General features: G+C 56.1%; 1 protein-coding gene across 1 annotated transcript; it reads left to right on the plus strand.

Moving 5' to 3' along the window:
* Positions 1-18932: 18932 nt before the first annotated feature.
* On the plus strand, positions 18933-48549 carry GNAZ (G protein subunit alpha z). Its single transcript, XM_026448222.1, has 2 exons — positions 18933-20118; positions 46624-48549. Exons 1-2 carry the CDS (start codon positions 19396-19398, stop codon positions 46966-46968), a joined length of 1068 nt encoding a protein of 355 aa, XP_026304007.1. The 5' UTR covers positions 18933-19395; the 3' UTR covers positions 46969-48549.
* Positions 48550-57744: the final 9195 nt, after the last annotated feature.

The following is a 57744-nucleotide window of genomic DNA, read 5'->3' on the forward strand; positions in this document are numbered from 1 at the left end:
CTGTGGCCCCTGCTCCAGACAGGGCTGGTGGGGCCTCTATCTAGAACAGCACCGTGTTCCTGACCATGTTTCCTATGCCCTTTCCTGCTGCTGTTTTTTTCCCCTTAGCACTCGCCACAGCATAACCTGTTCCCTATTTGATTAATTCATCATATGTGTTTGTGTAAGCTCCATGAGGGCATGGACGTTGCAGAGTCACCATTGAGAATCAGCACCCAGGGAGTTGCTGTGGAGGGAGTGAACATTCACAGACAGGCATGCCTCAGTGGCCCTATCCAGCCCCTTTTGCCCTAGGGCTGGGCTGTGTGCTTTTGCACTGCAGAACCCCCACTCCAGCTCAACCCTCTGCTCCTAAGAGGTTGTGCCTTTGGGTCCCCAGAGATGTGTCTTTGGGCCTCAGGTCTGGCCACCAAACACAAACCACCCTCAGATAGATGCTACCAGCTGGGCCCCGTCAGGCCCAACTGTGGGTCACTGTCAAGCCAGAGGCAGGTGGACAGATGCCTCGGGCTGACGCCGGGCCACTCAGTGATGCATTGTGACTCAGCGGGGCCTTGGTCAGACACAGGGATTCACAGAGTGATGACCTGCAGAGGTATGTCTGTGGAAAACTGTCCTAAGGGGGTGAGCCAAGACTCTGAAGGTAGTAAAGGAGCATGGTGATGGTAGAGTGGTCTTTCCAGGTGGCCCCTGTGCCCCAAGATCAAGGAGTGGCCTCTCAGGCCAGCAGAGGGGCTCAGGGCAGGGGCAGGCACCAGGCCTGGGTAGAAGTCCAGCTCTGCCTGTGATGGTGGCCCTGTGAATGCTTTCCACTCTCTGGGCCTTGGTTTCCTTGCCTTTGAGCTAGAAGCTCTGGGCTGGGTCAAGGGTACACATAGTTTCCTTTCTTATCTCAACTCTGGAGTGTCCGTCCAAAGCACGCTGTGCTGAAGAGGATTCTAAGGCTGTGCTGCAGCCCAGAGGGAAAGAGTCATGGTTGATTAGTGATGTCTGCAGCAGGCACAGGAGGCAGGATTTAGATGAGCTTGCCAGTGACTGGTGAACCTCACCACTGCATCTGCCTCCTACCAGCAGCTTTAACCCACCCTATCTCTCCTTACATGCCCCTTCCTTAGTGACACCGATGCTGACCCCTTATTGGAAAGGACTGGGCTCCTTCTTCCTGAGTCTCATGAGCAGCTCACGTCATTGTTTGCTGACTGCCTCTTCTCTCATTTGATGCCTCACTCCCTGCAGTGACCTCAGGGTCCAACCCCATGCTTGGTTCATGGCAGCCTCTTTCTGTACACTGAATGAATGAATGAGTAAGTGAATGAGTGGCAGAGACTCAGCCGCTCTGCAAGGCCGGGTGCCTCCTCTTGGATGTACACCTGGTTTGATCTCTCTTCTAGCAAGGAGCCCCTGAAAGCCTTCCTGGAATAGGGAGACTGGATGGCCATGGAAACAAGGTGCTAAACCCTGTGGTTTCGCTCCAGGTGTTGCAGGAGTGGGGTCAGCAAGGGAGGAGGGGGTAGGGTGACCAAGGAGGGCTGAGGCATGTGAGTCCCAGGCTCTTTGTTTGTGGGGCCCAGTGGTCCTATCTGACCTTGGCTATGGAACAGCTAACCAGGCTTCCCCAGGGGTGAAGATGGGAAAACCTTCCAAGCTGCCAAGTGGGGCCTTCTGAAGACCCTTTTGACTAAGGGTGGGAGAACTTGGCACCTACAGCCTTCACCCTGGCCCCAGCAGGCCCTGACCCCCTGTGAACTGGTGGGGTACTTACTCCTACTCCTCTTGCACCCCTACACTAGTTGCTCTATGCCTCACTGTGGCCAGGCCAGGGAAGGAGCAACTCCACCATAAGGGCTTGGCCCTCATGCCTCCTCCTGCTCAGCTCTGCATGGCACGTCCTCTCTGGCCTTAGCTGCCCCAGCTGCGTGTGGCCTCAGGCCAGCCCCACCCACCCCTCCTGCTTCCTGTGGCCCTGTGGAGTGGCTACCAGGACCCCGGCTGGTGAGGGCGGGTGCGGGTGGCCTGTCTCCGAGCTGGGCTTTTCTCCAGCATGGTCATCCCCTCACCCGCTCCGTTACCTCTGATATGCTGTGCAAACATATTTCTCGATAAAATGCTGGGAAGAAAAATAATTAGAGTGTTGCCTCCATTATCCAATTTCTGATTAATCAAACTGTCTTTGTCCTCGGCCAAAATCTATTCATTTCCCTTAAACACTGGGCCAGTGCCAGGCATTGATTTCCTCTATGATAACACCACGCACGCAAGCACAGACATGCCCAGCCCGGCCCCACCCCATGGCTGGGACACAGAGGCACTGGTGGGGCTGCCCTTGTCCCCCCAACACCGCCCACCTCCTCCAAAGAGTCTCCTGGCCACACTGACACCCCCGTCTCTGTCACGGCTCCTGGAGTGCTAGGCCTCAGTCTCGAGTGTGTTTGTCTTGCCATGCTGGCTGTTCTGGGGCTCTCCCTCCTCCCAGGATGGTGTGGAATGGATAGAGGAGGTGTGGAGGGTGTGGCCACTGCGGTCCCCAGGGACCACAGCAAATGGATTGCAGCCCCAGGCTCTGGGTGGGCCAGGTTTTGGGGAATTATCCCCATCACTGGCACAGGAAGAAGGCCAAGGGTGAGGGCCAGGGCTTCTAAGGGGGCTGAGGGGCCATGCAGTGTATGTGTGGGGTGGGAGCACACTTGCAGGGGTAGCAACAGAAGCCCAGCCCCAAAGGGCTTACAAAATGAGGGGGCATCCTGGCTCCTGGGCCCAAGGGCTCAGTAGTGGGTCAGCATCAGGATTGGCCAAGTCCACGTGGGAGGGGGCTGGCATCTACCCATATCAACCCAGGGAAGGTCACAGGCCTTTCCAGAACACCTCCGAGAGGTCCCCGACTATCCCCTCTGTGAGCCACGTTGACCAATCCCTCACTCAGTCACTACAGGGGACTGGGATTGATTTATTGGCACCTGCTTGGTGCTAGGTTCTTGTGGGCACATGGGATACATTCGTGAACAAACAGACCAACAGCCCCTGCCCTATGGCACAGTGGGAAAGAGGTGGGTGATAAACTAAGTAAATTATACAGTGTGCTAGAAAGGGACCATTCTTGGGGCAAGGCAGCACATGTGGTGTGGCTGTGTGAGAATATGGGGGTCATTTTCCATTGTAAATAGGATGGGCAGGGAGGCCTCCCAAGGAAGGGACATCTGAGCTATTGGATGGGGAGGGGGCGCGGCAGCCAAATCCACTTGGCTTTCTGGACAACGAGCGTTCCAGGAGGAAGGAACAGCCAGTGCAGAGGCCCTGAGTTAAAAGTGAGGGATGGTGCTGGAGAGACAGCTAGAGGCAGCATGGCAGGAGTGGGGAACGGGGAGCATGGGAGTGGGAGTCAGAGAGGCCAGGCATTGCAGAGCCCTGGCATCCCGACTGGACTTTGACTCCAGGTCTGCCCATGTCAAGCAAGCACTAGGGGCAAGCAGGAGAAGGTTCAAGCACAAGTGAGACATACTCTGCCTTGTTTTTCCAAGGATCCCCCTGGCTGCTGGTGGAGCACAGGGTACAGGAGGCTGGAGACAGCAAGACCAGAGAAGTCATACTGCTGCAAAACAGATGAGAGGCTGGGGCTGGCTGGCGGGATCGAGTGGTGGAATTCTGGACGGAGTCAGGGCAATTGAGGTTCCCCCGAGGCCGGCTGGGCCCAGCCACAACCTGCGGTGCCGGCCTCAGTTCTCAAGGAAAGGGACCCAGGGAAGGCGTGCTGCGCATGTAGTAGACACCACTGATGCCCCTAGGTCCCCAGGGTAGGGTAGGGGATTGTGGGATGCCACACATGGAGGCAAATGGCAGGAGGTTGCAGGGCCTCAAAGACCCAGAAGGTGAAATCAGATTCCCCACTCAAGTGAGGGGTCTGATGGAGTCAGCAGTTTACTTCCCTGGGGAGACTGCAGAGCCAGGAGCCTGGGGCTATGGCTCTCTCTAAGGCAGCAACCTCTTTGATTTGGCTGTTAATGAAGGCCCCACTTCTTCTCTGCTGTCACGGCCACCCTCCCCTCCATAGGCGGAACCTTTGCATATTTATTTATTTATTTACTCCTGGCCCAGAGAAATATCTGGCTTGATTTCCTCCTGAGTCAGTGTTCCTCAGGTGACACTATTACCCTTTGTCTGGTCAGCCATGGTGGCTGTGGGCCAAAAGACAGGACAGGTGGCTGAGGGTGTCCAAAGCCAAGACAGCACAGGGTTACAGGGAAGGGCCTTCCTGGTCATCTCATCTCCCCTTCCTTTAGCAGAAGGACACTGGACGGCCCAGCTAGGGCAGAGCCTGGGGTTGTCTACAGGTTGGGGACACTGTGTTCACTAACCCCAGTCCTTCCTCCCATCTGCTCGGACTATGGCTTCAGGATAGGCAGAGAGCTTTGAGGAGGCAAAGAAAGGAGGACCTGTTTCTAAGGTGAGACCTGTTGCAGATCTGCTGGTGACAGGCCCATCAGGCAGGTTATGGGGAAAGTGTGGAGAAGCCAACTCAGTGGCCTGAGCCCTGGTTACTGTGGAGTGGCAGCAAAGAGCCCACAAACACGGAGTCACATGTCCCCAAGCCATGAATCGGTGATGTCTTACATGTGCATATGCTATCATTTTTCAAACACTGCAAAAGCTATTGTGATAATGAAATGCAGAGTCATTTACAAGCCTTGCGGAAATTTTGGTGCACGAAAACCCTTTTTACCTCTGTCATCAGCACTCACTGGATTAATGGGTGCCCTCCCTTCTCACTGTAAAGCATGCAGGCTTATATCAGTGCAGGCGGGCCCTCCAGGGCAGCAGGCACTCTCTAGAACCCCCTTGCCCTTCCTCATATATCCCTTTGAGTCCGTTGTGATTGTCCCAAACCTGTTTGTGCCAGTTGTACTCATTGTAATCACAGCCTGGAATACTGTGTAAACTGATGGGCTGTGACTGTATAGAGGGCTTCTGTGGAAATGGAAGTAGATGCTTTGGAAAGCCTCAATAAAAGCCATGGGTAGGTTTGGTGTGGGCAAGCCAAGTGTGAGTTTGGGGACAAGGAGTATAACAGCCTAATGTCCAGATTCCAGTTCCTTTGCCACCTCGCTTGTGTTGGAAAAGGTAAACGAGATATCATGCAAGGTGTACCGTGGTTTAAGCAGGAAGTGGCATAACCCCAGAACCAGAAACTCTGCTTTAGGAAGAGTTTGTGTCTGTAAAAATTGACAGACATATGAATGTATGTTTATCTGAGTTAAATGAAAATAAAGTACATGTATATCATCTCTTAGGACTTCCCACTTTAATTCACTTTTCAGTAGATCAACCAGCCAGCAGTCTCAGGTTTGATTGCAACTTTTGGCCATCAGCAGTTATTAGAAATATATTTGTTATAGGCCAGTCGCAGTGGTTCATGCCTATAATCCCAGCACTTTGGGAAGGAGAGGCAGGTGGATCATTTGAGGTCAGGAGTTTGAGACCAGCATGGCCAATATGGCGAAACCCTGTCTCTCTAAAAATACAAAAATGAGCCAGCCATGGTGGTGGACACCTGTAATCCCAGCTACCTGGGAGGCTGAGGCAGCAGAATCACTTGAAACCAGCAGACAGAAGTTGCAGTGAGCCAAGATGGTGCCACTGCATTCCAGCCTGGGCAACAGAGAGAGACTCTATCTCAAAAAAAAAAAAAGAACCCCAGAAATATATGTGTAATAATGTTGGACTCTGCAGGCTGGTCTTTTTCGTTGTGTTTGTGTTTTTTTGTTTGTTTTTATTTGTTTGTTTGTTGGAGTCTCCCCGTCACCCAGGCTGGAGTGCAATGGTGCGATCCTGGCTCACTGCAACCTCCGCCTCCCAGGTTCAAGCTCCTATCTCAGCCTCCCAAGTAGCTGGGATTACAGGCACACGCCACCACACCTGGCTAAATTTTTTTTTTTTTTTTTTTTTTTTTTTTTTTTTTTTTGATATCTTTAGTAGAGACGGAGTTTCACCATGTTGGCCAGGCTGGTCTTGAACTCCTGACTTTGTGATCCACCTGCCTCGGCCTCCCAAAGTGCTGGGATTACAGGCATGAGCCACTGCACCCGGCCTTGCTGTGTTTTTTTGTTTATTTTTGTTTTGCCTGGAGAGGGTCATTCCGTAATATTTGGAAAGGTTGTAAACTGGGAATCTACGACAGAGCCAAGGCCACAGGGGCCAAGTGTGAGGAGGGGGCTGCTTGATGACACTGCAGAAGTCCCATGGCAGGCCAGCCCGGAGGTCCCTCTTTCCCCAGGGCTAGGATTCACAAGGCCCTTGGAACCCCAGCCCACCCAAGCGGAAGAGTCCAGGGACAACCTGCAGGGAGGTGTGGGGTTTTCCAGCGCAAGAGGACATGGGGGATGGGCCTGAGGACCAGGAGACGCTGGTTTCACAGATCCGAGGCTAGCTGGGCTCAGCCTGGGGTGTACAGAGTCCACACTGTCTTCCCCCCGCCCCACCTTGCCCCCAGAAACTCCCATTTTAATTCGGTAAGGTGTGAAGTGGTCAAGATCATATGAAGGTGGGACGTGAGCTGGCTGGGATGGGAGAGGGCAGGTGGGAGACTGGGAGACCAGGCAGGAGGCTCCAGGGAAGTTGAGAGAGTGAGAGAGGAGGGTGGGCAGGAGAAGTTTCAGGAATTGGACTCTCCGCACAGCCAGAAGGAACTGGAAACCATGCCAAAGGAAGGGTCCTTAGGGGCTAGCCTGCAGCTCGGAGAGGGGCAGGTGTGATGCACATTTGAGAAATATTTGTGGAAAGCAGAAGCAAGAGGTCTGTGGGAGGTCTGGGGTATTGGGGGTAGTCAGGGAGGGCAGACCCAGGCAGAGGGGTTCCAGGGGAATCCAGTAGAGCTGGCCCACAGAGTCCCAGGGATATCACGGGCTCCAGGAGCAGGCCATGGGTCAGCAGCGACCTCAGGTCCTGAGGCCTGTGAACTGTAGGGTGACCCCTTTGCAGGCTGCTGGGAAAGGTCATTTTAGGTAATGCTCTCAAAAGGGAGTGCTGGGGAAGCTTCCGAGCTCTGTACAAATATTTTTTGGTGTTCCTCCATCTACCCATCCATCTGTTCTGCGAATTTTTCCCAGAGCACCTGCTTGGAGGGAAGCAGAGCTGGTGCCTGGGGGAGGGAGGACAGAGCGGGAGCCCAGATCAACCTGCGGTGGGGACCCTGGGGAAACCACACACAAGCCATTGGAGACGAAGGTGGGAGGAGGGGATGTGGGCCAGATGTGGTCAGGGAAGGTGCCTGCTGGAGGAGCCGGCAGCCCTCAGGCTGAGGAAGGGCCAGTTTGTGGGGCATCCCTTCCATTTCTTCTCCAGGGGAGGTCCAGTCCCACTGCCGAACCAGCTGCATACCACACCTGTTCAGGGTCACACGGGCCGGGTGGCAGGCCCAGACTGAGTCCACTGGGGCTCCAGTGATCCTGATGCTGCAGTAGTCAGGGGTCCTCACGGGGAAGGAGGTTCTCCCTGGGCTTCACAGGGCTGTGTTTTCAGCCAGGTGGGGTGGAACAGGGTGTGGTGGGTGGGAGATGCAGCTGGAGAGGCAGGAACCTTGCTTCTTGTGAAGTTAAAAAGGAGGGAGGGGTGAGCTATGCAGGCGATTTTTTTCCCAGAGGGCAGTTCCTGGGAGGGTAGCTTGTCCCTGCCCATGTCCAGTGTCACTGTCAGTAAGGCAAGTTGAGGTTTTTATCATCTTTGGAAGATGTGGCTTTTTAGTCCAAAAATACAAACGGTCCCCAACTTAGGATGGTTTGATTTGCAGTTTTTCAACTTATGGTGCAAAAGCAATAAACACTGAGTAGAAGCTTTGCTTCGAGTACTCATATAACCATTCATTCTGTTTTTCCCTGTCAGTACAGTATTCAGTAAATTCCACAAGATATGAATTAGATTCTTTGTCTACCTGCAGGCTAATGTAAGTGTTCTGAGCACATTTAAGGTAAGTTAGGCTAAACTGTGAGGTTCGGCAGATTGGGAGAAGTCAATGCATTTTCCACTTAGGATGGGTTTATCAGGACATAACCCCATCCTAAGTTGAGGAGCATCTGTAGGTGTTGTATCAAAAGCCTGAAACCATCAGGCCTTCCTGCAGACAGCCACACTGACCAGGATGAAGCAGCATGGGGAAGCCTTGGTGCACTGGGTGTGAAACATATCCTCGCTCTTTTTTTTTTTTGAGACGGAGTCTGGCTCTGTCGCCCAGGCTGGAGTGCAGTGGCCGGATCTCAGCTCACTGCAAGCTCCGCCTCCCGGGTTTACACCATTCTCCTGCCTCAGCCTCCGGAGTACCTGGGACTACAGGCGCCCACCACCTCGCCCGGCTAGTTTTTTGTAGTTTTTAGTAGAGACGGGGTTTCACCGTGTTAGCCAGAATGGTCTCGATCTCCTGACCTCGTGATCCGCCCGTCTCGGCCTCCCAAAGTGCTGGGATTACAGGCTTGAGCCACCGCGCCCGGCCATTTCGCTCATTTTTGCCTTCATCCCCGCCTGGTCCTGAGCACCTGCGCTTCATGGCCCATGACACAATGCAGCCTTGAGAGCCACAGCCCCGCCCTTCACTATCCCAAGGCCCAGTGGGGAGCTGGACAGGGAGCCATTCAGTGGGGATGCCACAGACAGTGTCGTTCTGGGAAGGCAGGGAAGTCAGGTCCCTGCTCTCCCAGATGAGTGTGGGCGTGGACACCAACCCTAGCTCACTTGCCACAGGACATGCTGTCTGCGGTTTTGTGGTCACCCTATCATCGTATGTCCAGGTACCATTGCACACTGGAGGGTATGATGCAGAAATGCTGCTCCAGGAGGCCATACCAACCCCCATCCTGTCCGGGGTCCCCTGGAGCCACCTGCCCCTAGGTGGGGAGCCTCATCTGGAGCCCCTGAGCTTTCTGGGGCAGCTCTCAGGCTGGAACCCCCACCTCAGATAGGTGGATGTGATTTCCAGGCAGCTTCTCCCCAGGCTAAGCCCGTCTGCTGCATCTGCGGGGTCACTTCTGAGAATCACCCTGCCCCTTGGCATCCTCAGCAATTCCTCACTGCTGCCATACTGCGTTTTTCTCTGTGTCCTCTTCTCCATGGTGCTGAGCTTTATCTGAAATGGCCTGGCTGCCTTATGTGCTCACCATCTCCCCAGGGAGAACACAAGCTCCTTGACACACAGACTCAGCTTGTTCCCCATCATATCCCCCTGTCCCCAAGCAGGGGACACACAATGGGGCTTGATTCTGGGAGAGCAAAGTATTGATCAGAGCAGGTCAATGAGTGATCGGTTGCCCATACAGATCTGAGGATGGAAGGCCTCAGGCCTGGGCGCATGTGCTGGGTGATTTACAAGCAACGGGAGAAGCAGTGGAGGACACTCTGCTGAGCAAACAGATGGAACTGAACCAGGGAGAGGGTGACCCACTTTGCTGAGATGAGAGATGGGCTCTGACCTGGGGAGGAGGGGTGCAGTGATTACACCACAGTCCAATAGCCCCCATCCCTTCACCACCAGTACCAGTGCCTCCACCCTGGTTGTCCCAGCAGAGAGGGCCTCTGGCCCCAGTTCCCCATGTACCCCACTTGTGTCCCCAGGAGGCAGAGGCAGTGGGGACAGAGCAGGGGGCTGCAACACCACCAAACCCCAGGAGGTGGCCTAAGGCCACAGCTGTGAGTGGCACATTACCTTCCCCGGAGGAAGGTAATGCTTTTTTGTTTCTCTCTCAGTCCTTCTCCTTCAAGGAGAAAATCCCAGTTTGGTGCCAACGTGGCTCTTGGCTCTCGCACCCTCCAGCAGGCGCTAATTCCCGCTGTTTAAGCAACAGCCAGTGGCCTTGCCTGGCCCCTCGACAGGGTCCTGCCCCTGGCTAGCAGCAGAAGCGGGTTCCTCTACACTGTTTTGTATTTAGATTACTTCAGTCTACGGCGGGTGACCCCGGCTTTCCACTGAAAGTAGGACTATGAAGTCGTTATAAAGTACATTTTTTAAAAGTAAAAAACGCAGTCAATTTAAAGAAAAATGTTGAGTGAAAACAGCCAGTGATACACAGGTGTGGCCAGGTTAGGCAGGCTGCAGTCCTGTGGGGCCCGGTTGGAGGGCTTGGTGGGAGCTGAGGCCTGCAGACTCCCAGCCAGGCCACCCCGGGAAATCACCTCTATCTTTGGGCTTTGGTTTCTACAGCCGTAAAGCTGAGGCCACCTCCCAGGCCTGCTTTTAACGTGAGATGACGTGTGTGAGCAAAGCACTCGGCCCAGCAGTGGCAGCAGACGGGTGGCATAGAGGTGCAGCTGTCCCCTGTGCATCTCTAGACATGGGCCTCTGGACCTAGGTTCCCTGGGCACCTTCCTCTCCTCCCAGTGGCCTCAGCCGCCCAAGGAGGCACACTATAGATGAGGAAAGCACAGCAGAGCCACGGCTGGGACCCAGTGTCCCCTCCGCGACCCCACCACACCCAGCTTCCCTGAGACAGACCCTCCCCGGGGCCCAGCCGGCAGTTGCCCCTGACCTCCCATGAAGATGTGTGGAAATGGCTCCATGAAGAGCCTGTGGGGACACTGGACCATGATCAGACCACTGGAGAGAGGGGAAGCGCACAGTCATGGGGCTGCAGTGATCTGTGGAGCCCAATTCCTGCTGGATGGGGCCAGCGTGACAGGACGGAAGGCAGTGGGACAGAAGAACTGGGCAACACAAAGGACACCTGGCTGCTCAGCAATCACAGAGAGCTGCCACCGAGGAGGCCCCTGTAGGTCCAGGCCAGGCCCTGGGAAACTCATGACGGGATGCATGGCTGGGGCAGGACAAGGATGTGTGCAGCTTGTCAGCTGGAAGCAAACACGGCTCCGATAAGTCAGGCGTAAAAGGGCAGTGGAAAGTGCTTCCTCATTCAGCGAGGAGGAAACCTGGTAATCTACAGTGGCCACAGGCACAGGCTTTTCCAGACCTTCTTCTAGAATAGTATCATGGTGGGAGCTGCTGTGGGGACAGTGGCTCCAGAGTTGGGGGCAGCACCCACTGTTTAAGAGGTGATGGAATAAGCATGGTGGCTCACACCTATAACCCCAGCACTTTGGGAGGCTGAGGCAGGAGGATTGCTTGAGCCCAGGAGTTCGAGATCAGCCTGAGCTAGTGAGACCCTCATTTCTACAAAAAATAAAAAGATTAGCTGGTCATGGTGGTGTGTACCTGTAGTACCGGCTACTCAAGAGGCTGAGGTGGGAGGATTGCTTGAGCCCGGGGGTGTTGAGGCTGCAGTGAACTGTGATGGTGCACTGCAGCTGGGTGACGAGTAAGACTGTGAATATAAAAATGCCTCAATTGAGCTTGTAACTGCCCAAGGGGTTCACCTTGCCCGCTGCCTAGACAGAACCAATTCTTCAAGACGGGAATTGCAATAGAGAAAGAGTAATTCATGAAGAGCCAGCTATGCAGGAGACCGGAGTTTTATTATTACTCAAATCAGTCTCCCAGAGCATTCAGGGAGCAAAGTTTTTAAGGATAACTTGGTGGATGGGTGGAAGCCAGTGGGCCAGGAGTGCTGATTGGTCAGAGATGAAATCAAAGGGAGTTGAAACTGTCTTCTTGTGCTCAGTCAGTTCCTGGGTGGGGGCCACAAGATCAGATGAGCCAGTTAATCCATCTGGATGGTGCCAGCTGATCCATCAAGTGCAGGGTCTGCAAAATATCTCCAACACTGATCTTAGGAGCAGTTTAGGGAGGGTCAGAATCTTTAGACTTCAGCTGCATGACTCCTAAACCGTAATTTCTAATCTTGTGGCTAATGTGAGTCCTACAAAGGCAGTCTAGTCCTCAGGCAAGAAGGAGGTCTGCTTTGGAAAAGGGCTATTACCATCTTTGTTTAAACTATAAACTAAGTTTCTCCCAAAGTTAGTTCAGCCTACACCCAGGAATGAACAAGGACAACTTGGAGGTTAGATGCAAGATGGAGTCAGTTAAATCTCTTTCACTGTCTCAGTCATAATTTTGCAAAGGCGGTTTCAAGCTTGGCCTGTGGGTTCCCATATTCACGCAGCAAGTCGAGTGATCTGAGTTATATGAACCATCTACACGTCCAAAATGTGGGTTCAGGGTACCCCAATGCATTTCCTCCTGCTGGTCCCTGCATGCTCTGAGCTGTGGGCTGGCTTGAGGTTGGAGCCTTACCCACTCTACCCCACATCCTTGTCTGAGGAAGGCCCTGTGGTCATAGGCATAAGTGAGCCTGGAGATCTGTCACTGCACAGGCCTCCTCCCTCCCTCCCCCACGTCACCGCAGACCAGCTGCTGGGTGCCAAGGTGGTGCTGGCAGGTACAGGGGCTGCAGCTGCCAGGATAGAAGGCGTCTCAGCACACTGGGGTGGAGGTGGGGGTGGGGCAGTGCTGAGTCATAGCCCTGCTTGGGGCATGCTGGGCAGCTCAGCCTCCACAGGGGACTCCAGGACAGGGTGAGTGGCAGGTAGGCGCAGGCAGCCCTGGGGTCAGCCCCAGTGGAGTGGAAAGGACTTGTTGGTCTGAAGTGGGTTCCATGACTCCTGCTGCCGCCCCACGCCTGGGATAGTGGACACCACTGGTCCCTACACTGAGGCTAGAGAATCCTGAAGGTTCAGCGTGTATGGTATCTATGGTATCTGGGAAGGGCTGGGAGCCCATCGGGCATTAGGGGTGTGTCTTTGCTCTGCCTTGCTGGCCCTGTGACCTGGGCTGCCTGCCACCTCTTGGGGTCCTAGCTCCTGTTACCAGCAGAGGTGGCCATCTGAGTGGCCTCTATTGGGCCTCAGGCATGACTGTCTCTGCGTCTCTTCCAGTCACAGTCTGGGTACAGTTCCATCTCCTCAACAAGCCTAAACTAACTCCCTGGGGACAGGGTCTGTGTGTTGAACCATCACTTCATCTTGGCTCACCCTTTCCATGGCCCAGGCTCTGCATGGGGCAGGCTTTCCTGGGAGGTGAGGAGGGAGGGAGGCAGGTAGCTAGGGACCTGGAGAGTGAGGGGCTGGGCTGCTGTCTCTGAGGAAGTGGGGCACAGTGATGAGGGAGCCAGTCTATAAGCTGATAAGTCTTCCCACCCCTGGCTTAGCCGGCTTGGGCAGTGACACCTTCGGTGACCTTGGCTGTGGGCTGTCCTCTTCTGCCTCAGCGGGGGGGGGGCACTGACTCTGTGCTGTGCTGGCTGTTGTGGCGGAGGCCTTGTACAAGGCTTGGGGGAGAGCCTAGAGGTTACAGGCAGGGCAGGCTGGCTCCCGTGGCCTGGTTCGGCCCTGGCGAGCTCAGGCTGTGGTAGGTGTGGGCATGGGTATTGTGTTGCCCAAGCTCTATGCCCAACAGCAGGCGGGGCCTCCAGGGATTGCGCCTGGGGAGGGAAGTGGTTCCTAGAGTGGTGGGCATCCAGGATGCAAAGGTCCCAAGATAGGTGGCAGCACTTTACTTCCATGACCATGTCCCCATCCTGGCTCAGGGCTGTCACTCAACATCTGTTACAGGAACAGACTTGAGAGGGCCACATCTGGAAGGAGGGTCATGAGGGCAGGCCAGGTCTGCTGGGTGGTGGGCGAGAAGGGAGGGTCTTGAGGGTGAAGTCCATGTGTGGGCTGAATGAAGGTTCTGTCCTGAAACCACAGGAAGCAAGTGGCTCTCAGCAGAGGGTTCCTGAGTGGGCTCAAGGTTTGGGGATCATGCCTTAGGAACCTTTGGGTAGGTGAGTCAGGGACCAGGATGGAGCTCCTTAAGAGCCTACGGCCAAGAGAAGCTGGTTTCCTGAGGCTACTGGGGAGGAGGCAGGCTGAGCGCAGCCTACTAGGGCTTCCTGGCCTCTGGCTGCCTGCATGTCGGACCTGATGCCTAGCCCTGTGTCGCACTAAGTCCTAAGCGACCTCCTGGTGAATTTGCCATACTCTTCATGCTGGAAACACTACACATCTGCTGGGGACGGGGGCTGGATACTAGCTGGTGTTCACCGATACAGTCCACTCATCTGTACTGGCCATAAGCACAGTAGGGTCCTGTACCACAGGGACAGCTGACAGCCCCCCTTTCCCAGTACCTGCCACTTTCACCTAATATGTCCCCTCTCCAAGAGCAGCCCCTGCTTCAGCCTACTGGCTGGACCCTGGAGTTCCCTGATCTTCTCCCTGCTCCCACCCAGCTACCACTCCATCACCAGGCACTGTGCACGGTACAGCTCACACATCTTGCAGAGTTCCTCACTGCATCCACTTCCCCCAGCCCTCACCCATGTTGCTCCCCTTTTATCACCTGGATGTTTGCATCCAGGAGCCTCCTCTGGTCTGGTTTCAGCGCAGCAGCCAAGGGATGCTGGTCACACAGGGCAGGTCATGGCACTTCTCACCCAAACCCTGGCTGGCTCCTGACTCGCCCTTACAGTGACCTCCTACCCTCTTGGCACCAGCCACATGGCCTCCTTCCTGCGCCTCAGACTGGTCAGGCATGCTCCCACGTCAGGGCCTTTGCACCAGTGGTTCCCTTATCCCTGATGCCTGCTTGCCTCCCTCCTTCACCACCTTTTCATACTTATCTCTCACCTATCAGGAGGCCAGCCCCACCCACCTTTGCAGACTTGCAGCCTGCATGCGCCACCCCCAACCCAGCCTACCGGGAGCTCCATTTCCACTGTAGCACTGGGTACCTTCTTCACTTGCTGTTTATTTACTGTCTGTAGTCTGACTCCTGCCCTCCCACCTGAGCAAAAATAGGGAATGGATCTTCATCTGCCTCATTCAGCAGCCTCAGCCCAAGTGCCAGAATCAAAGCCATGGTTTAGCAAGTAAGTGTGGGATGCTGGAGAGCCCCTGACCCATCTTGCCTCTGCCCCAGTCGCCTCAGCCTAGCTGCACACCTCAGCTGGTTCCTCCTCTCCAGGGTGTCTCTGCTCCCAGGATGCCACATGCAACCACATGCAGATGCTCCCACGCACCAGTACACATGCAGCTGCACACACGCACAACCACATGCAGACAGGGGCATGGACCTGTGCATGCACACCCAAAGATGTGTACATGGACCTGCTCACAGACATGTACATAGAGCTGTGTGTGCACGTGAACAGGCACATGCACACACCGGCATACAAGCAACTAGACACAGACACATCCATGCAGCTGCGCACTCACAGACACACACAGGGACCTACGCATACACATACACACACCACAGTGGACCTGCACACACACAGGGACCTATGCATACATGTACACGCACCACAATGGATTTGCACACACACACAAGGACCTGTGCATACACGTACACGCACCACAGTGGACCTGCACACACACAGGGACCTATGCATACACATACATGCACCACAATGGATTTGCACACACACAGGGACCTATGCATGCACACACACACACAACGCAGTGGACCTGCACACACACAGGGACCTATGCATACACGTACACGCACTGCAGTGGACTTGCACACACACAGGGACTTATGCATACACATACACGCACCGCAGTGGACCTGCACACAGGCACCACAGAATGCCACAAACATGCAGGTACACACATGGCTTAAAACCTTTCAGTGGTGTCCTGTTTCTTTTCAGTGAAGACCAAGGGCTCAGTTGAACTTCTGGTGAGCCCTGTGCCCCTTCTTCTTGCCTGGTACCTCTCTCCTCTCCCTTGGTCCAGCCACTCTGTCCTTCCTTCAGTTCCCCTGTGTGTTAGGGATGGTTTGTCCCTTTCATCCCTAACACACATCCCCACACACCGCAGGGCCTTAGAGCATGTTCTTCCTCTGCCTGGCACTCTCTTTCCCTCGCCCATTCCTCTGGTATTTCTAGCCACGCCCAGAGGCACTGTGGTGGGGGGTCCTGGTTGTTGGGCTCTGGTGACCCATCAGTGGTTTCTGGGCCAGGGAACAATGTGGTCATCCAGCTCTTGGCCTTTGTCTCTTGGCCAACCATCATCAGGTTCCATCCTGGGACTTGGGGAGTCCTAGCATGTCCGGTAAAGCCCAGGTTAGACTCAGAGAGAGGGCCAGCCAGAGCCTTGTGTAAGAGCCAAGAAGTCAAGCCTCAAAATAGGTGGGACTGTCATACCTATTCTGTCATACCTATTATGTCATACTGTCATGTGGTTTGGACCACAGCCAGGCTCCCAACGCAAGGCCTCCTTATATCCGTGCACAGCCCTGTCCCATGTGTGGCACTCCTGTGGAGGGCACTCATACCCCCAAACACAACAGAGCCCTGCAGAGCTGCAGGGAGAATTCTGGGTGGCGCCTTCTGCTTGTTTGGTTCAGGTGATCTGAAAGACGAGGGTCCTCAAGCAGGGGACCTCCCCTTGGTTGTGACTGTTCGTCACTGCCCCATGCAGATGACAGACGTGGCCCTGACGCCCTGATTGCTGCCTGGCCTCAGTTTCCCCTTTCCTCCCACATTGCCCTGCCATTGCTGGTACACACTGATCAAAGACTGCTTGGGCAGCCCTTAGCTCCAGGCTTCCAGACGACAGCAGTTCAGGGCCCAGGCTGCCAGCCCAGTGTCCCCAACCTGCTCTCTGATCCCCAGCCTTGGAGCCTTGGAGCCATGGAGCACATACATTCCAAAGCACAAATCACACATCCTTGGACAGAGCAGCTTCTCTGCCCACCACTGGGACGAAGGGGGCACCTGGCTGTACCTCAGATTTTCAAACACTGAATTGAGAAGAATAGTCATGATGACAGAGGACACCTCCCACTGGGCTGGACACTGCCTTCTGAAAGGAGCATGTTGGCTTCCTGCTGGAATGATGGTGCTGGCAGGGAGGACCCTGGGTCCCCAGGCAGTGGGCTGAGGGCTTTGGACACCTTTCCACACCTAAGGGGCTACATGTCATCTTTAAGCAGATGTTCTGCCCACTGTGTGCTAGAGCGGGAGGGTCATCTCGGGGCTTCCATTCTCAGATGTAATTTTCAGCGTCATTGGGATTGGGCTGAGTGACTGTTTAATCACTGCTGTCTTGGCAGAGATGTTTCTAGGGCGTTCCTTGGTGCACCTCTCATCGGTGGCTGCCCGGTGAAGCGGGAAAGTTCCTCAGCCTCTCCAGTGATTCCTTCCCTCCTTCCACCAACCAGTGCTTACTGTAACACCCACTATGCACCGGGCACTGCCCTGTTCCCAGTGGGGAACGAGGCCAGGACGGGCCCTCCTCACCCGCACTCTGGCTCGGGGTAGGGGCGACGGCAGCACACAAGGTCACATAGGTCACACATTAGCTGAGGGCTGCTATGGAGGAGGATGACAGGGGGCAAGGAGATGCTCACAGCAACAAGCACAGCAGGGCAGTGACTGCTACTGGCTGTCACTTTCTGAGGACCAGGCTTGTGCTAGACGCTTTACTTTTCACAGATACCTGTGGCCAGTGAGGGATAGGCTCTGAGATGGGAGTAAGTTGCCAGAGGCCACACAACCTGGGAGAGGCAATCGAGGCATGAAGGATGAGACCACCCTGAGAGTGGTGGGGGTAACATCAGGGTTTGACCAAGGGAAAGAAGTGGTATTAGAACCTCTGGCTGTCAGAGGCTGGCAGGGCTAGGGAGCAGGTGTGAGAGGCCACCACCACTGTCAGGAGAGATCAGAACCTCTGCCCAGGGAGAGGACAGCCCACCAGGAGCCTGCTTCAGAGCAAGATCGCCAGAACTAGTGGTCAAGGTCTGTGAGGGGCAGGGGACTATGAGGGGCACGGATGGCTGCTGGGAGGATGAAGTGCCATTTGCTAAGGTTTTAGCAGGTTGAGTTTCAGATGCTGGTCACACCCAGGAGTTGGGGGTGGGGCCTTGGCTGTTGGGGTCTGTCTGCCTCGGGCCTTCCCACCCCAGGGCCCGTCACAGAGTTGATGGGTGGTATTAGAGGGGCTAATGCTGCCTGTGGCAGGATGGGGAGGCTACGTGGGTCTCCGGAAAGGGACAGAGGTCAGGGAAGGAGCAAGAGGGGTGCGTGCTGGGTGGGGCCTGGTGCCACCCTGGGCTCACAGCCAGGGGCAGAAGCCCAAGCTTTGAGCTGCCCCTCGTGTGGGGAGGCCTGGTCCAAGCACCTGATAAAGTCACAGGGGCATCCTAGGGTGTGCCCCTCCCTGCTGGCAGGAAAGGTGGATGGGGAGGCCCTGACTCGCAGGGTTGGTGAAAGATTCTGCCTGGGGCCTCTAGGCCACCCTGCCTTGCCCTGGCCTCAGTGATTACTGCTACCCTTGGGAGCCACTGTGACATCTCCTGCTCTCCCAGGTGGATTTCACCACGGCACCACGTGCAGTCCCCAATTCCCTGGTCTCAGCCCAAGCCCCACTCTACCTCCTCCTGCAGGAGTGAGGCCACCCCTGCCCACTGTGCTTAGGCACCTCACGGTGCTCCCACAGCCTGAAGCCTCCACCTTGCTCTGGTCCCTGCCTATCTGCTGGCTCCTGGGCTGGCCCAGCAGAGTGCCCTCAAGGGAAGGAGGGGGCCAGGCCTCCCTCCTGGTGCTTTTCCTCCCTGTGATTAGCAGTGACCCAGCTCCTGCGGGGGTAGTGAGAGTCAGAGAGGTGCTCAGTTATCCCAGGGCTGGGCCGAGGCCTGGCCACCCATGTAAAACAGCGCAAGGCTGAGCTCTATCAGTGCTCTCTGGGAGAAGGGCGCCAGGGGGCATCACAGCAGGGTGACCTTATTGAATCCTAACTGGATGCGGTAGAAGTGAGTCCAACATGAGGGCTGGGTGGGCAGAGGCCTCGCACACACCCTCCTCTCCCTCATGCACCTGGCTTCAGGTAGACTGTCCAGGCAGCAGCAGACAGACGTGTCACACCATGGTGTGGACCCTGCGGTGCCCCATGGAGGAGAGGGGGTCAGATGGATTGTTGCCAGATGATTTTCCGAGGCCAGTCTCTGCTGCTCGGCTTTCAGAAGAGCTCCCTTTCACTGTCCAGCCTGAGGTGGGGCCACAGGGAGGAGGCTCACACTCTTCTCTGTGTTTGGCAGGTGAAGGGCTGGATGCACAGTGGGAGCCAGAGGCGGGGGGCTGCAGGGAGCACACCAGTGACCGGCCCTCCAACCCTCCAACCACTCAACAACATCGCCACAGCAACCAGCAACCAGACGGCAGCAGCCGAGACAGACACAAGCGGACGGCTTCCCACCGTCGCTGAGGACAGGGAATGACTACGGCAAATCAGGCCACTTTGCTGACTAGGGAGGTGGAGTGTCACTAGTGGGGAGGGGCGGCCGCCGCCCGCTGCACAGAGCGCCATGCCGGCTGGAGAAGAGGCGCTGGGGCAGGGGCTGCAGTGTGGCTCGGCCTCACCCCCCTGCTGGCACTGAGTACCTCCAGGGCAGCTGGGCTCTCGTCTGCCTGGTCTCAGCATCCCCTGTGGTAAGAGGGAGAGGCACCCCGTCCCGTGCTCCTTGTCTGGGCCCGCTGCTGCCAGACCATGGGATGTCGGCAAAGCTCAGAGGAAAAAGAAGCAGCCCGGCGGTCCCGGAGAATTGACCGCCACCTGCGCTCAGAGAGCCAACGGCAGCGCCGCGAGATCAAGCTGCTCCTGCTGGGCACCAGCAACTCAGGCAAGAGCACCATCGTCAAACAGATGAAGATCATCCACAGCGGCGGCTTCAACCTGGAGGCCTGCAAGGAGTACAAGCCCCTCATCATCTACAACGCCATCGACTCGCTGACCCGCATCATCCGGGCCCTGGCCGCCCTCAGGATCGACTTCCACAACCCGGACCGCGCCTACGACGCTGTGCAGCTCTTTGCGCTGACAGGCCCCGCTGAGAGCAAGGGCGAGATCACACCCGAGCTGCTGGGCGTCATGCGGCGGCTCTGGGCCGACCCAGGGGCACAGGCCTGCTTCAGCCGCTCCAGCGAGTACCACCTGGAGGACAACGCGGCCTACTACCTGAACGACCTGGAGCGCATCGCCGCAGCTGACTACATCCCCACTGTCGAGGACATCCTGCGCTCCCGGGACATGACCACGGGCATCGTGGAGAACAAGTTCACCTTCAAGGAGCTCACCTTCAAGATGGTGGACGTGGGGGGGCAGAGGTCAGAGCGCAAAAAGTGGATCCACTGCTTCGAGGGCGTCACAGCCATCATCTTCTGTGTGGAGCTCAGCGGCTACGACCTGAAACTCTACGAGGATAACCAGACAGTAAGTGGGGCCGGGGGTTTTCCTCTGCTTGTTCCTGCTGTCACGGGTTCTTGGAAGCAAGAGGACTCGCGAGGTCCAGGACAGTCCGCAGCCAGAAAGGGAATGAGGCGCAGGCCTGGCCCTGCTGCACGATAACTGAGGCGGCTCCAGCAAGGTGGGGGCAGAGGGAACAGGGTGTGGAGTGCAGGTGTCATGTCCCATGCCTGAACTACTCAGGGTGTGGAGGCCACAGGGCAAGAGAGTGTGAGGCTCCGCCGGGCATCCGTGGTCAGTCCATGTGATAGTTTGGCAAATCCATGAAGCTCCTGCCAGCACCAGTCTCCTACCAGCGTGTAGGTCCAGGAACAGCAGCCAGCCCCACAACCCCATCTTGAGCCTGAGAGTCTGGCAGAGATGGGGTTAAGAGCTCTTTAGAAGGGATAAGCCAGGTCCTGGTGGAAAGGGGACGACGTGAAAGCAGGTGTTGGGATTCTTTCACAGTGGTATGAGCACAGCCCAAGGGAGACCTGGGCCCAGTGCCAAGCACTGGGGGCTTGAGAGTGGAGTTGCTGGAGAGAGTGGGGAGCCAGGTGAAGCAGCGGAGCAGTGTGCTCAGGCCCAGCCAATACAGAAGGTCTAGCATACGAAGGGGGCCACAGCCAGGAGTGGCAGCGGTAGAGGCTGTGGCAGACAAGGGAGGGGCTGTCTTGCCAGGCAGGACGCCCTGAGCACAGATTTCAAGTCTCTCCTTAAGAGAGAGGCCTTTGTCCCTGGGGATGGGATAGTGGGGGCAAACAAGGAGTCATGAAGTTGTGGGTGCCCTGGGGCTAGCGGAGGGTGATACTGGGAGACAAGGGCCCAGCCTCCCACTTGGGAGCACTGGCCTCCAAGGTCACTCCTTGCTTCACCCAGTTCTAAGGCAAGCTTTATTCTTTGGGTTCAGCCAAGAGCAACAATGGTTCTAGCTTTGGCCCTGTGCCCCAGCCAGGGAAACTGGACAGCTCCAGGCTGTGGCCATGGTGCTAGAAGCCTGAGTGTTCTGAGAGAGAGGATCTTTGGCTTTCATCAGGCAGCTGGGGAGGCAGGCTTGCCTCCCTCCACTCCTCGCTTCAGGGCTCTCCCTGGAACTGTGCCTAGGTGTTGATGGTGTGCCTGAGGGGAACAAATGATGGATGGGCAGGGAGGTGTGTACACAGGCAGCTGGATCCACCCTGCTCCCGGTGTTTATCTGTGTGCTCTCCAGGGTTCTGCCCCTTACCCTATGGTTGCCCCCAGTACAGCCCCATGTGTGGTTCTGGGCAGAGGGGATATCCCAGTAGATGAGTGAGGTCAGGCTCCCTTGATGAGGCATGGCCACGGGCAGAGGCCTTGCAGCTGAGAAGCTGCAAGGCAAAGTGAGGTGCTCAGACTGGACCCCTGGGACAGTGCCATGGTGGGTCTGCCAGCCACCCTGCAGCTGCCAGTCACACGGGCTTGCATCCATCAACTCAGTGGCAGGCATGGCAAATTCCCCAGGCACCAGGCCTGGCTCCCAGTTGCATCCTTTGACCGGCTGTGCCCGCAGGTGTGCTGGACCCAGGAGGCAGGATACCTGGGCCTTGAGTTGGTCCAGTGTTTCATGGAGGGCTTCGGCTGTTACCTTTGCTTTCTGAACTTGTCAGTGAGGAGATGACCCAGGCGTCTTCACACATGGGCCCAAGGCTAGGCCTTTGCCTGCCCGCAGCCCTCTCAGCTCTGCCTGGCCTGTGCCTCCCACCTTGCTGCCTCTCTCTTCTCTCCTTCTGCTCCAGCCGTGGTCAACATGTTTTGCTCTAGCAATATTGCTCTGTCCAGCCTTAAGCTTGTAACAATCCTGATACCTGCCTCTCATCCCCCTGCCCTTATCCTTCAGGTCTCATCCCAAGTGGCGCCTCCTGGGAGGCCTTTTCTGACCTAGCCTGGCACCTGCACACCCCTCCATCTAGTAATGTGTGAGTGAGCTCCTCAGGGCAGGCCCCGGATGGGCCGGGGGCCGCTGTGGGCCCTCACATCTCTAGTCTTCCCTCTCCCAGGGCTGTCCCTGGGGAGAGCCACGGTGGGCGGCCATGAGCAGGGACAGCAGCCACTGGCCTGGCCTCAGGGATCCCTGTGAGGTTCCAGGCATTCAGGGCATTTTCTAAAGGGAGGGGCTGGCAGCCAGGCTGGCACACCCACCATCATCAGCCTGGTTTCTGCAGGCCTGGGGAAGTGGTTGTTCACCAGAAAAGGAAATTCTTGATGAGAAACCCAAGCAAGGCTGGAAATTCACTGGATTCCAAATGATTCTGACCTTTCATGCTCTACCAGTAATATGTGGAGATGGAAAACAAACAGGCTGCGGAGGAAAGACAATCCCCTCCCGCGATTCCTCCCGCTGGCTGGGCTGGCCCTGGAGGTGGGCTGGCCCCTAGAGTGGTGCCGGCAGTGAGGACAGCCTGCCTCCAGCCGGACCAGGGCCAGGGCCAGGGCCAGTGCTGGCATAGGGGCTGGCACAGGGCTGTCACTCTCTGCCGTCTCCTTTTGGAATATGCTGAACTGTCCTCCCTCGGCCCTGTCAAAGGCAAGGCAGCCAAGAACAGGCCATGCTTATTTTCACAAAAGCCGAATGAACCTTGGGGCCCAGTGCCAGGGCTCTGGACATGGCTCCTCCATGGCTCTGCTTCTGTGCTCAGTTCCCAAGGCCTCATCTTCCCTGATGCTGGCAGAGCCTCCCCACCCCCACGCCTGGTGAAGGAGCCACAGCCCCCCGGCCCACCCGCTGGCTTCTGCGTCAGCATGTTGCCAAGGAGAACATCAGTGTCTCTGGGCTCCCAGGTGTGAGGGCTGCTGTGAGTGCAGGGCAGCACCTCAGAGCGGGGAAGGCAGATTTCGGGGTATCTGTGGAGTATGGCAGCAAGCCATACAGGGAGCCGCGCCCCCCATGGCCACAGTTCCCACCCTCATCCGAAGGAGTTGGTGGACCGTTGTCCTGACCAGGGCCGAGCCCTGCAGGTGTGGCAGGCACCCCCCAGTGCCCCCAAGCCCAACACTCAGCTGGGGCTTCCTCGGGCAGCACGGGAGGCCTGAACACAGCCCAGCAACGCAAGGGGGTTTTTCTGGCGCACCTGTCCCCTAAATGATCCCATGGGGCAGCAGCGCCTGTTATTTTTGTCACAGATCGAGACGCCAAGGCTCAGGCACACGGCCGGCGTTGCGGGCCCCCAGCCCACAAGTCCACGAGGACAGTTCCTGAGAGGCCATGTGTCACACACAGGACCCACCATGGGCCTCCCACTTAGCCAGAGCCATGGCAGAGGCTCTGCCCCTCCTCTTTAGTACATTCACACAAAGGTCAGTCAGCAAAGACAATCACTCTGCTGCCCTAGGAGGGAAAGGCAAAGAGGAGAAGCTGGCACCTACCAGCCCACGCTGAGGGACAGACACAGGTGGCTGTGGCCAGCAGAGCCTGGGTCTTCACTTGGCCCCACTGGAGGCACCACCCGGTGGGCACTTGCTGCCCAACCTCTGCCCTTGCGGATCAGCTGGCCGCCTAATGCTGTGGGATCCTTCAGAAGGCAGGATTAAAAGGTCCGGTTGTAAAGTGTCAAATGTTCTCATGTGGAAACCCACAGGGAGCTCACTGCCCATTTCCCGACGGAGCTGTCAGCACTCCCAGCCCTGCGGCGGGTCTATTGTGCACCTGTGATGGACCTGCTGTGTGGGCGCAAGGCTCAGGCGGGGGCTGGGCATGAGGGTTAGTGCAACTCTCCCAGCAGCACAGGGAACTGGGGGACAAGCAGGAGGCAGTCACACCAGCCCAGCCATAGCTTCATTTCCACAAAGCCTCGTGCTGCCGGGGACACCTGCCCTGTCTTTCTAGAGCTGGCAGGCAGCAGTTCCCAGCGGTGTCCCCATTGTGCTTTCATCCGGGACCCACGGTAGTCACTTGAGCCCCATAGGCAGGCTGGGTCACAGCAAGGTGCACCGTGGGAGGCCTGGTGTCTCTGCCACTTATCTGAGAGACAGCTGGTCAACATGTTATCAGTGAGGGTACCCAGGGAACAGGGGACCTAAGAACATGACTTTTGTGGGGCAAGTTCTGCAGGTGGCAAGTGCTTGAGCAGCCAGCCTCCAGGCAGGTGGCCTCTGCCCAGCCCTGATAGTGATCCCTCATCCTGGGCCATTGGCTTCCTGCGGAACCCCTCCCCACTCCAGGACAGGTCAGCACCCCTAGCACACCATGAGGGCAGGTCCACATCCACCCAGCACAGCCTGTGCTATGAGCAGAGGGCCTGGCACACAGTGGGTGCTCTGCAGACTTTGTGGAGCAGGCGGAAGGCGGTAGGCTTGGAAAAAGCTGGAGCTCCAAGGCCCTGGCTTCTGGGTGCAGAGCAGCTGGGACACTCAGCCCTTCCCGAGGAGACCCACTGCTGGTCCGTAACAGGAGTGTGTGTGGTGCCCTGAGGAGGGGCTGCCCAAGGCCATCCTGTGAACACAGCATGTTCCTGCCACCCTAGCACTGTGGTTTATCATTTAGCCCAGAAAGGGAGCTTGTTTTAGTGCTTTAAAAATGGAGTTTAAACATTTGTGCCATAAAATGGCATGTTGTGGGTGAAGCAAGGTGTTTCCAGTAAGATAGGCTTCCACCTATTGATGACAGAGCTGGTTATATTTGTCCAAAGAGGGAATTACAAATGGGCAACAGCCAGACACAGATGATCCCCTCTGCCCAGCATACCAGGGCTTAGATTGAGAAGGGACCTTGCAAATTCTTTAGTGTCCTTAACCAGCCGGCTTTGCAGATGAGGACACTGAGCCTGAGAGAGGCTCCTTCACATACCCCAGGGCTGAGACACTGGCTCTCAGCGAAGGTCCTGGCACTGGCCCCTGGGAATTCCAGCGGCCCCCTCTTCACCCTACTGGTCCTACATCCTGTGGGTGCTGGGGTGCTCCAGCAAGGGCCTTGGGGCTATAGACTGGGTTCCACCCTGGGAGCTGCTGTGTAGCCAGCATCCCCTCAGGAGAGTGGAGGACAGTGACACCTGGGCTTGGGAGAAGTGAGTGGCTGTCAAGATTGACACTCCCCTCCTCCCCTTGTCTCCTGGCCTAGTCAGTGGCAGGATCGCAGGGAGCCCTAGCAGAACATGGTCTCACTCTGCCTCTTGTTCCTGACCTGGTCAAGGGCATAGCTCCAAGCCAGAAGGCCTGCTGCCCTTTTCCCGACACACACAGGTCTCCCAAGCAGCTCCCTCTGATCTTGCAATGTGCCAGGGCCACATGCAGTTTGTCTGCAGCATCCTTAAGTTATAATGACCCTGGAACAGCAGAGCCTCCTGACCAGAGCCAGAAGGAGGGCCAGGCTGGCACACTGGGCTCCTGAGGACTGGACGGCCCCCATGGCAGTGTAGCTTGAGAGGCTCCACAGGGGTGGGAGACACAGAGGACCAAGCCCACAGCAGCATCCTGATGGCACCTTGCTTGGCAGACGTGGAATTGGGAGCAGGGCTCAGCTGGCCACATGATATCCCCAGCCCACATCCCTCTCTAAGCTTGGCCTGGCTTCCTCTCTATGGCCTGTTATCCTTCCTGAGCACTGGAGCGGCGGGACCAGCCTCAAGAGGGCTGGGCACACACCTATAGTTGGGCTACCCATGACCTAGAGGCCCCACCAACACTTGTGAACAGCCTCTGCCATCCCTTCAGCACCAGCTCCCCACATTCAAGTTCCCTTGCCTCATTGCCCAGCACTCAGCCTTAACTGGGGCTGCGGCCACCTCAGTCAGCCTTGGGCCGCTCTGAGCCTGTGGTCGGTGCTCAGCGAATGCTGGATATCTGCTCGCCTAGGTTCCCAGGCTTTTTGCATGAGCCCATGGGGTGCTGGCTCAAGCCCAAGATGGGAGAGGGATGAGCAGGGAGGGGTGGAAAAGGCAGCATGTCCTGGCACCTAAATTGAGGCCCTTGCTAGCACATCCGTCCTTGGGTTAGCTCCTTCCTTCCTCTGCTCCAAGGGAGGATACAGCCACAAGGCCCCTGTCAACAGCAGCTTCTCCTTCCCTGTCACACTGGGAGCTTCCAAGGGTGGGGCCATTTCTTAGCCTGCCTTGCCCTGGGTAGGTCCTTGGTCAGAGGTCAGTCGCAAGGCAGGAGGAGGCAGGGCCCTGGACTCAAGCCCCTGCTGCTTGGGCTGCCCCCACACCTGCTCTGCCTGTGGGGCCTTTTCCTTTGGCCCCCAGCTGCTTGTTGTCATGAACCTGGTGGCTCTGTCGTTCAGTGCATCAGCCACCCCTCCATGATGGTCACCTCTTGCTGTGTCACTAGAGGCCATTCCCAGGGCACAAGCTCTCACTGAACACAGCAGGACAGCAGCCAGGATGCCAGCCCCATTGCTCCATCTCCTCCACCATGATGACGTTGTCAGGAGCCTTGGCAGAACCTCCATGGGGATGTCCATGGTGTTCCTCAGACCTCTCAGACTAGTGCTCCTACCACAGCGTGTCAGCCTGAGTGGGCTCTGCCAGGCCCTCCTTTATGGGAAGGTGGGGTCAGTCTCTTGCTCTAGTGCTGGTAAGCCCTGAGGGAGGAGGGAGGAGAGCAAGCAAGCTCTCTTTGGCACTGTGCCGGGCAGGGCTGCCCCCTGCAGAGGAGAGTACTGAGACTCAGGGCTAGTGGTGGCAGAGGCTCCCTTTGTGCATGCCAGGGCAGTGAGGGGCTAGAGCTGGCTCATACTGGCTCACAAGAGCTAATTTTTCAATTTTCAGGACATTTGTGAGCTGTTTGACATTATATTTGTGGCTTCAAATCAGCCAGGTGGGAGTAATCACAACCCAGGAATTGGCAAATGCTACAAAACAGTTCTACTCCTCCCCAGCCCCCGCCTCCATGCCAGTTGTTAGACCAGCGCACCACAGCCAGTGACTCCCAAGCATGGCGGGGAGAGTCTGCCAGCCAGGCTCAGTCACTGGAGTATGGCAGGATTGATCCGCTTCTGCCATCTTACTGAAGAACCTGACAGTGTCCTTGCCTTTTGGTCCCCCACTGTGCTTCCCCAGTGACTCCCAGCTCTGACCCTGTGGCCGCATGGTTTGTGTCTGTTCGTGTTTACGCCGCTGGAGAAAGGGAATTTGCCAGAGCAGCTCCTCACTTGCCTGCCTCCCTCCCGCTCTTCCTCGGCAGATTTTAGAGAATCCTACTCCATAGAGAGCAACCTTGGATTGGCTAACATGAGACCACAAGCTGGGGGCCCTCTGATGTTCTGCATCCAAGAACAAGGCCTCTGACATCCATGCAGGAAGCAGTCCTTGTTCACCCAGTATGTGTGGGCCCTGGGCCCGACAAACTCACGGTCTAGGGATAGAGACGGTCCTATCCCTTCCTCCCCCAGGTCAGCTGGGGATGGCATCAAGCAGCCCCTGGAGGACCTGTGTAGCCAGGGCTGGCCTCAGGCTGGCTTCCCCAGTGCCAACGAATGCTGACCACATGCTCTCTGTGACTGGCCCTGAACCTTCCCTAGGAAGCAGTTTTCTAGGTGCAGAGAAGCCAGGCACGGGGGCCTCCTCTGTCCCAGAGACCAACTTTGCAGGAGAGAAGGGGACCTAGACATTGGGAGCAAGGCCTGGGCAGATTGGGATGAACGTGGGGGTGGTGATCTGATCTGGACCTTGCAGAATCCAACCAAGGCTGTGGGGGAGCAGTGGGGACAGTCAACAAAGGCAGGACTGAGGGGGCTGTTGGGGGGCCATGAAGAGCACAGAGCTATGCACAGTGCCCTGCGGCAGGGGTGACGGAGGACCAGGCGGCATAAGGTCCAAGCGGGCAGGGCAAGGTCCCAGGCACAGTGTCCAATCCCAAGTGTGGCCCAGGGTGGGCGTTGCTGCCTGAGTGCCCTGTAATGATGGAGCCAGGATTCAGCCCCAGGACCGTGTCCCTCCCAATTTATGCACCTCCTGCTCTGCCTCGTGATCAGGCTGGATGTTCACAATGATGCCCTGCCTGAACTGTTCCAAGAGCTTCAGGGCAGAGCTGCTTCCCACCCCACATCCCCTCAACCTGCATCTGCTAGGCTTGTCCAGGCCAGCGGGTAATTAATTTCCTGAGCACATTAGCTCTGCTCGATGCACACACATAAGAACAGCTCTGGGTTTTAAGACACAGATTACTATTGTTTTAAGGGATTTGTATAATCCAATAACTGAAAAACAATTTTCCACTATCTAGAACAGACTCCATGGTGGAGGCTGAGAGTGCTGACGGCCTTGCTGACTTGGGGGTCCGTACTAACCAGTGTAGATGGGGGGGATCTGCCACTCAGGGGAGTCCTGTGACTGGCCCTGAACAACACAAGAGCGCAGCGAGAACGGGATGCAGCCGCAAGGCTCTGTGCTGACCGGAGGCATAGCCCTCTTCATCCGAGGCCCCACTGGCTTAGTCTAGTTTCTGGAGGGATTGGAATGACAGTCAGCTAGGGGGCATAGTCCTGGGCATCTCAGGGGGGACACCCAGTGTTGGCCAGGGCAGAGTGAAAGGTGCTCCTTCTCCCTGCACGTGGCTCCTGTCTGGATAGCAGACAAGCTTAGGCCAGCTCAGGAGCCTGGCTGCAGCTCACCCTAATCCCTGCTTCATCACACCTCGTGGTGGACATGTCCTCAGCTCATGTACTTTCTCTAATGTCATTAATAATCAAACCAGAGTTGGCTGGGGCCCTGGGCCGTGTGTCCTAAGGGTTCCAGCCTAGGCCGGTCAGGGCCACAGCCCCACACACCTTTTCCTGGCCTGCGGTGACCACGGGAGAAGCAGAGCAGCATCCTGACCAAGGGGGGAGCCTTGAAGGCAACTTGGCCCAGCTGGAGGAGTGACAATGGGCAAGCCCCTGCCCCGTGGGGCCACCTAGCTCAAGCAGTAACGACCCAAATATGTATTTTTTAAGGGTGAATATTTTTGAAAACCATCTTTTTGGCCACAGGCAGAGGTTCCCCACTGGGATCTCTCCCCACTACCCCCAGTTTCTCATGTCCCTCCCAGGAAAGAGCCTGAGCCTGCTGCAGAGGGGCTCACAAGTCCTTGAGCCTACAGGTGTGGGTCTGAGGCTACAGGGCCATCAGCTAGGAGTGCAGAGTGCACCCACCTTGCCGAACAAAGCAAAAGCAAACCAGGCAAGGGTATCAGGCTTGGGTTCCTGGGGATCCTCTGGAGCCGAAACTAGGAGGGGTTTCTCACACTGTGGTTTCTTCGCATGGTGATGGCATGCAAGCCCCTGGCCAGGCCTGTGTCTGTGTTGACAGCTTCCGGTCTACGACACACCTGTGTCATGCTGTTTGTTAATTTCCCTTCAGCGACTGACACTGGCTGATGGGGAGAGAGGGGGGCAGGTTACTTAAAAGCAGCAAGATTTAACACAAAAACAAATAGGAGACAGTTCTCAGCGGAAAGAGAAATGGACTGGGGCTTTGGAAGAGGCCAGTCCTCCCAGTAGGGCAGGAGAGCATATGGGGTCAATGTGAGAGCAGGTGGGACCCAGGTGCTGAGGGTGCCCATGGCCTCCCTTTCTGGGTCTGGGTGTGAAATCAGGGAGCCGGACACAGGAACTTCAGGCCTTTTCAGAGCAAATGCTCCCAACATCCTGACATCTTCTGTCCCAGGACTGGGAGTCTTTGAGCATTGTTAAGTCACCACCTCCGGTCACATGATGCCTGCCACGTATCACACACCTTGGGGCTCTGCCTCCTTAGCAACTTTGACCAACACCTGTGGGAATACGGAGGGTCTCATTTGGACCTAAGACCCTGCAAGTCAGTGATGATTGAGATCTGGTGAGAGCAAAAAAGCAAAACAGAGTGACATGAGGGTGAGGGGGTTGGCACCTTGGGCCTGTGCTGGGAAACAGCAGCCACCCACCTGCAGGGCTGGACAGGGGTGCCAACATCCTGGAGGCTGCACGCAGACTTCTGGGAGAGCTCTGCCTGGTGAGTGAAGGCCAGCTGAGGCATGAGAAAGTGCTCCGGGTACAGCACCACCTCCATCTCACACTGGGCCCTGGCACTGTGGCTGGGGCCCTGGCCTGGCTGGGGCCCAGGGTAGTCATGTGGACCTTGTGTCCATCTGGACTGCCCAGGTGGAGGTTGGCGCAGCAGCACAGCTCCTGGGCTCCCGCCCCTCCCCTGGCTAGTGAGGAGGTAGGGCAGTTCCGGAAGTACTGTGAAGGCTCAGGCTGTAGGATAGCATGTGTGTGCTGGCTGACAACAGAATACTGGAAATGGAAGGCCCGGAGAGGTGAGCAGTTGGCAGAGCCTGGCACAGGGCGTGCTGGTGCCCCACATGCACAACTTCTAAGCCTCCCAGCCTGAAGGGGGTCCCCACCACACAGATGAGGAAACTCGGCTTTCAGGAAAAGTCCCTGCGGCAAAGTGGGGGGTCTTCTGATCTGGAGGTCCTGCCGCTGCCCAGGGGAATGGGCGGGGCTGGGAAGCAGCCACCCTTGCCATTACTGCGGGTCACCCCACCCCCTCCACACTGCACACATAGGGAAACCAGGAAGGGCAGACAGGACTGCCCAGGCAAGGTGGCAAGGCCGAACTGCTGCGGGAGGCAGGGAGCAGCATGCTCAGCTGTTTCTGGCAGGTTCAGAGCAAGGGCTTTTCAGGCCATTAGGGCCTGAGCTAGGGCTTTAGAGGCAGCCTGTTATCTTGTTTAAACAGCCCTTGCTGTTTGAAGTGCCAGGCTTGGCTGGTGCTGTTACTATGAGCACTGCAATTGTCACCAGGCATAGTTGCAGGGAGGAGGGGGCCACCGGCAAGCAGGGGCTCTGACTTCTGGACTCAGCTGGAACACACCCCTGCCCTGGCCCCCATCCCAGAGGAGCCCCATCTGTTGCTGGCCTGGGACCTACGAGCCTGAGTACTCTGTACAATGAGCCCCTCCCAAGCTGCCCATGCCCTCCTGAGCTGCCTGCATGGGCAGCTGAGCAGCCCTGTGCGGATGGGCAGCGCTGTGCGGTGGCTTTTCTCATCCCCAGGGAAAAGTCGAGGGCCTCATGAAAACCCAGGGCCTGAGAGTGTCTGAGGGCAGGAGTTGTAGCCACCCCAGGTTGTCAATCCTCCTGTGCCACTCAAGAGTCTCCACTTCAGCCAGGCGAGTCCTGTGAACTGGGGGCCTCTGTCTGCAGGTGGCAGCAGCTGGGGTGTAGGGAGCAGAAGCTGGGGCAGGAGCAGGGGTCCCAAGCACAGTGTTCCAGCAAGAAGCACTGGAACCCACCGAGGGAGCGCAACAGTGGAGTTGGGTCTTGGGGCCTCTGCACACAGAACCCCAGGGGGTTGGCCACAGGGTGTGAAAATAAAACCCACAGCTTCATTCGCCAGAATACAGGATCAGATAGTTCCTGATTGTTTTAAAGCCAGAAGAGCACCTACTTATCAAATGCCTCTTCAGTCTCTTCTGCCAGATTGACCCATTGACCGACGAAGCCACAGTGAGGAAGGACACAGGCCAGCTGTCGCTGGAGGGCCAGCCTAGGGCAGGGCCTGCTGCGGGGGAGGGAGGCCCAGCCCGAGCCCCTTCAGAGCCTCCTACAGGTGCCCATCACTCACCCCAGCCACACCCTAGGCATCCACAGAAGTGGTGGGTCTGAGTGTGAGGCCTGTGCCCCCCGCCCTGACCCAGCCCATCTGTGGGCCAGGAGCAGGTGCATCTGTGCAGAAGGGTGGGGCCAGGGGCACACGGGTGGGGAGCAACCAGGCAATCCCAACCCCTGCCCCCATGCACAGCTGCCACGCTAAACACCTGCAGCATGCGCCATCTGGCCCTGCCTGCCATCCACCCCATGCTGGGCAGAGCTGGGGAGAGCAGTCCCCAAGCAGAGAGCACTGTGCTCATAGGCAGACCATGGACAATGAGAACAGGGGCCAATGGTGCTAAAAGCTGTGCAGCAAATTAAAAGGGTTGGGGTTGTGACTAGGGCTTACTTCAGGTGAAGGAGTCTGGTAGCTGACTAGCTACACAAACCCAAAAGAGCAACCCGTGCAGGGTAGCACAGCAAAGGCCTTGCGGCGACAGAGACAGGCGCAGGAGTCAGGAGATGAGCTGGGAGGGGCCTGGATTACACATCCTGCCATGGAAGGTAGTGGAGGGTTTGTACAGGGGGCAGCCCCAGAGCAGAAGCAGGTAGGTGGATCCTGAGGAGACATGACTGTGGTGGAATGGGAAGGAGATTGCCCAGGAGGTGCCCTCATGGGACAGAACGCAGAGCCATAGCCCAGAACGGGCCCTCTGCATGCTATGAACCAGGGCCCCAGCTTCCTGCCTGGTAGGCTGTGTCATGGCCTGGGACCTTTCTCCCCAGGCAGGAGTCATCTCCACCTGCTCCCTGGCTGGCACAGCCTGGTGTTGGCCACCCCAAGTGTTAGCATTCTCTGCCTGCTAGAGAGGTGGCGTCCCTCTCTGGGGACTCAGTACTCTGAAGTCAGGATTTTGCTATGCTCTTTTCTGTCCTTTGAGGCAGGAGAGTGCTGTGCATGCTACAGGAGCTTAGGAATTGTCTGAGGGTGACCAGCGGGGGTCCAGAGGAAAGGTGCTAGGAAGACATGGAGGCTTCCAGGGGAGGCTGGGCCTGAAGCTCAGCTCCATATCTGATGTGTCATCTTAGGAAGAGCAGTGTCTTCATGAGGCCTGGACAGTGCCTGGGTGGGAGATAGTGAGCTCCAGCCTCCTTGGAAGACCTGTTGACCATGTTTCTCTTCTGATGCACTTCACTGTCAGCCAGAATAACTGCTGTCTCACCGCTACCAGGACCCGAGCCTCTAGGGTAAGGTAGACTTCAAGGAAAACCAAGGCAGCCCAAGTGGGCCTGGCAGCAGAGCCGAGGGCAGCCCCACCAGAGCCACGGAGCCAGCCCTGCTGGCACCCAGAGGCCGGGGTGGGCCTGCCCTCCCAGGGCCCCGAGCTCTGCCCCAACTCTTTAGGATTGCACCCTGCCTTGTTAAGGGATGAGCTGCTGCTCCTCTCAGGTCTCTTTGGGAGTCCTGAATCCGAAGTGAGCCTGGGAGAAAGGGAGTCAGAAGAGGGTTGGGTGCTGAGCTGAGTGAGGGTCTCAAAACCAAGGGCACTCCAGAGCACGGGTACCCAGGGCCTACACTTGGGAGGCCTGTGGCTGGGCCAGGAGACACAAGGATGAAGCAGTGTGGACTTGAGAGCCGTGGAGTGGCGGAGAAAGGGTGCCAGGAGCTGAGGTGTTCGAGCTGAAACAGAGCCCTCCGTGCAGGCAGGGCCGAGCCTGTGACCCTCAGCATTTCAGATGCTCACAGAACCACGGGGGCAGCAGGGTTCCGTGTTAAAGGCCAGGCTGGAGGAGTGGAAAAGCTACCCCAGCCCTGGCAGCTGTGGGAGTGGTGGCTGCCCTGCGAGAGAAGGCTCAGAGCACAGGCAGGCCTTCTGCTGGGAGACAGGACCCAGCAGTTGAGCAGGCACCAGCCCCCCCGCCTCCCACTTCCTGAGGCTGGCCGTCAGCACCATGTGCCCTGTGCTGTCCCTGCAGACTGGCTCCAGGGACAGGCAGGAGCTCACTGACTCATTAACCCTCATTAATCCAATTCTCCAATCTGTCAAGGTAGCATTGAGGTTTGCGGGAGGAAGAGGGAAGCACTAACCAGATTGGACTGTAAGTGACCCCGGTCATCCAGCTCTGTCCCCAGACACCTCCCCATTTCCTGAGGCCAGTAGCAGTGGGAGGATGACCAGGCCTGGGGGATGGTTCGGGCTCTCCTTGGGGCAAGGGTAGTGGGCCAGGCAGAGGGGCTTAGGCAAGCCAGGTGACCTCTCTGAGCCCCACTTTCCACACCTAGAATGGAAACATTTCAAGCCTCGTGAGCCCAGGAGCCTCTCACAGCCACTTCTCAGAGGTGAACAGAACTAGAGGGCATCACGGCGGCCCCCACACAAGAGGAAGTCTAGACTGACAAGGCCACAGGGTGACAAGGGCGAGCCACGTTCTGGGGCCCTCCCTCCAGTGCCCCTTCAGTAACGAGGATGCCTCCCCTCCCACCAGGAGGCCTACCCCAGCCATGGTGCTCCAGCCAGGAACAGGTCACCAGAAGTCCTCCCCTCTCCCCGGCCCACTGCCCTGTCTCTCAGGGCACAGCAAGCCAGGCCCCTGTGGGGGCACACCAGCCCCAGCTCAAGGGTCAGCAGCTTCACTCGCCACTGGTCTGTGCTGTGGTGAGAGACTCTGAGGGTGAGGGTGTCTGCCCTGGTTGTCATGGAAACAGCTGTGCGTCTGCCGAGAGTTCATGCCCAGCTCAGCAGAGGGAGGAAGCAGCTGGCCTGGGAGGCAGCTGTTGTCATTGGCTCCTGAGAGCTCAGTGTTGGGAAGGACCCAAGGACCTACCACACTCTGAGGCTGGTGAGCACATGGGGCAACTCAGGCCTCTCTGCCCACCATCTTTCTTTGGGCAGCTGCACCGTGGCCTTGTCTGTCCTCTTTTCCACTTGGGGTCAGCTACGATTCCATCTAGGTGCTGGGTGAACCAAGCACAGGGGCGCTGCCTCAGAGCCACTTCGAATGAGGGGGCAGGATAGCATTGGGATTCCAGCAGGCGATCATCAGTCGCTGGGGAGGCCTGCGCGCCATCCCTGTGAGCGTGAGCAGGAATGACTCATGCCTCCTCCACCTGCTCTCACGCTGAGCCTCTGCCGGGGAGGGGCCTCACTGTCTGCCTGGTTTTTGTCTGTCTGCCCCTCTGTCTCCCAGTCCCATTACCTGTCGTGCATCCTAAGCTTCTGAGGACAGGGAAGGTGGAGAGTGGCAGAGCCAAAGAGGCTGTCCTGTGACATGGCTGGCTGTGCACCGGGCAGGGGTGCAGCCACAAATCTCCAAGCCCAGGCCAAGGGAGAGAGGCAAGCGCCCTGGACTCAGTTCCGCCTAGCAGCAAAGAGTGGCCCAGAAAAGTCTCAAGTGCTTGGGACAGGGCCCCATCTGCATATGATGTGTTGGTGCCTGGAAACAGAGACATCAAGACAGGCTTCTCTGAGGTCAGTGGTGATGCCAGTGAGGTGAGGCTAATGCCAGTGCCAGCTGCCCCGAGACACCAAAGCACTCCAGGGTCCCCCAAGGTCACTTTAGTAGAACTGAATGACCATCTTGGACAAACAGCTTATTTGACTGAGGCAGGAGCTGCGGCCCAGAGCAAAAGTGACATGCCCAGGGTCTCACTGCGGTTTGGTGGGAGAATTAGGTTCCAGAACACAGGACCGCCAGTACCTCCCAGGCCCTTTTCTCAGGGAGCCAGCAGGGCCATGGGCAAGCAGCCAGGCTCCACAGGGCACCCAGGTGCCCAACAGAAGCCCCTTTGGACTTAACCCTGTTTGAGACAGCCCTGGTCCCTGACAGTCCTCAGATCCCAGTGGCAGTGGGCAGTGGGGTGTCTGAAACAAAGGTGCTCCTTGTTTCCAAACCAGAGGCGTCTGATCACAGAGCATGTCACTAGGAGCATGTTCTGAGAAGCCAGGGAGCCCGGTCCCAGGTTTCCATCCTTAGACCAGTCCTCTCCTTTGCAGCCTTAGTCTCATCCATAGCAAGACTGGAGCCTTTGGGGTAACCAGAAAAGGACAGGAACTGCCCCTGGCATTCATGCAGGGACCAGGAGGGCCAGAACACAGGCACCCTCAGCCTCCTGTCTTCACCCTGCAGCCCAAAGGAGGGCCGCCTGACCCCCAGACCTCACTTCTCTCCCAGAACCAATAAAAAGACTCCCAGCTGCATTTCTGGTTTCTGAGGGACCCTTCTGCTTCCCCAACTGCCACAGCCCCAGGCCCTGCCTGGAGGTCTCTAGAGGAAGCAGAAGAGGGATCCTTCGGCCTCGTTCCCAAGCACAGCAGGCTCTAGGGCCCAGTGCTTACCAGGCCATTTGCTCTTTGCCTCCCAAGACCCTTGGGAGGTCCAGGGACCTGGTCACTGGCAATGCCTTCCACCAGGTATGTGGTTGAAGAGGTGGGGGGAGCATGCCAGGGTGTAGCCAGGAGGCCAGGTGACCACAACCAGGGGTACGACAGCCCTGGGCACAGCAGGTCTGCGACCAGGGCAGGAGGACAAGATGGACACTTAGCAGGAGGCTGGGCTGAGCTGCTGGTGGAGTCAGGGTGGGACTGTGGCAGGGATACCCCCTTCCCCAGCAGGGACAGGGCCACATCCTGAGAAATGGAGCATCAAACACCAGCAGGGTGGGAACTGCAAGTGCTCAAGGTGAACACAGTGCAGCTGCGACCTGCAGACTGGCTGCAATGGGGGGCCTGGCCAGGAGAGTCCAGAGACGGACACCAAGGCCAGATCCTGAAGCACAGAAGACCCTCTGTGGGGATAGGGACCTGACTGCAGGGAGCAAGGTGGCCGATGTGGACCCATCAGGAAGGCAGGGGCCTGGTCTGGGGGCCCCACTGCTCCAGCTGGGCAGAGCTACCCCGTGCTGTGCTGTGCCATGGAACGCCAGCCAAGAGACCAGGAGCAGGGAGCGCTCTGATAGGAACATCCAGCTTTCAGGTCTGACACGGCCCATTTTACCAGAAGAAGGAGTCCTGCTCTGAGCATAGCAGCCCCCTCTGCCTGGGACCTCACAGGGCTCACCTCCAGGCTAGCACCCTGGCCCTGTGGCTAACCCTGGCCAGGAAGACACACGTTAGACAGCTGCCTGGACTTGGTACCCTGCTGTGGCTGCAGCTCCCCTGGGAAGAGAGCTAAGTGTTCTGACGTTGGCTAAACTGCATCTTTACAACAGCTGGGGCCCCAGCGCCACCTGGCCCTATGCCCAGACAAGGCCCTGCTGGTCCCAGCATCCTTCTCTCCCACAGATCTTACCCTGGCTCCCACCCCAGCACTCTGGCCAGCACTGCTTCCCTGTGTCACAGTCCCGTCAGCCCCTCACACACTGGCTCCCAGCTGCTGCCACCACCTTAAACTGTCTCCAATAGCCTCCTGCCCATACCCCTTTGGCCTGAGGGTAGATGTAGGCCAAGCGCTTGCACCTACAAGCTTCCCCAAAAGGGAAGTGAACTCAGGAATTCCTGATGAGGATTCCAGGACTGGCTGGGGAAGCACGGGGCTGCAAGCAAATAAGCTATTTCCTTTGTGACTGATACCATCCTTGGATTTCCTCTGGTGTCTTCACTGTTCTACAGCTACAGATGCATCTAACACAGGCGCTGGGCACAGGGGGCTGACACCACAGGTTCCTCCACCCGGTGCACCTGCCAGGACCTCATGCATGATCTGATGGTAGGATCCACTCACCCTCTCCCCACTAGAGAAGTCTGGGAATGCCTGTGTCCCAGACTCCCTCGGCTGCACTCAGGATGGCCCGGACAGGTTGCAGAGGCTCCTGCCCACCAGGCTTATCACACAGGGCTCTGGGAAATGGAGATGGGCAGTCAGTGTCAGCCGAGGGCAGGCACCAGCTACCAATGGAGGCATGTTGGTCACTGTGTCAGCAGTGTCCCCATGTCCCTCCAGCAACACCCTGCCCAGTAGACAGCCCCACCAAGGTGTCCCCAAGCTTCTACCACAAAGCGAGGCCTAGAGGGGTCAGAGACTTGGCCGGCACTTTGTGAAGGGTGACAGCATGAAGCTCATCTCCATATGAAACCTCTGCCTCAGCCCCTCAGTCAGGGCGCTGCCCTCAGAGCCTGGTACTCAGTGGCCCTGGTCAGGCCTGGCGGCTCAGCTGCAGGCTGGGTGGCCGCAGGGCTGGCCTGTCCATGGTGAATGGAGCGCATTCATGTCCACAGCTTTGCTCCCAGCCCCACAGCTCTGCTCCCAGCATAAAAGCTGAATTCACGGTTCGGATGAACACTCCTGGCTTTTCTGCAGTGGGCTGACTTGAGTTTTTCAGCCTGTGACAGAACTGAGGACTTGTTCTACAGATGAGGAAACTGAGGCCCAGGGTGGGACAGACTGTTCCCGGCCCCACCCTTCCCAGCAATGCGGCTGCATCTCCATGCCTCTGCCCCTCCTGCAATGCCTTCCCTTCCCCTCAGCCCCCAGAGGCCCATTCGAAATGTCCTGCTCCTGTATCACCCCTCGCCCCTGCATTCCTGTGGTGTGTCACCTGTCAGGGTCACAGCTGGCCAGCACTGTCTGCAGCAGTGCCAGCTGCATACAGTCACTTGTGCCTGGGTGTGGGGACTAAGCTGTCCATGCATATCCCACATCAGCCCTCAGCCTCCTCACGAGGGAAGTATGCTTACATATTCTGTGTGTGTGTGTGGTTATTTTTTTGGAGGGAGGACAGGTTCAGAACAGCTGGCAGCAGGCAGAGCAGGGGTTTGGACCTACATTGGCCACTCCGCAGCTGCCACACCAGCTCCAGCATTTCCTCCTGCCCGTTCCCACCCACCTTGTTGAGAGCAAGGCTGTCTGCTTGCCTCCATCCCTCACACAAGAGCACCTGGAGAGCCTCTGCCCAGGGAGGTGAGGAAGGGGAGAGGGCGGTGGGGACTGCCATGAAGGCATCTCAGAAATTGGCAGGGCTGGGGGATCCAGGTCATCTGTGTCTTAGGGATCATGCTGGTTCCACGAAGAGCTGAAACTGTAATGTCACCTGCATTTTATGTGAGGTTTGAGTTGGGCCAGCTGGCCTTGCTCTGTGCTGTGGTCACAGCAAACTGCATGGGGTCCTGTGGCGTAAGGGACCTGGTGGACACTGAGTGGACAGGGAGACCAGATGGGTCAGTACAGAGCCTTCCCCAGCCATGTGGCCATGTCACACTGCCACCACCTACCTATTCCCCAACACAGCACAGTCTGGGGGCCCTCACCTGGCTGAGGTATGTGGCGAGGCTCTGAGCTGATGGTGTACGTTCAGCCTGAGTAGGTGTTTGCATGTGGCTGCCCCCAAACCAGTGTGATTTGGGGCTGCGTGGATCCAGAGTAGGGAGGTGATGGTCCCACCATCTCTGGGGTGTCTGCAAGGGTCGGGGTTTGAGAAGGGGTTGGACTAGACCAGTGTCCCTGAGGACTTCCTACATGCTGGGAGCTGACATGGGAATCTGAGAGTGCGTCCGGCCTCCTGGAGGGGGCCTCGGGTTGCCCAGAGAGGAGCAAGGAGGAGGCCCAGAACATACCCCTTCCTAGAACAGGAAGGTGGGGTGACCCTGCAGGGTGGCCTCCCGCACTTCGGTGACCTCTAAGGCAGAAGGTGCATGAAGCAGGCATGAGGCCCTGAGCACTGCTGGCCACCCCTGCAAATGGAGGGGCCCCACCTGAGTTTGGGGGCCAGGGCTCATGTTTCAGCCATTTTGACTGGATCTTTTTCAGTTTATTTTCTAAACCTCAGTGTACTTGAAGCACCGTACATGATTCCTCACTTCAGGACATTCTGTTCAAGTTTTCATAGCAGAGTTATTCATTCCTTCGTCCATGCAGGGGGAGGGTGGTGGTCATCATCACCCTGATCCCCTGCCCCCGGGCCCGGTGTGAAGATGACAAGTCAGTGCGGTTGGCTGAGGGCCTGGGCCAGGCCACGCACACCTGGACGGTGCCGCACACGTGCCAGATGGGGCCTCAAGGCCTCTGGGATCCCACAGCAAACAAGAAAAACAGTCAGACATGTGCCAGCCTCTGTCATGTGCTCACCATGTGCCCGGGACCCCATCTGTGTGTGCGTTTGCCTGGGTAAGCCTTGCTTTGTGGAGCTACCATGACCCCTGTCTCCTCACTGAGGGGCACAGGGCGACAGGCTGCCAGGTGAGGGGCTGAGGGGCCTTCTGGCGGCCAGTGGTCTGCTTAAGGCACAGTGAGTTGTGGGAACCAGGAGTAACTTGGAGGTGGGGCTGGAGGTGCAGGGGGATAAAGACCACCTGGGTCATGAAGGGCTGGCCTGTCTGGCTGAGGGGTCCAGAAGCACAGTGAGGGTACGACATGGCTACGGGTCTGTGGCAGGGCACCTGAGGACATTTGGAGTGCAGGAGGAGGAGCGCTTCAGAGCAGGCCAGTGTCCCTCCCACCTGGCCCAGTCCCTGGTCCCCAGGTGGTCACTGAGCTACCACATGCAGGGCGTTGGTCTTAGCAGGACACCTGTGGTGGCAGGGACAGGAAGGACGCCCCACTCTGGACTCCTCAGGGAGCTGCAACCACAGCACAGGGTGGGCTGCAGTACTCAGGACTGTGGATGTCTGTCAAGGCAGGGTGTAATGGATGAGGGGTCAGAACGTGTGAGGCTCTGGATGAGCCTCTCACCTCCCTACCCCCAGCCCAGATGCTTGTCCCGCACAGCTGCCTGGGATGTCATTAGCTGGAAAGCCATGAGTGCCTGATGGGGAAGGGATGGGGTGTGGGGAGGTGTTTAGGCTGTGACAAAGGGATGCTAGCTCCGAAAACAGGCCCGCAGCCCAGAGCCTCTTAAAATGCAAATATGCCGCACCTGGGAGGAAGCCTGGAGGATGCCTCTGTTGCCTCCCACCGCAGGCCCATGAGCTTTCAGACCAGCAGAAAGCTGATGCTGGAATATGCGCGCACCTGCTGGGGAACCTGTGCGCCTCAGCTCCGAAGTGCAGGAGCCAGACTCCAGTATGCATGTCAGGTCCCGTCCAGCTGGGATGCAGGAAGCCAAAGGCAGCCCTCCCATGACCCAGCACCGAGGGCCAGACCTGTTACCCAGGAACATTGGTAACTGGAAGAGCTCAGCCTGGTACTTGGGGCTGTTCTGTGCCCCACAAACAGAGGGACCGACTGCAAGGAGACTGGCCTGATGGGGAATGGGAGAGGGGCCGGGCCAGAGGTGCCGACACGGTATGTTTTAAGTAAGGTCCAGGTGGCTGTAGGTGGGATGGAAATGCATCCAGCATTCATCGTATCGGCCATTGCATCTCCAGGCTAAGAGGCCACAGGAGCCCCCCAAAGAGCCAGGCTGACCTCGGCCCTGTGGCCCGCAAAGAGGCGTTGCTGGCTGAACCCCCATCTGCAGAGTCAAGACCTCTCCTGCTCTGTCCCACTGAGCTGGCCCTGCATTTGGGTAGCCTTCCCTCAGCTGCTTCATGCTGCGACAGAGGGAGGCGGGTCTTCCAATGAGACCTCGCAGGTGAGAGGACGTCCCAGTGCCAAGGCGAAGCACAGTGGGTGTGGCATGGAGAGGGCCCACTGGGGTGCCAGTGGTGGCCACAGGGCAAGGCCCAGCAGCTCTGGGTTCTTCCTGTGTCAGCACCTCTGTACCTTCTCATAACAGTCCCAGCATTGTACAGATGAGGAAACTGAGGCCCAGAGAAAAGAAATGACTTGTCCAAGGTGCAGCACGCACTGGCAGTGAGTAAACCCCAGACCCCGTGTTCATGGCCAGGGACACCTGCCCCTGTGTGTCACCAGGAGAATCTTGGTGGAGAATCAGGAGCGAGGGACCTCGCCCTCCCAATTCACCAGGCGCAGGCTCCTCTCTGCTCCCTACCTTGCCCTGGCCGCTGGCCTGGGAATGTACTTCCAGGTGCTGGACCTGGTCTGGCCAGCAGCCTGGCAGCCATGTTCAGGGTAAATACTGGCAGGCCAGCAAGCTGGAAGCCCCTTAGGGATGGGCTGTCAGGTCCCCTGCTGTGGTGAGAAAACCACCACCTGGGGCAGAGTCCCTTCCACAATGGTAAGTCTATTTGGACCTGTCTGAGCAGGAGCTCTCTTCTCACAAATGGCCAGGAAGTGACTTCCACACCACCCCAGGGACTGCATCCAGCTGCCTGGTGGCTGATCCGCCTTGTTACAAATCACCTCACCATTCCCCGATGCCAAGCAGTGAGATTCCCACCGTTGCACAAGCTTCTCATGGGAACGGTGTGCTCCGTGTTATTTATGTAAATAAATGTGCAGACAAACCCCAGCCTCCTAGAAGGTGCCATCTTGCTGGTAAGCAGGCCCTGGAGAGAGTGGGATGGGCACTGGAGCCCTGGGCTGGCATCACAGCAGTGAATGGTGGGAGTGTTTCCGCCTCCCTCCCCCACCTCCCCCCATGGCTGCCTTGGCAGCCACAGAAGTGAAGGTAAGGAGGACTTCTCGCCAGAAGAGGACGCTGCGGCAGTTGGAAAATGCCAGGCTCTCAGCTGCACCCTGGCGAGTCAGCCCCTCTTGAGGCCTTGGGCCCCATGTGTGAAGTGGGGAGCCCTCCCCCTGGCCATGGGGTCATAGTTGGCAGAGGCAGCTCCTCTGAATCTAGGGTCTGTCAGGCTGATGGGGGAAGTCACTGCAGGACAAGGGGGTGATGCACTACGGTGGGGCAGGGTCACGTGACTCCAAAGCTGCATCCAGCTTTGCCCCAGTGGCCCAGGAGCCACAGGTGAGCTGTACCAGGACAGTATGGAGGCCAAAACCCCACACAGGCCAGGAGAGGCCAGGAAGGAGAACGGAGCCACATCCATCCAGGGCAGGAGGATCCAGGGGAGCCCACAAAGGCCAGATGGGTGCAGGAGGCATAACCAGTCATGTTTTACAGGGTGAGCAGAGCACAGACAGGTCAGAGGGCTGCGAGGCCAGGCCCTGGAGGCCAGCAGAAGGCATGCTGGGGCTTCATCCCTCCCATATGTGTGCTCGAGTCACAGTTTCCAGAGCTACAGCCTCAAACAGACAGCTGTGTTTTCAGTGATTGTGATTTGAGTGTCAGGATGCCGCTTTGCCCAACTGTCTGCACTCTGGGCTGCAAGAGTGCAGGCACCGCTGTGACACAGGCGTCCAAGGTCACCAGGCAAGCACCAGGGGCCAGGCTGGGCGCTAGGTCAGGGGACAAGACTGGGCTCCTGGCCTTGCACCACCTTTCCCCACTGCCTGCTCTGCAGTTGATCTTTCATACCCAAATATGAGGCTCTTCTCTGGGTTTGGCTTCCTCTTATCAACTTCAGTGGGTCAGAGTCCTGACTTTGTAACCATCTGTGGTTCTTCAGCCTACCCCTGTGTCTTGTCCCCCATCTCTTAAGAGCTGCAGGCCTTTGGTCTAGGGACAAACCCAGGATGCAGCTCCTGCCTCACTTGCTGGTCCATCAGCACCACACTGCCAGCACCACACTGTCCCACGCTGGGCCTTCTGACCTTTACAGCCTTCCTGTTCTATAAAGATTCCAGGATGGGCACCCACCCACCTCCTAGTAGGGTGGAGCCCATGTGCAGCGAAGGCTCAGCCTGCGTCAGGGACGCTGGGACGGAGTGAGGCGGCAAGCTCAGGTGCTTCCCACGCTCTGAAGCTTCCTGTCTGAGCCCGGAAGTGAGGCATGTGGTTGGTGCCTCCTGCAGGCTTTCCTGACTCCTGCCAGACAGGGCCCAGTCAAGAAACGAGACAAGGGAACCAGGCGACTACACAGAAATTTTGTTATTATTTGAGGTCCATCATCTCCTAGGTGCCCACTAAACATTAGTCAGTGTGGTTCCCATGGTTTGTCTCAAGGAACAGAGGAAACCAGGAAGCCTGAGCCTGAAATGCCTGCAAAGCAAGGGGAGCCTTGGGCATGAGCAGGGGCCTGAGCTGAGGGAAGGTCCCACACTTAGGAGATGTCTGTCTGTCCCGATGAGGCTGTCGCAGTGGCGGAATCCTCATGAGAGTATACTGTGAGGCACCGTGCCCACCTCCAGCTGCCTTGTGAGATAAGTACCTGAGTTTCCATGACCTCTAAGTCAGGAACGGGAGGCTCAAAGAGGTGTCCAGGGTCCCCAAGGTCCACTAAGAGGCATCAGCAGGGAAGCAGTTTAGACAACATGGAAGGGGCTCCTGGTGCATTGGGACAGCTTGACTCACTTCAGGACTCATGGGGGCCACAGTCAGGAGTGTTTCATGGTGTTGGGCAAGAAGAGTGGCTGGGTTGGCCTTGGAGAGAGGGGGTCCACGTGGTCTATTGCCCGCCCCCCACTGCTGCCAGCTGAGTTCTCACACACTGCAGGTGCCCTGCAGAGGACCAGTCTGGTTTAGATCTGAGGCTTCAGATGGCCAGTACACATGCACTGTTTCCACGTCAGTGAGGTGGCCCTCCTGCTCCTCCTCTTCCCTAAATTCCACTGCCTGCCCAGGAGGTGCTGGGCTAAGCTGGGTATTAAAACCATCTCAACTGTCATCCCCAAGTGACCCATCAGGGCTCACAGAGGCAGACCTAGGCCTAGCCCCAACTCTGTGCTTGTCCACTCACCCTTGAACTCCCCCCCAAGGTCCATACCCTGCTGGTGGCCACATCATACCCTTCCCAACCCTGGAGGAAGTCCCCTACCCCAAAAGGACCATGCCATCCCTGCCTGGCTGTATTCCTGCAGCCCCAGGACTCCCACCTCAAGCTCCATCACCTGGCATGAGAGCTGATGTGGACTCAGGGCGTGCTCAGCAAGCGTTTGCTCAGTAAATTAATAATAAGTGCTAATGGTCATATCTGTTATTTAACTGATGCAAAATTTGGGGTCAGAAGCATAGCCCCCAATTACAGCATCATTTCTATGAGAAATGACAGCCCCGTTACCACAGTCCTCTATGATGTGGCTTCCAGGAATCCATTAGAGCTAATTACTCCCTCAGCAGAATGTGACATTCCTAGACCACCACTTATCTCACATTTGGGAACGTGCAGCCAGGTTCACTGCAGAGGTGCTGGCTCCTCTGCGCTGCTGGGGATGAGATCTTGTGTGTTGCTTGTCTCTGCAGAAAGGCCAGCACCCCCATTCCCTGACCTGAGGCTGCTCACTCTTCAGTACTCCTGTTATCCCTAAGCTCATTCTAAAGAAACAGCAAGATTGGTTTGAAAAAACAGTCTTCCAGGCGGAGTGCAGGGTTCCAGGGTAATGACAGGTACCTCTGGGTATCCTTCCTCTCTCTGCACAGATGCTGCCAGAGCTGTTCCTCAGAGAACCCAGGTGCTCTGGAGAGCAGGGTTTCTGTGCAGCATCCTCCTGGGCACCCCTGCCCTCAGGCAGCCTTCTTTGGATCCAGCCTGCAGGAGCAGCAAGCCAGAGCGCCTGGTTGTGGGGCTTGGAGCATATATCCTGCCTCTCTGAGCCTCAGTTTCTTCATCTGTAAAACAGGAGTGGGAAGATGTGAGAACAGGCTGGCAGCTCACGTCCAGCTGTGGTTACCAGCGTCATTGTCACTGCAGTCATGCTGTTGCTTTGTGCCTGAGTCATCACCACCAGCTGCAGTTACCACTTGCATGACCATAGTCAGTGGTGATATAGTCTAGTCAGAAAAGCTCCTTTTTTTTTTTTTTTTTTTTTTTTTAGAGACAGAATCTTGCTGTGTCGCCCAGGCTGGAGTGCAGTGGGGCGATCTTGGCTCACTGCAACCTCCACCTCCCAGGTTCAAGTGATTCTCCTGCCTTAGCCTGCCAAGGAGCTGGGAGTACAGGTGCCTGCCACCACGCCCAGCTATTTTTTTTTTTTTTTTTGTATTTTTAGTAGAGATGGGGTTTCACTATGTTGGCCAGGCTGATCTTGAACTCCTGACTTCATGATCCACCCGCTTTGGCCTCCAAAAGTGCTGGGATTACAGGCGTGAGCCATGGTGCCCAGCCAGAAAAGTTCTTAAATCCAAAGCATCAGATCTAAGCCAGACTGGTTCCAGATGTTGGATGCTTTGCTCATTGAGTTTATCTTAGAAGCAGGGGTAGCTTTTGCCAGCAGTAATTCCAGGTAGTTACTCCTTCTAGAAGTTAGAAGTTATTCATTTTGCAGGGAAGTGGTGAACTGGGGAGTCAGAAAAGAGCATCATGCTTCTTAAAATCCCAGACCCCTGACTATAACACATGGAAGTTTCTCAGAAGAGAATTTAGGAGCAGCCAGGCACCATGCTCCATTGTGGTCGCTGCCACTTCCTGGGCCACCACACTCCTGTGCATACTGAGAGCTCTGTCCAGGATGCCAGGGTCCTGCCTGGGCAGAGAGGCAGTGCCAGATGCCCCGCAGCAGCTGGTGGGAGTGCCCGCAGCTGGAGGGTAGGGGAGGAGCCTGGCCCCTGGCTGGTGTTTACTTCCCAGCTCTCAAGAACTGGAGACTTTGGTTATGAAAGTGAAGGCTGCTCCCTCACAGATTTCCTAGTGTCCGATGGTACCACATGGAAAGATCAGAGTTTTGAAGGACTGGGCCACAACCCAGATAGGGCACAAGGCTGCCAATGCCTGCATTAAGGGAGCTGTGACGTGATGGGGGCTTCTGTAGATGATGGCCTTCCTTGTGCAGGTGTGGGGCAGCCTGTGGATGGGCAGTGGGAAGACTGGGGGGTCCTCGGAGCTGGAGGTGCCCAGGGGTTTAGGAGGCTGTGCTTGGCACAGCTGTAGCCCCAAAGCTATATGTTGAGGTCACTGGCACCCAGAGGAGACACCCAAAAGGGGCAAGAGAACATCTTCCAAGCACTTGCCACAGGCAAGGAGGGTGGTGCCGGCTATTTCAGTGGGTGATGGGTGAAGACATTTAACCTGAGCCTCCCCAGCAGAAGGAGGTGCCATTGCAGGGACCAGCCTTGGGCTGGAGACCCTGGCAAGGGCTTCCTCTGCCAGGGTTGTGGGCCTAAGGTCTGTTTCTGCCTGCTGTGGGCCTGATTAATGCCAGTGATTTCCTTTCCCCAGAGTCGGATGGCAGAGAGCTTGCGCCTCTTTGACTCTATCTGCAACAACAACTGGTTCATCAACACCTCGCTCATCCTCTTCCTGAACAAGAAGGACCTGCTGGCAGAGAAGATCCGCCGCATCCCGCTCACCATCTGCTTCCCCGAGTACAAGGGCCAGAACACGTACGAGGAGGCCGCCGTCTACATCCAGCGGCAGTTTGAAGACCTGAACCGCAACAAGGAGACCAAGGAGATCTACTCCCACTTCACCTGCGCCACCGACACCAGTAACATCCAGTTTGTCTTTGACGCGGTGACAGACGTCATCATACAGAACAATCTCAAGTACATTGGCCTTTGCTGAGGAGCCAGGCCTGGGCCCGCCTGCCTATGGTGAAACCTATGGGGTATCATGCCCCAACGCGTGCTAGAGAGGCCCAACCCAGGGGCAGAAAACAGGGGGCCTAAAGAATGTCCCCCGCCCCTTGGCCTCTGCCTCCTTGGCCCCACATTTCTGCAAACATAAATATATATGGATAGATTGCTAGGTAGATAGACACATACACATGCACACACACACATCTGGAGATGGTAAAATCCTCTAAAATGTCGAGGTCTCTTGAAGACTTGAGAAGCTGTCACAAGGTCACTACGAGCCCATCCTGCCCCTTCACTTTGCCTTCCTGAGTTGGCGCCACTCCACTTGGGGGTCTGCATTGGATTGTTGGGGATAGGCAGCAGGGCTGAGGCCAGGTAGGCCAGCTGCGCCCCTGTCACCTGGAGGAGGGCCAGCTCACTGCCCAAGCTCTGGCCTAGGGACCTTGCCGCTGACCAAGAGGGAGGACCAGTGCAGGGTCTGTGCACCTTCCCTGCTGGCCTGCACACAGCTGCTCAGCACCACTTTCATTCTGGACCCGGGACCTTAGGAGCCAGGTGACAGCACTAACCAGACCTCCAGCCACTCACAGCTCTTTTTAAACAGCTTCAAAATATGCAGCAAAAACCAACACAACAAAACGAGTGGCACGGTTTATTTCAAACTAGGCCAGCTGGGATTCCAGCTTTTCTTCTACTAGTCTGATGTTTTATAAATCAAAACCTAGTTTTCCTCCTCTGACATTCTTTTTTTTTTTTTTTTTTTTTTTGCCAAATCTCGTGGTGTTTTGCAGAAAAAAATTTCAAATGCGGTTGAGTATTCTTTTTTAAATGCAGATTTTCAAAACATATTTTTTTTTCAGGTGGTCTTTTTTGTGTCTGGCTTGCTGAGTGTAAAAGTTGTTATCTGGACGATTCTGTCTCTCTGCTCTAAAGAAATTTTGGAGTGAGTGGCAGTCCTGCGCCAGCCTCGCGGGACACGTGTTGTACATAAGCCTCTGCAGTGTCCTCTTGTTAATGGTGCAGTTTTCTGCTTTGTTTTTATTTAAGAAAATAAATGCGACGTATTTAAAGAAGGTTCTTTCACCTGGGAGCAAATGAACAATAGCTAAGTGTCTTGGTATTTAAAGAGTAAATTATTTGTGGCTTTGCTGAGTGAAGGAAGGGGAGAAAGAGGGGGCACCCCTGGTCCCGGCATGCCCCGCGCCTGAGACTGGCTGGGAATGCTCTGACTCCTGTGAAGGCACAGCCAGCGTTGTGGCCTGAGGGAGGCCCTGCTGGGACCCTGATCTGGGCCTTCCTGGCCCAGGGCCTGTGGGCAACCGCGTGGAAAGGACCTTCGCCAAGGGCCGTGTGTAAATACGAACTGCGCCATGGAGAGGCGAGGCACCACCGGAGCCCTTGCCGGGTCTCCCTCCCTCTCTCCGTGCAGTAGCTGTGTGTCTGAGGTCAGTGCACAGAATCACAGCCAAGGACGTGAGGAGATGTACGGGGGAAAGAGAAGCCGGTGATTGGATGAAAGTCAAAGGTTGTCTACTTTAAGAAAATAAAATACCCTGAATGGAGCCCAGCATTGTCCTGGTGTGCTATGTGTGTGGCTGACCTGTGGCTGGACTTGGTGCCACCTGGGAGGGCAGCCGGGGACACCTCCATTCTGAGGTCCCATATTCCAAACCCCACCCCTATACCTCCATACATTTAGGTAGAGTCATTTTGCAATAAACATCAAGAATAAACATCACGAGAGGAAAGAAACTGCAAAGAGGGGAAACCTGCCAGGTCCATGCAGTCCTGGTGTGGAGGTTTGTGGGTGATGATGACTCCTGCCCCTCCCGCTGCCCCCAAGACCCCACCCAACACTGACCCAGGCTGTGCCATACCCTGGCCCCCTCCCACCATGTGGACACCTTGGCCAAGGTCAGAGTCATCCTGCAGAGTGGAAGAGGTGCCCTGAGGGCCTGGAGGGTGCTTGTGCCCCCAGTAGTGTAGGGCAAACCTTGTAGGGTTGTGGGGAGGAGGGGTCCCTGAGCGTATATACAGTGCTTGCTGACTGGCTTGTGTGGCTAGAGGTATCTGTATATAGTGGAAAAGTGCTGATCAGAAGTCAATGGAATGCATTCACCAAGGGTCTGCTGCGAACCAGACACAGAGCCGGGCTCCTTACTAATGATTTTATGTGACACCCCACCTCAGCAGGTTGCCAGAGGTGCCCATTTTACAGACGAGGAAAGGTGCCTGAGGCCAGGGAGCAGTCAAGCCAGGATTCACCAGGCCAGGGAGCTGTCCTGCTCCCCCTGGAGCTGATCTTTCCTGCTGCTGGGGTCATCGCCTGGATCGACACCTGCACAGGACAGAAACCTACATAGGGAGCAGCACAGAACCACTCTGCAGCCTCCTCCTCAAAGCAGGACCTCAAGCAAAGTGGGGAGTCGGCAGGCACACACACACATGCACGCACACAAGCACATGCACACGTACACAGATACACACGCAGCCTTGGCACTGTCACCGCCCCATCCCCACTCCTAAGCCCACGCAGGGACTCCCTTCACACCTTCCTACGTCACCAAACAGCCAGAACCCAAAGGGGCTTTTGTTTCTGAAGAAATAACGTGTGACTTAAAATCGTTGAGACTTATTTTGTGCTTTTAATGCCAACTGTGAAAAGAGCAGTAATTTCGCCGTGAATATCTTTCATCTAAAAATACATGGCTAAAGGGAGAAAGGGATTGAGCCTCCCTTCCTAATGTGTGCAAAGATCAGAGGAGGCCTTCCCTGGAGCGTGGTTTCTCCTGGTTCCCAGAACCTAGTCAGGCATCTCCAGTTCCCCCGTAGGCTGCAGAGAAACCTCGGGCGCGGTCAGCCTCTCAGGTTCTGTCCTCCCCTGCAGTTCACCTGCGCTGGTTCTCCTCCTGAACCTGCCTTATTCCGCTCTTGCTCCCAACGATCCCTTTGCCTGACATGTCCTTCCCCATCCTCTCAGCCCAAAGTCACCTGGGCGGCTTCTTGGAAGTCTCCTCCTTCCCCACATTCCATCTGCCAGGGCTCCAGGGTCGAGTGGGAAGGGGTGTTGGAAACTCCATTGAGCAGCTCAAGGCCGGCACCTCTGATCCACCTTGTTCCTCCAAACAATGCCCCACAGAGAAGGTGCATGCTGAGCTAGGAGGGTCCAGGAGTCTTAGCCAAGGGGAGGTAAGTACCGGGACGCACCAAGGGAGCTGGTGAGAGGAGGCTAGAGCAGGTAGCAGGGTGCCTGAAGGGGAGGCTCTGGGGACGGCTGGACCGGCCCTGCCCTCTGCAGGTGACTAAGCCCGCCTTGTCCTACTTCACGCAGCCCTAGACTCCTTTCCCAGGACCCACCATCATGTGGCTTCCTGTGGGATATTGCCATCCTCACCTATAGCCCATGTGGTCACCTGGTTTGCAATGGGTCAACAACAGTGGTCATGATAATCCCAGCTCTCCTCAGTGACTGCTCACTGCGGGGGCACACTCATGGGAGGCCAAGATGCTTGATTCCATTCTACAGAAGTGGAAGCAGAGACCCTGAAAGGCGATGGCTTATCAGCATCACACAATGTGTGACAAGTGACCCCACCAGGCCAGGACCTGAGGGGCTTTACTCTGTCCACGTAAAGCCAGATCCCCACAGCGGCCACAGGCCCTGGCACCCTACTTCCAACATCAGCCATCCAGAACAAATGGGTCCATCTGGCTCAGGGGACAGTGCCAGGAAGGGCTGCACTGCACCATGAAGACTTGGGGCAACACTGAGGCTAGACCTTGCCATGGACACTCACCTCACCCAGATGAGCCCGACGAGAGGGGGAGGCCTGGCAGTCCAGGAACCAAGAGGCCAGAGTGTCCCTATCAGTGACCATCATTCCTGCTAAGTCTAGGAATCGGGTACAACTACCCACCAAAGACTGTCAGGCCGAGGATGTGCCTGGGGTCCTGGTGCACCCCGCCCTGAGGGCAGGCAAGACAGAAAAGGGCCTGCTCCTCTAGGGCAGCTGGCCTCCACCCCTCACCCTGTGGCATCAAGGGCAGGAAGAAGAGGGGGCTGCTCTGGGCCCATCAAAGGATGCTGTGTGTCCACGGGTGGCTGCTGAGGAGGGACAGGATGCAGTGGTGGCCCACCCAAGGCCAGTAGCCTGGGATGAGGCGCACCGCTCACTGCAGTGGGAGCACCTACTTTGCTTCTCCAGCAGCCCACATACTGGGGTTCAGATGAGATTTGGGTGCATTCTGGGTGATATGGCTGTAGACCCCAGATTTCTCCCTAGCCTAGATGCTATGACTCCAGGGATGTCCCCTGCACCCCCAAATGACTTGGATTAAACTGCATCCAGACATTTCCCCCGCGGCACCCTCCCACTCCCAAGCCCAGTTCTGCTCCTTTCCGAGGTCAAGAAGGCAATTTCCACAGGCAGGGCCCAGGTGCATCCTTGCTGCCTCCCTCCTCCTCCCAGGCTGGTGCTCTCCACTGGGCTGGGAGGGTCATCTGTCTCCACCCCCAGGCTGCACACATGTGGAGTCAGGGTCAAACAGGCCCCCATCATGCTGCTGCTAAAACTGGGCTGGGGTCCCAGAGCCTGGCACAAGGAGAGTGTGACTGGAGGCAGGGCCAAAACAGACTCACAGGTGTGTCCAGTCAGAACCGGTGGGATGGTAGAGGGATACTTCCGGGGGCCCTGAGCTGTTTAACTGCACCCCAAATCCGGTTAGAGAAGAATTGTCAATTTCAGCCACAGAACTCTCTCTCCCACAAAATGAAACCTGTTTTCTCATGGGGTTAGAGAGGCTACGGAGCAGAAGCGGACCCTGTGCGTCACTCGGGGCCCAGCTGGCAGGGAGCCTGGGCTGGCAGCCTGTGTGTGGCATCTGCCTCTACAATCCTAGTTTCTCCTCTCTTGACATGGCACCACCACGGGGCATGAGAAGCCAGCCTGGAAGGAACTTAAGAGAAATGCGGAGCCACCAGTACCTGTGGCTGAGCGTGGCAGCGTGGACCCAGGGCCCCTGCAGGGCCAGGGCCCACCTGGGACGATCCTCAGTCCTGGGGTGCCCCCTCCTGGTTACTCTGGGAAGTCATGCAAGTCAGACCTAGCCAGAGCAAAGACTCTGAAACCATTCTCCCACAGACACCCATGACTCAGGGGAAGAAACTGAGGCACAGTGGCCAGAACAGAGCAGGGGCCCAACACACACCGTCAAATGAATGAATGAATGAGCAAGCAGGTAAGTGAACTGTAGCAAGAAGACAACCAACAAGTGATCCTTTAAGGTATGACATAAAACCTACTAAACAACCAATGTTTGTTGAGCGCTACCCACATGCCAGGTGCCCTGCCAGGTGCAGAGGGTGCCATGGTGAAAACGGCCTTCCAGTGTGGCCACTGATAGGAAACCATACCGATGGGCACCGGCATCCGCTGGGAGCCAGCTAAGACCTGCTCAGAGACTGTCCCAGCTGAGCCACACAGATGACACCCACGGTCCCAGCTACTGCCCAAGGCCACATGCTGGTAAGAATAGAGCCACTGGCCAGACGCGGTGGCTCAAGCCTGTAATCCCAGCACTTTGGGAGGCCGAGACAGGTGGAATCACGAGGTCAGGAGATCGAGACCATCCTGGCGAACACGGTGAAACCCCGTCTCTACTAAAAAAATACAAAAAACTAGCCGGGCGAGGTTGGCGGGACCCTGTAGTCCCAGCTACTCGGGAGGCTGAGGCAGGAGAATGGCGTAAACCCGGGAGGCGGAGCTTGCAGTGAGCTGAGATCCGGCCACTGCACTCCAGCCTGGGCGACAGAGCGAGACTCCGTCTCAAAAAAAAAAAAAAGAATAGAGCCGCTGAAATAGATGCCCTCGCCATCCCCCAGGCCCCCACCCGGAGGCCCATGAAGGACACCACAAGGGGCACAATCACACTGGCTAATCCAGAGGCCACAGCATTCAATGTACTCCAGAACGGATCTCCTGGGCACCTGCTATATTGCCCCCTTCCCTTCCTCCCTCTGCTCATTGTCCAACTGTCCCCTGCATAGCCAGTGTCCCAGGCTTCCCTTCTGGGCCCTTCACAGATCACGAGCAGCACCCAGCAAACCCTGCAATGAAGGGCCGAGGCTCCCCACCCTGACCCCCAGTGAGGCTTTTTGTTTGTGAGCTTGTCAGTACCACAGCCCCCTACTCCCTTTTTTTTTTTTTTTTTTTTTGAGACAAGAGTTTCGCTCTGTTGCCCAGGCTTGAGTGAGGTGGCATGATCTCGACTCACTGCAAGCTCCGCCTCCCGGGTTCACTCCATTCTCCCGGGTCAGCCTCCCGAGTAGCTGGGACTATAGGCGCCGGCCACCTCGCCCGGCTTTTTTTTTTTTTTTTTTTTTTGTATTTTTAGTAGAGACGGGGTTTCACTGTGTTAGCCAGGATGGTCTTGATCTCCTGACCTCGTGATCCGCCCGCCTCAGCCTCCCAAAGTGCTGGGATTACAGGCGTGAGCCACCGCGCCCGGCCCCACAGCCCCCTACTCCTAATAGTGCACCCGGTGTTTGTGGACTACAGAAAAAGCCAAGGGGAGGAGATGGGGAAAAGCAAACTCGTACATTTTAGAAGAAAATACGGCAGAATATCTTCATGAGTCAGGGTAAAGAAAGATTCTCTTACACGGCACTCAAAAAAAAAAAAAAAGTCCAGAGGAAAAAAACTGATGAAATTGACTACATTATTCAAATGAAAAACTGCTAGGGCCGGGCGCGGTGGCTCACGCCTATAATCCCAGCACTTTGGGAGGCCGAGGCAGGCAGATCATGAGGTCAGGAGTTCAAGATCAGCCTGGCCAACGTAGAGAAACCCCATCTCTACTAAAAATACAAAAATTAGCTGGGCGTGGTGGCGCATACCTGTACTCCCAGCTACTTGGGAGGCTGAGGCAGGTGAATCACTTGAACCTGGGAGGTGGAGGTTGTAGTGAGCTGAGACACACCACTGCCCTCCAGCCTGGGTGACAGAGCGAGACTCCATCTCAGAAAAAGAAAGAAAAGAAAAAGAAAAGAAGAAAAGAAAAGAAAAGAAAGAACTGCTGCAGCAGTGAATCAACAAAGGCACAGTGAGAAGCGAAGAAAACAGCCTGGGAAATGATATTTGCAATGTAGGTAACCAACAAAGGGTTGGAATCCAGGATAAATTACACACTCCTTCAAATCAATAAGAAATGGAAAAACAACCCGGCAACAGAATGAACACACTCTCTCCAGAGGCACTGGGCAGGAGAGGAATCTGAGGAGGTGTCAGGCAGAGGGAAGATGTTTCCTCTCACCAGGACAGGGACAGTAAAGCCACATCACAGTGAAACACCAAAGCACATCCATCAGGCTGAGATATGCCCCGGGCTCTCTGGAGGCCAGAGGCTGGGCTGGAAGCAGTTGCGATATCCAGCAAAGCTGAAGGCAAACACACATTCTCCCTGGTTCAATGATGCCCTCCCTGGCAGAGGCCCTAGGGGACTCTCCTTCCAGGGTACCAGGAAGCCCTGGGCAGGAACAGCCAAGGCACAGTCCTTCTGCAGTACAGGAGTACAAACAATCAACAAGCCTGCTAGCCTGGGATGGGCAAGTGTATCATGATACATTCAAACACTGGAACAGTGTGCAGTGATGGAAATGAATGAAATACAGCCAGTGGCGCGACATGGATTCATCTCAAAATTTCTATAAATCTCTAATGTTGTTTAGGTTTTTTAAGGTTTTGGAAGTAGCAGAGGGATACGTACAGCGAGATCCATTTACATAGTTTTAAAACATGCAAAGCAAGATTATATATAGTCCGTATGTAATTATATCTGTGATAAAATATGAAGATATGCATTTTGAGGACATAGTCACCAAATTATTGGTGGCTCAAGGAAAGGCAGGAGGAAGAGTGTTCTGGGTAGGGGGAGGTTCACAGGGTGCTTGGACTGTACCTATGATTTCTTCAAATAAAAATTTCAAGCAAGTATAAAATATGGATGTAGAATGTGAAGATTTGGCAATGCTGGCTGGTGGTATCCATTGTTCCTTATCACCATCTCTGTACTTCTGGGAATGCCTTAAATAGTTCACAATCATTGTAAGAGGACTGGTTGAGAGCAGCAAGTCCCCTCTCTCCACACTCCAAGAATGAGCGGACAAGACCCTTTGCTTATTCCTCAGGTTCCTGCATGGTGAGCACAGGGCATTCATTTAGCTCAACCCAGCACTGGTCCCCTGTGGATCACCCTAATAAACCAGGGGCTCTCAACCCTGGGGCACGTATGACTATCATTCAAGGTGCGTTTTCAGAAACATATGTGCAGGGCCCCACCCCCAGAGACTGATCCTGGTGGTCTGGGAGAGGACCAGGGGCATGGTGGTATTTTTAAAAAACCATAGCCCTAGCGTGCTCAACTCCCACCCCGGATCAACTGAAAGAAGATGTGCTTCAGGGGCCAAGCAACAATCCTGGACCCTCACGGGCTCTGCTCTGTTGGGCCTGCCTATCTGTGCCTGATCCCATAGTCATTTCTCTCTGAGCCTTAATCCAGGGAATGCTCATGCCTGGTTTTGAACGTTTACACTCCATCCTTTGGCAGGACGCTGAGCTATACACCAGGCCAGCGTTTCCACTTCATCCTCACTTCTAGCCTCTGAGGCAGGTACTTTAGACATGGGAAATAACCTGTCCGGGGCACACGGGGAGTGAGGGGAAGGGCAGAGGGAGCCCAGGTTCATCTGACTCCTGGGTTCATCTGACTCCGGACTCATTATGACATCTGTTTATCCACCTTGAGCTAAGGTATCCCCTTCACGGCCTCCTATCATGGCCCTTGAAATGATTCCCTCGTCTAAAAATACTCATTGCATCATGCGACTGGGCAGATATCAATCTGCCGTAAATCTTAACTCTCTAGCTGTGGTCACTGGGTAGCTGTTACCCCAGATGCCCCATCTAATCAGCGGGGCTGGTGGGCCAGGAACTGTATGCAACATTGCCTCTGGCGCAGACCTTTTTTATCCCTTAAATGTGTGCTATGGCATTTCACAAAAGAAAACATTTACAGGATATCCCCTTTTAATCATCAGGGAAATATAAATTAAAACCAAAATGAGATACTACTACACATCCACCAAAATAGCTAAAATAAAAAGACAGAAAAAAAATCTACGATTGATGAGGATGTAAAGCACCTGGAACTCTCATATACTGCTAATGGAAGTATAAAATTGGTACAAATATTTTATTTACATTTTTTTAGAGACAGGATCCTGCTACATTGCTCAGGCTGGAATGCAGTGGTTATTCATAGTTGCACTCCCATTACTGATCGGCACAGGAGTTTTTTTTTTTTTTTTTTTTTGAGACAGAGTCTCACTCTGTCGCCCGGGCTGGAGTGCAGTGGCTGGATCTCAGCTCACTGCAAGCTCCGCCTCCCGGGTTCACGCCATTCTCCTGCCTCAGCCTCCGGAGTAGCTGGGACTACAGGCGCCCGCCACCTCGCCCGGCTAGATTTTTGTATTTTTTTTTTTTTTTAGTAGAGACGGGGTTTCACCGTGTTCGCCAGGATGGTCTCGATCTCCTGACCTCGTGATCCGCCCGTCTCGGCCTCCCAAAGTGCTGGGATTACAGGCTTGAGCCACCGCGCCCGGCCTGGCACAGGAGTTTTGACCTGCTCTGTTTCTGGTCTGGGCTGGTTCACCCCTCCTTAGGCAACTGGTGGTCCCCCCATCTCAGGAGGTCGCCATATTTATGCCAAACAGTACAGACACCTGACTGGCATAGGGCACTACAGCCTAGAACTCCTAGGCTCAAGCAATACACCTGCTTCAGCCTCTTGGGTAGCTGGGACATGGCATGTGCCAGATGCAAATATTTTAGAAAACCATTGGGTAGTACCTTCTAAAAGCTGAACACAAACTTACCCAGGCCAGCCATTCTCTTCTTAGGTATGTTTTGAAATAAATGCGTATACATATCCATCAAAAGACATTTATAGCCACTCTATTCTTGGTAGCTATAAGCTAGAAACAATTCAGATGTCCATCAGCGATGGAATGGGTAAGTAAACTGTTGTATACTCACATAGTATAAATACCATACTCAGCATTAACCAGCAAAAATCAGTAATACATACCACATGTAAATCTCAGAAATAAAATGTTAAGCAAAAATAGCTACAAGCAAGATATTACAAGCTGTATGTTTCCATTTATATAAAGTTCTAAAAGGGGCATCATCTATAGTCTTAAAACTGTTTATCATTGGTAAGGGTAATACCCAGTATGAGCATGTGGGAAGTTTCTGGAGAGGTGGTAAATATTCTACATGTCTTGATTGGGGTGGCAGTTACACAACATGTTCACTCAGAACAATTTAACCAAATGTTTGTTTAATATATGTGCTTGTCTTTCCTTTCTTTTTTTTTTTTTTTTTTTTTTGACACGGAGTCTCGCTCTGTCGCCCAGGCTGGAGTGCAGTGGCCGGATTTCAGCTCACTGCAAGCTCCGCCTCCCGGGTTCACGCCATTCTCCTGCCTCAGCCTCCCGAGTAGCTGGGACTACAGGCGCCCGCCACTTCGCCCGGCTAGTTTTTTTTTTTTTTTTTTTTGTAGTTTTTAGTAGAGACGGGGTTTCACCATGTTAGCCAGGATGGTCTCGATCTCCTGACCTTGTGATCCGCCCGTCTCGGCCTCCCTAAGTTCTGGGATTACAGGCTTGAGCCACCGCGCCCGGCCTTCTTTTTCTTTTTTTTTT

The sequence above is a fragment of the Piliocolobus tephrosceles genome, chromosome 19, assembly GCF_002776525.5.
Source record: "Piliocolobus tephrosceles isolate RC106 chromosome 19, ASM277652v3, whole genome shotgun sequence".
Classification (NCBI taxonomy): Eukaryota; Metazoa; Chordata; class Mammalia; order Primates; family Cercopithecidae; genus Piliocolobus; species Piliocolobus tephrosceles.

Coding starts and splice junctions, on each gene's coding strand:
- GNAZ (XM_026448222.1), top strand. CDS start 19,396: ATGGGATGTCGGCAAAGCTCAGAGGAAAAAGAAGCAGCCCGGCGGTCC. Junction 20,119..46,623: donor TCTACGAGGATAACCAGACA/GTAAGTGGGGCC, acceptor TCCTTTCCCCAG/AGTCGGATGGCAGAGAGCTT.